The sequence below is a fragment of the Balaenoptera musculus genome, chromosome 4, assembly GCF_009873245.2.
Source record: "Balaenoptera musculus isolate JJ_BM4_2016_0621 chromosome 4, mBalMus1.pri.v3, whole genome shotgun sequence".
Classification (NCBI taxonomy): Eukaryota; Metazoa; Chordata; class Mammalia; order Artiodactyla; family Balaenopteridae; genus Balaenoptera; species Balaenoptera musculus.
In genome coordinates this window covers 98,899,816-98,960,763 of record NC_045788.1, presented here as the reverse complement: position 1 = coordinate 98,960,763, position 60,948 = coordinate 98,899,816, and the positions used below count along the sequence as shown (strand labels likewise).

Sequence of the window (60,948 nt, the reverse complement as noted above, 5' to 3'; positions counted from 1 at the left end):
CAGGGATAAAGACAAACAGACTGAAAAGGAAGGGTTGGAAAAAGATATTTCATGTGAACAGAAATGACCAGTAAGTGGGGGTTAGCAATATTCACATCAGACAAAATAGACTTTAAAACAAAGGCTATAATGAAAGACAAAGAAGGGCATTATATTATGATCAAAGTATTAATACAAGAAGATATTATATTCATTAACATATATGCACCCAATACAAGAGCATCTAAATATATCAAACAAATACTAGCAGACATAAAGGGAGAAATTGAAAATAATACAATAATAGTAGGGTACTTTAACAGCCCACTTACATCAATGGACAGATCATCCAGACAGAAAAGCAATAAGGCAACAGTGGTCTTAAATGACATGTAAGTCCAGTAGAACTTAATAGATATATACAGGACACTACAGCTAAAAATAGCAGAATATACATTCTTTTCAAGTGCATATGGAATGTTCCCCAGGACAGATTACAGGCTAGGCCACAAAAGAAGTCTCAACAAAATTAAGAGAATAGAAATTATATAAAGCATTTTTTCCAACCACAACATTATGAAACTAGAAGTGAATTACAAGAAGAAAAATGAGAAAAGAACAAACAAGTGGAGATGACACAACATGCTACTAAAAAACCAATGGGTCAATGATGAAATCAAAGCAGAAATCAGAAAATACCTTGAGACAAATGAAAATGGAAGCACAACACTCCAAAATCTATATGATTCAGTGAAAGCATTTCTAAGAGGAGGCTTTATAGCCATTCAGGCCATTTTCAATAACAAACAAACAAACAAAAAGCAAATAAACAACCTAACCTACCAACTAAAAGATTTAGAAAAAGAAGAACAAAGCCCAAAGTTAGCAGAAGGAAGGAAATAATAAAGGTCAGAGAGGAAATAAACAAAATAGAGATCAAAATGACAATAGAAAAGATCAAAGAAACCTAGAACTGGTTCTTTGATATGATAAAAAATTGATAAACCATTAACCAAGCTAACCAATAAGAAAAGAAAGGACCCAAATAAATAAAATAAGAAATGAAAGAGGAGAAATAACAGCTGATAACACAGAGATACAAAAAATCGTAAGAGAATACTACAAATGGTCATGTGCCAACACATTGGACAACCTAGAAAAAATGGGCAAATTTCTTGAAATATACACCCTGCCAAAACTGAATCAAGAAAAAACAAGCAATTTGAACAGACTGGTCACCAACAGTGAAATAGAATCTGTAATTTAAAAAAGTCCCTGCAAACAAAATACAGGACCCATGGTCCTGCATCTTCTTGATTCAATTTTGGCAGGGTGTATATTTCAAGAAATTTGCCCCCTGCCAAAACTGAATCAAGAAGAAACAGGCAATTTAAAGATGTAGACATAGAGAATGGACTTGAGGACACAGGGTGGGAGGGGGAAGCTGGGGTGAAGTGAGGGTAGCATCGACATATATACACTACCGAATGTAAAATAGTTAGCTAGTGGGAAGCAGCAGTATAGCAGAGATATCAGCTCAGTACTTTGCAATGACCTAGAGGGGTGGGATAGGGAGGATGGGAGGGAGGCTCAAGAGGGAGGGGATGTGGGGACATATGTATGCATATGGCTGATTCACTTTGGCGTACAACAGAAACTAACAGTATTGTGAAGCAATTATACTCCAATAAAGATCTATTAAAAAAAATAATAAAGTACAGGACCAGACAGCTTCACTGGGGAATTGTACTAAACATATAAAGAAGAGCTAATACCTAAACTTCTCAACCCATTTCAAAAACTGAAGTGGAGGGAACACTCCCAAATTCATCCTATGAGGTCACCACTATCCTGATACCAAAACCAGACAAAGACACTAAAGAAAGAAAATAATAGGCCAATATCTTTGATGAAAATAGATGCAAAAATCCTCAACAAAATATTAGCAAACCATATCCAACAAATATAAAAAGGATCATATACCATGATCAAGTTGGATTTATTCCAGGGATGAAAAGATGGTTCAGTATTCACAAATAATGTGATACACCATATTAATAAAAGGAATGATAAAAATCATATGATCATCTCAATAGATGCAGAAAAAGCATTTGCCAAGATTCAACATTTATTCATGATAAAAACTCTCTTCAAAGTGGGTATAGAGGGAACATATCTCAACATAATAAAGTCCATAAATTTAGCACATACTTAGCATGTCTTTCATTTTTCTAAGTCTGTCCATTGATTCACATTTTTTGAATTTAAATGATTGCATTTATTTCCATCCCCCCCCCAAAAAAAACAGATCCCATCTATTAAGGAGGTATAATAAACAAAATTAAGAGGAAATTCTGAAGTGCATGTTTCATTTCAACTCTCTTCCTCCATAGTTTCACTTTATAATTTCTTACTGACTATTCCTTTCATTTACTCCATGTATTTCAGACACTGCCCAGTGAGGAGATGGAAAAAGAAAATGCAATGTTACTGATAGACTTTATTTTCATAGGACTTACACATCAACAAAAATGGCAAATCCCCTTGTTACTGGTGTTCTTGGTGATATATCTCATCACTGTCATGGGGAACCTTGGTCTGATTGCTTTTTTATGTAATGACCTTCATCTTCACATCCCCATGTACTTATTCCTTGGGAATTTGGCTTTTGTGGATGCCTGGATATCATCCATAGTGACCTCCTCCTGGCCCCAGCCAGATGTTGGTGAATTTCTTTGCCAAGAGCAAAATGATATCTCTCACTGAATGGAAGATACAATTTTTTCCCTTTGTAATCAGTGTAACCACAAAATGGTTTTTGTTGGCAACGATGGCATATGATCGCTATGTGACCGTATGCAAACCGTTACCTTATCCAGTAATTATGACGAATAGACTAAGCATCCAGCTGTTGGTTTTGTCATTTTTAGGTGGCCTTGTTCATGCCATACTTCATAATGTTTTAAAATTCAGATTAACCTTCTATAATTCTATCATAATAGAGAACACATACTGTGACATTGTACCATTGTTTAAAATTCCCTGTACTGACCCTTCCATTAATTTTCTGACTGTATTTATTTTCTCTGGATCAATACAGTTGTGCATAATTCTGACTGTTCTTGTCCCTTATAAAGTTGCCCTCTTTACAATATTAAAAAAGAAGTCTGTACAAGGCATAAGGAAAGCCTTCTACACATGTGGAGCCCATCTCTTAACTATCTCTTTATATTATGACCCTCTATTCTCCATGTATGTGCTCCCTGGATCTGCAGAAGCAGATGCTCAAGATACAGTGGACTCTCTATTTTGAACTGTCATAATTCCTTTGTTAAATCCAGTCAACTATAGTCTGGGAAATAAGAAAATCATAGGTTCTCCGGAAAAAATGCTAAAGAAAATGCTTAGATCTCACACTAATATCTGTTCTCCATTCATTAAAAGTCACATAAATGTGCAGATTAGATATGTGTTGATTAGCGTTCAAAGTTTTTGCACTTACAATTGCCCTAGAGATTTTACGACTTAAGGTAGGAGTACTAATAAATATATTAAAATATGTGCATATATTAGTCAAAAGCATAAAAATCATAGAAAAATTTAATCACGTGTTCAAGTCAAATTAATTAAAGAGGAAAATAAATTAATATATTTTACACATATGTTCTCAATGTGGCTCCATAAATGCACGATGCACTATAATAGCACAATTGCTCTGAAAAAAAACTGAATATGATTTTTTGATAGTAAAACAGCTGTGCAGCCTGGAATCTCATATCATGTTTACCTCCACAGTGGAGGCAGGTTTGTGTTTAAGGAAACAGGCCAATTACAGGAATTTTGCTAGCCACTAAAAGGACTTTCATTACGTTCTACTTGGGACATTGTGAAGTTTATTTCTTGTGGGGACTTAATTCTCATATTACACAGAGAAATCAGCAGAAATGAGAAGGCAATAAGAAAAAATGAGAAAGGAGTTAAAAAAGTGAAAGTCAGAACAAATTGTAAGAGGATGCTTTTAGCTCAGTGTGTGTCTATAAATAATAAGAGGGAAGCTGCCTCTCACTGTCTATGATGCCTTGAAAGGCACTGTCCAGTTTTCTTGTATGTTGTATGGTAATCTGAAAAGCTTTACTAATTCAGAAAGCTAAGAGATGAGATTTCAGATTTAATTGGGATGGGCATAGAGAAGAAAAGAGAAATGACAGAATAGGAAGGAAATGGATTAATCCTTCCTACAATTTAAAAATAAAGAAACTGATAAGAAAAAAAGAAGTAATACGTAAAGGTTATTAGAATATATTGTTGAGTAAAAGAGGCTTCAAATGCATATTACCAAAGTTCAAATAGTTTTAAGATGATATGATATTGGAGAGTCCAGTGAGTAGCTAGAAGAGACATAAAAATGCACAAGAGTTTACATGATTTGTGCCCCCAAAGTCCTTAAATGTTAGCTTTTGTCCCACTCCATACTCTATGAATAATAAGTGATTCATCTTCAGGTCCATCTCTGACCTTCCAATCTCACCACTGATTCCATATACATTCCTACTGACACCACTGAGGCCCTCACCCTAAAATTACTCATATTTGTCATTTGCAATAGTCTTGTTACTTCCTTTATATTGTGTTGATATTCTCTTACTTCCCAAACATTAGTGTAAGGTTATTCTTCATAAACAAAACTCTGATTAAATAATATTCCTCTTCAATAAATTTTAGTGGATTGCCATTGCTACCAGATTATGTGTATATATGGTACATGTATGCAGAACTTCATATATGAATAAACATATGTTTAATTTTCAGATCTATGTATAGATAACATGATATATAAACACATCTACATCTAAATATATAACCTTGCATTTGCTTATGCTGGCATTATTTGAGGACTTTCCCCCCAGATTTGATTTAATTCTGAAATCTGTGCCTCCACAATTTTCCTAATGGACCATATGTTATACCCAAAATGAATTACTGACAGCCTCTGGACAAACCTTACTCTCAGGTACATGGTTTTGTTCATACAGGTCTGTCCACTGAGAATGCTCTCTACAGGTGCATCTGTCTTCGTTTACAATTGAAATGGTCCTTTCTTCAAAGTCTATCTTAAATGTTACAGTTTCCATGATGCATTTCCAGATTACCTCACAGAGAATAGGAATGCTTCCTCATTTGAAACACTGAGTAGTTTATTTGTTCTTTTAGACCACAAATGACCTTGTGTAATACTTATTTTTGGCCTACAAGCAGTTTTTTTCAGATTATGACTTACAAGTCTGATTATTCTTCAATCTTTTGTGGTGCTTAGCACAGCTATTTACACACATGAGGTCCTAAATAAGTATTTATGAAATATACAAACAATTGAAATAAATATGACTTCAAAAATGCTTCAGATGGGGCTTCCCTGGTGGCGCAGTGGTTGAGGGTCTGCCTGCCAATGCAGGGGACACGGGTTCGAGCCCTGGTCCGGGAAGATCCCACATGCCGCGGAGCAACTAGGCCCGTGAGCCACAACTACTGAGCCTGCGCGTCTGGAGCCTGTGCTCCGCAACAAGAGAGGCCGCGATAGCGAGAGGCCCGCGCACTGCGATGAAGAGTGGCCCCCACTTGCCGCAACTAGAGAAAGCCTTCGCACAGAAATGAAGACCCAACACAGCCATAAATAAATTTTTTTAAAAAATGCTTCAGATGAAGTAAGAGTGCATCACTTGTTTTCAATCTTGTAATGAGCTCAGGGAGATCACTTTGCCTGGGATGGCTACTGCATGTCAGTTCACCACCCTGTTTCTTTTAAGATAATCACAAGTATCATACACATAAAGTGAATTAATCTTCTTCTTTTTATCATGAAGATTAGCTCCTGGGATATATCAAGAGAAGCCCTTTAGTTAGATCTTTGGGTTAAAGTATTTCCAACAATGTCATTATTACATATTTCAGGAGGTGGGCACAAGATTAGACCAGGTCAACTTCCAGGAGAGATACATTGATTTCACTAGAAAAAATTAGTTGTCAGGCTGGATCAAATTTTGGACCATCCTTCTCAAAGAAGTTTCATATACAAGTTATTCCTTGTGCTATAAAAATATGATGATACCTTGTTTGAGAAGGTACCTTCTAAGTCAGCTTCATTTGGGGGTTACAGTTAACAACTGCATATTTCCATCTATTTTTCAATATAAAGAATGTGGTTCACTAAATATTCAGTGTTTGTATTAGTCAGGATTGTCCAGGATAGTACCAATAGGAGATATATATCTATATCTATATCTATCTCCACAATATATATACACACATACATACACATACATGTAGACAGATATAGAGATCAACCTATATCACTCTCTATATAAATCTACATCTACATGTACCTCCATAACCATATCTACACCTATATCTAAAGACTTGTATTATTAGATGTGACTCACCTTATTATGGAGGCTTAGAAGACCCATGATCTGCTATCTGCAAGGTGGAGATCCAGGAAAGCTGATGGTAGTTTTAGACTTGAAATTGGAGAGCCAATGGTATATATTCCACTACATGTATGAAACCCTGAGAAACAAGAGCATGGAGGGCAAAATAAGATTCATGTTCCTGATCAATCAGCCTTCCTCTGCCTTTCTGTTCCATTCAAGCCCAGAATGGATGAGATGACACCCACCCACAAAGGGTGTTGCAATCAACTTTACTTAGTCCACTAGTTCAATACTAATCTGTTCTAGAAACACCCTCACAGACACACACAAAAATAATGTTAACTGGATATCTGGGCATCCCTAGGCCATGTCAACTTGACACAAAAAATTAACCATCACAAGTACACCTGTTGTCAACTTAGCTACCATACATAATTTCTTAAAGTATATTTAAACTTCAAACAGAGACAATAGGTTACCTGCGCCAACATGGCAGAGTACAAAAACCCTGAGCTCACCTCTTCTCACAGACACATCAAAATTACATCTATTTACAGAACATGATGAGAAAGACCAGAATCTACCAGAAAATATCTACTACAACTAAAGATATAAAGAAGGAACCACACAGAGATAGGTAACAGGGGCAGAGTTGTGGTATAATCAAGACCTATACCCCTATATAGATTGCTACATATAAACCTCATGGTAACCACAAACCAAGAATCATAATAGATACAACACACAAAAATAGAAAGGAATCCAAACATAACACTAAAAACAGTCATCAAATCATAAGGGAAGTAAACAAAAGAAGAGAGGAACAAAAATGAAGTCCAAAACAACCCTGAAACAATTAACAAAATAGCAGTAAGTACATACTATCAAGAATTACTTTAAATGTAAAAGGACCAAATGCTCTAATCCAAAGATTGTAAAATGGCTGAAGGGATACAAAAACAACACCCATATTTATACTGCCTACAAGACACTCCCTTCGGATCTAAAGACACACAGTGACTGAAAATGAAAGGATGAAAAAGCTATTCCATGCAAATGGAAATCAAAATTAAGTTAGGGTAGCAATACTTATATCAGACAAAATAGATTTTAAAACAAGGACTGTAATAGGAGACAAAGAAGTACATAACATAATGATCAAGGGATCAATCCAAGAAGATACAACAATTGTAAATATTTATGCACCCAACATAGGAGCACCTCAATACATAAAGCAAATATTGGTGAACATAAAGGGAGACATTGATAATAACACAATGATAGTAGGGGACATTAACACTCCACTTACATCAATGGACGGATCATCCAGACAGAAAATCAGTAAGGAAACACTGGCCTTAAAGGACACATTAGACTGAATGAACTTAATAGATATGTATATAGAACATTCCATCCCATAACAGAAGAAAACACATTGTTTCAAGTACACTTAGAACATTCTCTAGGATACATCACACATGGTAGGGCACAAAACAAGCCTCAGGAAATTTAAGAAAGTTGAAATCATATCAAGCATTCTGACCACAATGCTATGAGACTAGAAATCAACAATGAGAAAAAAATCCCTCCAGAAAACACAAACATGTGGAAGCTAAACAACGTGCTACTAAACAATCAATGGATCAATGATGAAATCAAAGAAGAAAATTTAAAAAACAGGAAAAATAGAAAATGAAAACACAGTGATCCAAAATCTATGGGATGCAGCAAAAGCAGTTATTAGAGGAAAGTATATGGCGAAACAAGCTTACCTCAGGAAGTAAGAAAAATCTCAGATAAACAACCCATCCTTACACCTAAAGGAACTAGAAAAAAAGAACAAACAAAAACCAAAGTTACTAGAAGGAATGAAATCATACAGATCAGAGCAGAAATAAATGAAATAGAGACTAAAAGAAAAAAAATAGAAAAGATCAATGAAACTAAAAACTGGTTCTTTGGAAAGATAAACAAAACTGTTAAACCTTTAGCTAGACTCATCAGGAGAGAAAGAGAGAGGGCCTGAATCAATGAACCAGAAATGAAAAAGAAGAAGTGACAATCAACACCACAGAATTACAAAAGATCGTAAGAGATTATTATGAACAACTATATGCCAATAAAATGGAAAACCTAGAAGAAAAGGATAAATGCCTAGAAATGTACAATCTCCCAAGACAGAACCAGGAAGAAACAGAAAATATAAACAGACCAATTACCAGTACAGAAATTGAATCAGTTAAAAAAAAAAAAAAAGAAACTCCCAACAAAGTCCAGGACCAGATAGCTTCACAGATGAATTGGACCAAACATTTAGAGAAGAGTTAACACCCATTCTTCTCAAATTATTCTAAAAAATTACAGAGGAAGGAAAGCTTCCAAACTCATTTTACATTGCCAGGATTACCCTGATATCAAAACCAGAAAAATATATCACAAAAAAGAAAATTACAGGTCAATATCAATGATGAACATACAGGCAGAAAAATCTTCAAATAAATATTAGCAAACCAAATTCAACAATACATTAAAAGAATCATACACCATGATCAAGTGGGATTTATCCCAAGTATGCAAGGATGGCTCAATATCTGCAAGTCAATCAATGTGATACACCACAGCAAAAAAATTGAAGAATAAAAATCATATGATCATCTCAATACATTCAGAAAAACCTTCTGAAAAAATTCAACATCAGTTTATGAAAAAAACTCTCCAGAAAGTGGGTATAGAGGTTACATACCTCAACATAATAAAAGCCATAAATGCTAAGCCCACAGCTTACACCATATTCAATGGTGAAAAGCTAAAAGCATTTCCACTAAGATCAGGAACAAGAGATACTATGCTCTATCGCCTGGACGGAGGAGAATCAAAAAATCTATGAAAATACGTTAACGCCACCTCAGGAATTAATAAATATTTGGTAGAGATATTTTCAGACTATAAGATATCTTGTTTCTCCTTTAAGTTTTGCATCAGTGGATCTTGCCTATAGCAATTATTACTTTGTACTTTCATAGCAATTTTCTATTTCCCTGATTTTTTCTACACATATTAATTGCAAAATATAGCTTAAATAGATATAAAATCCTCTTTTCCTTGATTTATTGAAAATAGTGATCCACTGTTGTCTATTTTTTTTAACATCTTTATTAGAGTATAATTGTTTTACAATGGTGTGTCAGTTTCTGCTATATAACAAAGTGAATCAGTTATACATATACATATGTCTCCATATCTCTTCCCTCTTGCATCTCCCACCCTCCTACATCTCCCTCCCTCCCACCCTCCCTATCCCATCCCTCTAGGTGGTCACAAAGCACCAAGCTGATCTCCCTGTGCTATGCGGCTGTTTCCCACTAGCTATCTATTTTATGTTTGGTAGTGTATATATGTCCATGCCACTCTCTCACTTTCTCCCAGCTTACCCTTCCCCCTCCCCATATCCTCACGTCCATTCTCTAGTAGGTCTGCATCTTTATTCCCGTCTTGCCCCTAGGTTCTTCTGACCATTATCTTTCTTTTTTTTAGATTCCACATATATGTGTTAGCATATGGTATTTGTTTTTCTCTTTCTGACTTACTTCACTCTGTATGACAGTCTCTAGGTCCATCCACCTCACTACGAATAACTCAGTTTCGTTCCTTTTTATGGTTGAGTAATAATCCATTGTATATATGTGCCACATCTTCTTTATCCATTCATCTGTCGATGGACACTTAGGTTGCTTCCATGTCCTGGCTATTGTAAATAGAGCTGCAATGAACAGTTTGGTACATGACTCTTTTTGAATTATGGTTTTCTCAGGGTATATGCCCAGTAGTGGGATGGCTGGATCATATGGTAGTTCTATTTTTAGTTTTTTAAGGAACCTCCATACTGTTCACCATAGTGGCTGTATCAATTTACATTCCCATCAACAGTGCAAGAGGGTTCCCTTTTCTCCACACTCTCTCCAGCACTTATTGCTTGTAGATTTTTTGATGATGGCCATTCTGACCAGTGTGAGATGATATCTCATTGTAGTTTTGATTTGCATTTCTCTAATGATTAATGATGTTGAGCATTCTTTCATGTGTTTGTTGGCAATCTGTATATCTTCTTTGGAGAAATGTCTATTTAGGTCTTCTGCCCATTTTTGGATTGGGTTGTTTGTTTTTTTGATATTGAGCTGCATGAGCTGCTTGTAAATTTTGGAGATTAATCCTTTGTCAGTTGCTTCGTTTGCAAATATTTTCTCCCATTCTGAGGGTTGTCTTTTTGTCTTCTTTATGGTTTCCTTTGCTGTGCAAAAGCTTTTAAGTTTCATTAGGTCCCATTTGTTTATTTTCATTTTTATTTCCATTTCTCTAGGAGGTGGGTCAAAAAGGATCTTGCTGTGATTTATGTCATAGAGTGTTCTGCCTATGGTTTCCTCTAAGACTTTGATGGTGTCTGGCCTTACATTTAGATCTTTAATCCATTTTGAGTTTATTTTTGTATATGGTGTTAGGGAGTGTTCTAATTTCATTCTTTTACATGTAGCTGTCCAGTTTTCCCAGCACCACTTACTGAAGAGGCTGCCTTTTCTCCTCTGTATATGTTTGCCTCCTTTATCAAAGATAAGGTGACCATATGTGCGTGGGTTTATCTCTGGGCTTTCTATCCTGTTCCATTGATCTATATTTCTGTTTTTGTGCCAGTACCATACTGTCTTGATTACTGTAGCTTTGTAGTATAGTCTGAAGTCAGGGACCCTGATTCCTCCAGCTCCGTTTTTCTTTCTCAAGATTGCTTTGGCTATTCGGGGTTTTTTGTGTTTCCATACAAATTGTGAAATTTTTTGTTCTAGTTCTGTGAAAAATGCCAGTGGTAGGTTGATAGGGATTGCATTGAATCTGTAGATTGCTTTGGGTAGTACAGTCATTTTCACAATGTTGATTCTTCCAATCCAAGAATGTGGTATATCTCTCCATCTATTTGTATCATCCTTAATTTCTTTCATCAGTGTCATAATTTTCTGCATACAGGTCTTTTGTCTCCTTAGGTAGGTTTTTTCCTAGATATTTTATTCTTTTTGTTGCAATGGTAAATGGGAGTGTTTTCTTAATTTCACTTTCAGATTCTTCATCATTAGTGTATAGGAATGCAAGAGATTTCTGTGCATTAATTTTGTATCCTGCTACTTTACCAAATTCATTGATTAGCTCTAGTAGTTTTCTGGTGGAATCTTTAGGATTCTCTATGTATAGTATCATGTCATCTGCAAACAATGACAGTTTTACTTCTTCTTTTCAATTTGTATTCTTTTCATTAATTTTTCTTCCCTGATTGCCATGGCTAGGACTTCCAAAACTATGTTGAATAATAATGGTGAGAGTAGACATCCTTGTATTGTTCTTGATCTTAGTGGAAATGATTTCAATTTTTCACCATTGAGGATGATGTTTTCTGTGGGTTGGTCATATATGGCCTTTATTATGTTGAGGAAAGTTCCCTCTATCCCTCCTTTCTGCAGGGTTTTTATCATAAATGGGTGTTGAATTTTGTCGAAAGCTTTCTCTGAATCTATTGAGATGATCATATGGTTTCTCTCTTTCAATTTGTTAATATGGTGTATCACGTTGGTTGATTTGCATATATCAAAGAATCCTTGCATTCCTGGGATAAACCCCACTTGCTCATAATGTATGATCCTTTAAATGTGCTGTTGGATTCTGTTTGCTAGTATTTTGTTGAGGATTTTTGCATCTATGTTCATCAGTGATATTGGCCTGTAGTTTTCTTTCTTTGTGGCACCTTTGTCTGTTTTTGGTATCAGAGCAATGGTGGCCTCGCAGAATGAGTTTGGGAGTGTTCCACCCTCTGCTATATTTTGGAAGAGTTTGAGAAGGATAGGTGTTAGCTCTTCTCTTAATGTTTGATAGAATTCGCCTGTGAAGCCATCTGGTCCTGGGCTTTTGTTTGTTGGAAGATTTTTAATCACAGTTTCAATTTCAGTGCTTGTGATTGGTCTGTTTATATTTTCTATTTCTTCTTGGTTCAGTCTCAGAATGTTGTGCATTTCTAAGAATGTGTCTGTTTCTTCCAGGTTGTCCATTTTATTGGCATATAGTTGCTTGTAGTAATCTCTCATGATCCTTTGTATTTCTGCAGTGTCACTTGTTACTTCTCCTTTTTTATTTCTAATTCTATTGATTTGAGTCTTCTCCCTTTTTTTCTTAATAAGTCTGGCTAATGGTTTATCAATTTTGTTTATCTTCTCAAAGAACCACCTTTTAGTTTTATTGATCTTTGCTATCCTTTCCTTCATTTCTTTTTCATTTATTTCTGATCTGATCTTTATTTATTCCCTTCTGCTTATTTTCGGGGTTTTTTGTTCTTCTTTCTATAATTGTTTTAGGTGTAAGGTTAGGTTGTTTATTAGAGATGTTTCTTGTTTCTTAAGGTAGGCTTGTATAGCTATAAACTTCCCTCTTAGAACTGCTTTTGCTGCATCCCATAGGTTTTCGGTCATTGTGTTTTCATTGTCACTTGTTTCTAGGTATTTTTTGATTTCCTCTTTGATTTCTTCAGTCATCTCTTAGTTATTAAGTGGTGTGTTGTTTAGCCTCCATGTGTTTGTATTTCTTACACATTTTTTCCTGTAATTGATATCTAGTCTCATAGCGTTGTGGTCGGAAAAGATACTTGATATGATTTCAATTTTCTTAAATTTACCAAGGTTTGATTTGTGACCCAAGGTATGATCTACCCTGGAGAATGTCCCATGAGCACTTGAGAAGAATGTGTATTTTGTTGTTTTTGGATGAAATGTCCTATAAGTATCAATTAAGTCCATCTTGTTTAATGTATCATTTAAAGCTTGTGTTTCCTTATTTATTTTCATTTTGGATGAAATGTCCATTGGTGAAAGTGGGGTGTTAAAGTCCCCTACTATGATTATGTTACTGTTGATTTCCCCTTTTATGGCTGTTAGTATTTGCCTTATGTATTGGTGTGTCCCTATTTTGGGTGCATAAATATTTACAATTGTTATATCTTCTTCTTGGATTGATCCCTTTATCATTATGTAGTGTCCTTCTTTGTCTCTTGTAATAGTCTTTGTTTTAAAGTCTGTGTTGTCTGATATGAGAATTGCTACTCCAGCTTTCTTTTGATTTCCATTTGCATGGAATATCTTTTTCCATCCCCTCACTTTCAGTCTGTATGTGTCCCTAGGTCTGAAATGGGTCTCTTGTAGACAGCATGTATACGGGTCTTGTTTTTGTATCCATTCAGCCAGTCTATGTCTTTTGGTTGGAGCATTTAATCCATTTACATTTAAGGTAATTATTGATATGTATGTTCCTATTACCATTTTCTTAATTGTTTTGGGTTTATTATTGTAGGTCTTTTCCTTCTCTTGTGTTTTCTGCCTAGAGAAGTTCCTTTAGCATTTGTTGTAAAGCTGGTTTGGTGGTGCTGAATTCTCTTAGCTTTTGCCTGTCTGTAAAGCTTTTAATTTCTCCGTCAAATCTGAATGAGATCTTTGCTGGGTAGAGTAATCTTGGTTGTAGGTTTTTCTCCTTCATCACTTTAAATATGTCCTGCCACTCCCTTCTGGCTTGCAGAGTTTCTGCTGAAAGATCAGCTGTTAACCTTATGGGGATTCCCTTATGTGTTACTTGTTGTTTCTCCCTTGCTGACTTTAATATTTATTCTTTGTATTTAATTTTTGATAGTTTGATTAATATGTGTCTTGGCATGTTTCTCCTTGGATTTATCCTGTATGGGACTCTCTGCATTTCCTGGACTTGACTAACTATTTCCTTTCCCATGTTAGGGAAGTTTTCATCTCTAATCTCTTCAAATATTTTCTCAGTCCCTTTCTTTTTCTCTTCTTCTGGGACCCCTATAATTCGAATGTTGGTGTGTTTAATGTTGTCCCAGTGGTCTCTGAGACTGTCCTCAATTCTTTTCATTCTTTTTTCTTTATTCTGCTCTGCAGTAGTTATTTCCACTATTTTATCTTCCAGGTCACTTATCCGTTCTTCTGCCTCAGTTATTCTGCTATTGATCCCTTCTAGAGAATTTTTAATTTCATTTATTGTGTTGTTCATCTCTGTTTGTTTGCTCTTTAGTTCTTCTAGGTCGTTGTTAAACGTTTCTTTATTTTCTCCATTCTATTTCTAAGATTTTGGATCATCTTTTCTATCATTATTCTGAATTCTTTTTCAGGTAGACTGCCTATTTCCTCTTCATTTGTTAGGACTGGTGGGTTTTTACCTCCTCCTTCATCTGCTGTGTGTTTCTCTGTCTTCTCATTTTGCTTAACTTACTGTATTTGGGGTCTCCTTTTTGCAGGCTGCAGGTTTGTAGTTTCCGTTGTTTTTGGTGTCGCTCCCCAGTGGCTAAGGTTGGTTCAGCGGGTTGTGTAGGCTTCCTGGTGGAGGGGACTAGTGCCTGTGTTCTGGTGGATGAGGCTGGATCTTGTCTTTCTGGTGGGCAGGTCCACGTCTGGTGGTGTGTTTTGGGGTGTCTGTGGCCTTATTATGATTTTAGGCAGCCTCTGTGCTAATGGATGGGGTTGTGTTCCTGTCTTGCTAGTTGTTTGGCATAGGGTGTCCTGCACTGTAGCTTGTTGGTCGTTGAGTGGAGCTGGGTCTTGGCGTTGAGATGTAGATCTCTGGGAGATTTTTGCCGTTTGATATTACGTGGAGCTGGGAGGTCTCTTGTGGACCAGTGTCCTGAACTTGGCTCTCCCACCTCAGTGGCACAGCCCTGATGCCTGGCTGGAGCACCAAGAGCCTGTCCTCCACACAGCTCAAAATAAAAGGGAGAAAAAAAAGAAAGAAAATAGAAGATAAGATAAAATAAAATAAAATAAAATAAAGTAAAATAAAATAAAGTTATTATGTGCTGAATTGGGCGATTGGGTTTGACATGTATACACTGATGTGTATAAAATTGATGACTAATAAGAACCTGCAGTATAAAAAACCAACAAATAACAAATAAACAACTAATACTAAACTCTCTTTGGGTTATTTGTATGGAAATATATTAATATAAATGTTTCAGACATTACATGAAATTTCTAAAAATCTTATATGTTCTGGTATAATGTTATGTCATAATTCTAGTTATTACTTTAAAATGTATATCTCAGAAATAACTAAATTTCCTTGTCAATTGCATTATTATGAACTTTCATCAAATCTTTAACCGTGGTCATTTTTAAGTCTCTTGTCATTTACAGACAGTTCTGGGTGTACTCTGATGCTTTTGCAAAAATGTTCCTATAAAAGGGTTTCATCTTCAAGGAATTCATGGAAAAGACTCTGACAAGTACAGGTTTCTGGTAACTGACTATACTGCTGAACTGAATGAATAAGCATTTTCAGAACTCTAATGGAAAACTGATGAATTCATAAAAGTGCTAACAAAATATCAAGATAAAAAAAATTAATTAAATGGGACTGAGTGAACTGATGAGGATGATTATAATTTTTGTGGCTTTCTGTTTGAATAAAAAAAAAAAAATCCCACAAGGACTCAGAGGCAAAAAATATACAAATCAAGTTTCACTGCAAAGTAAAGGAGCTGTTACAGTGGAGAATTACTGGACTGAATGTCAATATTATGACATAGTATGAGTGTGTTTTGTGTTTGGTAATTGCAACCATTGTTGCTTTTGTTGTGGTCATCCAAAAAAAAGAAAAGGAATGTTAGATTTAAAAAAAAAAGAAATTAAGAAAAAAATATTTTTTTAAGTAATAAAAAAAAAAAAAGGACAGACAGAACCCTAGGACAAATAGTAAAAGCAAAGCTATACAGACAAAATCACACACAGAAGCATACACATACACACTCACAAAAAGAGAAAAAGGGGAAAAAAATATATATATCATTGCTCCCAAAGTCCACCTCCTCAATTTGGGATGATTCGTTGTCTATTCAGGTATTCCACAGATGCAGGGTACATCAAGTTGATTGTGGAGACTTAATCTGCTGCTCCTGAACCTTCTGGGAGAGATTTCCCCTCCTCTTCTCTGTTCGCACAGCTCCTGGGGTTCAGCTTTGGATTTGGACCCACCTCTGCGTGTAGGTCACCTTAGGGCGTCTGTTCTTCGCTCAGACAGGACGGGGTTAAAGGAGCAGCTGATTCGGGGGCTCTGCCTCACTCAGGCCGGGGGGAGGGAGGGGTACGGAGGAGGCGGGGCGAGCCTGCGGCGGCAGAGGCCGGCATGACGTTGCACCAGCCTGAGGCGCCGTGTGTTCTCCCGGGGATGTTGTCCCTGGATCACGGGACCCTGGCAGTGGCGGGCTGCACTGGCTCCCGGGAGTGGCGGTGTGGAGAGTGAGCTGTGCTCGCACACAGGCTTCTTGGTGGCGGCAACAGCAGCCTTAGCGTCTCATGCCCGTCTCTGGGGTCCGCGCTGATAACCGCGGCTCGCATCCGTCTCTGGAGCTCCTTTAAGCGGCGCTCTGAATCCCCTCTCCTCACACACCAGGAAACAAAGAGGCAAGAAAAAGTCTCTTGCCTCTTCGGCAGGTCCAGACTTTTCCCCGGACTTCCTCGCGGCTAGCTGTGGCGCACTAGCCCCTTCAGGCTGTGTTTACGCCGCCAACCCTAGTCCTCTCCCTGCGATCCGACCGAAGCCCGAGCCTCAGCTCCCAGCCCCGCCCGCCCCGGCGGCTGAGCAGACAAGCCTCTCGGGCTGGTGAGCGCTGCTCGGCACCGATTCTCTGTGCGGGAGTCTCTCCGCTTTGCCCTCCGCACCCCTGTGGCTGCGCTCTCCTCCGTGGCTCCGAAGCTTCCCCTCCGCCACCCCCGTCTCCACCAGCAAAGGGGCTTCCTAGTGTGTGGAAACCTTTCCTCCTTCACAGCTCCCTCCCACTGGTGCAGGTCCCGTCCCTATTCTTTGTCTCTGTTTTTTCTTTTTTCTTTTGCCCTACCCAGGTACGTGGGGAGTTTCTTGCCTTTTGGGAGGTCTGAGGTCTTCTGCCAGCGTTCAGTAGGTGTTCTGTAGGAGCTGTTCCACATGTAGATGTATTTCTGATGTATTTGTGGGGTGGAAGGTGATCTCCGCGTCTTACTCTTCCGCCATCTTGAAGCTCCTCCTGTATAATCCCATCCCCCACTCAGAAGATATTGATCCACTGTTATCTTGCTTTATACGTGCTGTTGAGATGCCTATATGATTTCCTTTCTTTGTAAGTGAGGCTGTCTTTCTACATGGAGGTATCAATAGTTTTCTTCAACTTGAAATCTAATACTTTTACTAAGATATATCTTGAAGTTCACTTTTCTGGGACAATTATCACAAGAATGTTTCAAACTGTATATTAAAGTCTTCTGTTTTTCTGAAAATTTTTCTTGAATTATTTTAAATACTATTTCTGTTCCATTTTTTTTTTTTCTTTTTCAAGGATTCCAGTTTTGTGTTTGTGTATAACCCTTGCTTATTTTCCATACCGTCATCCTCTGATTCTTTTTACACATTCATTCTCTTAGTCATTTCCTTTCCTCTCTTCAATTACCCTTTTAAAGATAATAGTATCTCTTACCTTTGAGGATCTTGTAATTTAATCTTAATTTCCAAAATGATTATGTCATTTTCTCCAAATCATTTCCACCTTTAGTCCGTTTTCATCTTATGTATTTTGTTTTCTCCATCTCTGATTTGGCTTTGGAATTTTTGATAAAAGGCGTTTTTCCATTATCTTCAAATGCTTATTTAAAGGTAAAGAAACAGACTCTGAGATGGAGATGTGCGTGAAAGAAGTCTGTTGGGGAATGCCCTCAGGCACAATGCTTATTAACTGAATGAAGGAAGTAAGATCAGACAGAAAGATAATTTGAATGTAGTTACAAAAAAAAAAGACCTTAGCCAATCCTGTGGAGAAGTGGGGTTTGTGATGTTCCTTCAAAGTTCCCAAGCCCTAAGTCGGGGGCCTGGAATTTATACCTTACATGAATAGTCATTGGATACAGGCTGCCGCCAAGGAAGTAATATGACCTTCATAAGACACTTTTCTTCAGATAAGGGTATTTCCTAGAGAGGGACTTAGTTGAGAGCTGTCAGCTACTAGCACTCTTACTGCTAGGGAAATAGGTGGGATCTGGGCTGTGAACAGTAGATCCGTTACTGGCTACCTCTTATACTGCTCAGAACTACTTATTTTTATAATAAGTTCCGGGGAAAGCCCCGCCAGAATTTGGATTTTTTCTCTTTTCCTGGAGAATTTTTAAAAATGAAGGTTAATGGGACACCTGCAGTTCCAACAGCTACAGCTAGTCTCAAAGCCACACTAATATCCATCTTCCTCCTCTTGGTTCCCTTCACATTTGCCTCATACCTCTGCTGCTCTAGGTGATAATACGGGAGGATAATCCAGAAGTCATATCCCTGGGGAATATGAACCTTACATCACCATGCCCTTTTCAGTCCTCATTGCTGCATTTGTCTATTTACTATCAAACTTGAGCAAGGGAATACCAGCCGATACCTATGGATCACCTGAATGACAAACATAATTTTTCCTGCTCCCATTGCACAATAGCAACCCTGTCTCTTCCTGAAAACAGGGTTAATTACCCCCTTCAATTCTCATGGACTCCTTTTCTTTCCTGGTGGTCTCTTGGACAAGGAATCCAAAGTGACTGGGTAGCTGCTGAGGTTTTATGTATAACAGAATTCTTGCTGCATTCCCTGGTAAGAGCATTTCCCCTCTGAGAACCAGGACTTCTAAACCCATAGAGTGCAGGTATGTGGGGACATAGAGTACAGATTCCCCAAGTCGGTCACTTAGGGAAGTCCTGGATTCAGGTATTGAACCTATTGAAGACACAGCCCCATATAATGGTCACTGATTTCTGGTGGAAGATACACTCTGGAGGTCATAGTACTGACACCTCAATTATACTTTCAACAGGCCGTTTCATCTGTTTATTAAGCTAGTAGTTTCCCATTGATGTGAAATAGGAGAGAACCAGTGTACCAGTCACTGCCCAATATGACACTTCTTTTACTGAAAAGTGGAGTTCTGGCCCAATGCCATGTTATACACCACTCTATCAGCCTCAGATACTGGTGCTACCTGAGGCCTTGCAGATAGGAAAGATAACACATACCTGAATTATGCTGATATTAGGCAAGATGCATTTCTGCCACTTTCAGAGTATAAGAGGTTCATAGCAGCAAACATGACACCAGCGGCTGGCTGATCTTCTTGAGGGATGTTGCTATATTGGGGGCCACAATGGTTTCTGGTAAGTTAGGCATTTGGAAGGAACAGTACCTAGATCAGCACGGAAATGTTGGAGCCTATGCATATGCATTCCTCCATCCCAGCCAACACAGCACTTTTTTCATGTGCCCATTGTGCCAGCACTGGCATGGCAGATGAACAAAGCAGGATGACCTCAACTGGCTGAGTAATTCTGTCTATTTGGTTGTTTAACAGCTCTTCCATGGTAGATGCTCTCTGGTGGACATTTATATGGAATATGAGGATCACCAAACACTGTATCCACTCTAGTAACTCCATGCATATGCCTCTTCCTCAGATTTCCTGGTCCCTGGCCTTCTCATGTTTCTCCCCACAGGACACTGACCAATATCCAAACTTTACACCTCTACCCTGAGTCTATATATTCTTAGCTTGGACCACTTCTCTTTCTATACAATGGAAATAGATGATCATTCCACTGCTCTAAGGGAGAATTTCCCCTGAGTGATGCCTTTCACGGTCACCTTGGGTGGAGCTGTAGTTCAACCGCTGTACGTTATGACATCAACACACCAAGATGACCATCCAAGAACCTACTTGGCTTTCTGAGGCCAGATGTGTGAGCTGAGGGAAAGACGTCAGCGCAATGGTGGTAGATGACAAGAAGGTCTGGGTCACCTGCCGGTGAGGCTTATGGGATTCTCTGCCCTGCTTAGGCCAGATCCTTGACTTTGCCACCTTCAGCTTCTAATGAATTGCTCCTGGTTCTGCTCAACCTTATACTTGTTAGTGTGACAAATTCCAGCTCATGAAGGCAATTCTGGTTTTGGTCACTTAATGTCCCAGAGGCAGGAGCACTTTCTCTAGCATGTTTCATAGTCCACCAGGGAGTTTTTGGTTTTCGGGGTTTTTTTGTTCGTTTTGTTTGTTTCTGAATGGTTTATAATTCTCTGCTAAGAGAGCAAATCCTTGATCCAAAACCTTAAGGGTACACGAGTCTCCTGTTAGAGTTTTTCATAAACTTTCCATTAACTCCACACCTCTTCCTACCTCTGAAATCTCTAGCGCGGGTGGGTCCGCTTCGCAGAAGGCGGGGCCGGGGACCCCCGCGCGTCCGCGCTTGGGCCGGGCGCGGGGCGGCGCTGCGGGCCCACCTGACTCCGCAGCCACAGGCGCTGGCGCTCGCGAAGCTGCTGCTCCAACTCCTGGTACAGACACGGCACCTCCCTCTCGTGCTCGCTCTCCCGCCTTCGGGAAACCGGGCGTGAGGCAGCTGCTTAGAACCTGCCAGCACTACAGCCCCCGGCCCCGCCTCTACCACCTCGCGGAGCCCCTCCACCTGGCCCTCAGGCCGCCCCCAGCGCCCCAGCCCTCACCGCCGCAGCGCCTGCTCCAGGCCCTCCCGCTCTCGGGCCGCTTCCTCCAGGCAGGCCGACGCTCGCATCAGAACGTCCTCGAAGGAGCCCAGCAGTTCGGGTCGCTCACGCTGCAGCCGGGTCCAGAGCGTCTGAGTTGCCCGCTGCCTGCAGGGGCGGGGCGGGGGGGGCAGAGGCTGAAGCTGAAGCGGGGACTCCCCACCCCACCCTGCAGGGTAAGAAGCCCCCAGAGGCCCCTGTAGTCTTGCACAAGCAGGGCATGCCTCTCCTGGGGGCTTTCACCCCTGCGGGGGTCTGTGCCTGTGCGGGGCTTGTGTGGCCAGCAGGTGTGTGTACATGGGGTTGTGTCCTTGTGTACACACGGCTGTGCCTGTGATGGGGGCAGCCCTGACTGCTGCCTCCTGAAATGCAAATTCTGTGGGAAATCCTGCCCGGCTCGCAGTAGTTGCAGCTGGGAAGGAAGGACTGGGCCAGACCCGGCCTAGGGACCCTGCCTGGGAACAAACATGCAGGCGACATGGACAGGCAGCATGCAGGCGGACAGAGAGCAGATGAGGACGCTGGGAGCCGGGCCAGCACCGACTCACTCACCCAGGACCCGGGCCGCCCCCAGCTGCTCCAGCGCAGAGCAGAATCTCTCCTCCTCCTCCAGGGAGCCCCCGGGGCCTTGCACATCCGACCAGCCCGCCTCGAAGATTTCCTCTGGGGCCGGGGAGGGCAGGGCACCCGAGACGGACTCCACACCCACCAACTTCCCTGCGGGCATGGGAGGGAGAGATCACCGGGCTGTGGGTTACCACCGCAGCACCCCCCCCGCCGCCCCCCCCCCTTCCACACACATATCCTGCCCTTTCTCTGAGCCCAGTTTCCTGTTTTTCTTCCTTATTCTGGTCCGATTCTTGTCCTGGGAATGGGAGGTGACAGCTGGGGTCAGGCCAAAATGAGGCATGCCTGGCTTCCAGCCCCACCTGGGTTTGGCTCAGGGAGCAGGTCATCTCCACATATGCCACAGCATCTGGGGGGCTTCCCGTGGTGCCTGGGTGTACAGACACTGGCCTGTGCTCCGGAGGGAGGCCAGGGAGAAGCACGGGCTGCCACCCACGTGGGCTGTGGGCCCCAGAGAGTCCCACATGTGCCAGCGGAGGGTGTCTGAGCAGCGGGGTAGGGGGTGGGGCTCAGGGGCTGGGCTCACGCAGGCCAAGGCAGAACTCCCGAGCCGTGAGGAAGCCGGTGTGCGCCTGGTCCAGACTTTTGAACACAGCCTCCAGCTGTTCGGGCGTGAGGGGCAGGTCGCTCTGCAGGCCTTGGCCGGGCAAGGATGGCAAGGCTGTGTAGCCAAGGTCAGTCCTGGGGCGGGCGGTCTCTTGGGGCTGGGGGCTCAGCTGCAGGTCGTGCCGGGTGATGAAGCCCTTGGCCTCCTTGTCGCACAGCAGAAACAGCTCCTGGGCCTGCTCCAGCGTCGCTGCCGGTGGCCCTGGGGCGTGCCCCTCGTCCCATCCCTCCTCCTCTTGGGCCTCCCCAGCCCCAGGCTTCCCGGGGCTGGCCATGGCGGGGGTCTCAGCCTTGGGTGCTGTGAAGCCAAAGGGAAGTCAGGGCCTGAGCAGAGCTGAGAAATGAGGGGAGAGGAGAAGGGAAGGCAGAAAGGGTGAGGGGCAAGGGTGGCTGAGGGCTAAGCTGGAGCGGTGGGGAGCAGAAGAGTCTCCCTGCCCCCATGAGAAGGTGGGAGAGGGCCTGGCGGAGGCCCAGAGAGGAGGGACAGCTGGGGGAGGTGTGGCCCAATTGCAGGTGGTGGAGCTGGCGTGAGGTGGCATGGGTGGAGCCATGCAGGCTCAGGGCCACCCAGGGAGCCAGCTGGTGCAAGAGAGGATGTGCTGAGGGGAGGGGGCAGAGGCTTGAGTGAGAGAATGGTCAGCCACAGAGAAGCTGAACAGGTCCTGGAGTCAGGGCCTGGAGACGGGGCTGACCAGGCTGGGCCAGTGGGAGTATCAGCCAATCCTGGCTAAGTCCTTAGCCTCTGAGTCTGGGCCCCTGGGCCCTGCCTCCAGCCAGCTGGCAGGCGGGTGAGCTCCTCCCTCCCTGACTGCAGCCCCTCCCACCAGCACCAAGCCCCAAGTGGTGCAGGTGCAGGATTCACCCTGGGCCATGATGCCTTCTGTGGCCCTTGTCAGGAACAACCCCAGAGTCTAGCTTAACAGCCCCTCCTGCTGGCACTGTGCCCTCCACCAGACTGGCCTCCCTCTCCCCAGGGGTGCCCCACCCCCTAATCAGACCACCTGTCGTTTCCACAACACCCAGACCCCAGAATTCCCAAAGCTAACCCCCAGCATGGCAACACCCCCACACACACCTAAGACCCTGGGGTCCTCGCCCCTCAGTCCAGGACTGTGATTCTCTCTCCCTACCCATATTCCTGGGGGATGTGGGAGGCAATCTCCAAAGAGGGAAGGTCTGAGGAAGGGCTAGAGGAAGGGACACAGGGGCGGAGACACCTCCCCCTCACACCGTCGCCTTCCCCGGGCGGGCGCTCCGCCCCACCAGCAACTTGCAGCCTCCACCGGACCAGGGGGCCATCCCAGCCGGAAGCTGCGCTGTGGCCGGGCCGGGGAGCAGGGGGAAGTGCTGCCTGAGCCCCCAGGCACTCGGACTTGGCCCCATACACCAGTGTGCAAGAATTAGACCAGGGACCCCCAGAGCCCTGCAGCCAGAGACCCCAGGACCCAGCTCTACCCACATGTGGGTAGGCACCAGCCCCAGAATTCCTGGCCCCAACTTCCAGTGTGCATGCTCTAGACTCGCGACCAGCCTCACACACCAGTGGGCAGACAATAGCCACAGGACAATCACATCCCTGCAACTTGCAGACCTAGCCCTCCCAACAGTGGGCCAGCAGTAGCTCAGGACCAGCTGGGCCCTGGCCCTGCCAACTAGCAGGCCAACACAAGCTTTGAGACAGCCCTGACCCCACAGCCAGCTATGTCAGGAATCGTCCCCACCCAACAGTTGTCTGACACCAACTCTGGGATACCTGGGCCCCTACAGCCAGACCCCAGGACTTGGCTCTTCCTGCCAGTGGGCCAGGACTAGTCTCAGGAACTGGATTTACCCACCAGTGGGGTGTCACCAGCCCTGGGGTCTCCTGGACCCCACCCCTGCCCACCAGTGAACCAGAACTAGCTATGGGGCTCACTGGAGTTCTGCAGCAAGCAGCCCTGTGACCCAGTCCCACCAGCCAGCCACAGCAGCCTCCACACAAGGCAGGGCCTGGCAACCAACATGCACCAGGAGACAAGCAAGCCTACAAGACTGCCCACAGTAGTCAGCCTACCACAACAGAAAGAATGATGCAGCCCACATAGGGGCACCCCTACAACATCCAGCCCTGGTGATGAGAGGGGAGTACACTGCTGGGATGCATAGGATATCTCCTATAAAAGGCCAATTCCCCAAGGTTGGGAAACGTGACCAACCTACAAGACACATAGAAATAAAAAACAAATTAGGCAAAATGAGATGACAGAGGAACATGTTCTAAATGAAGGAACAAGATAAAGCCCCAAAAGAAAAACTAAGTGAAGTGGAGAGAGACAATGAACCTGAGAAAGAGTTCAGGGTAGTGATCATAATAATGATGAAAGAACTCAGGAGAAGAATGGACGCACAAAGCAAGAAGTTAAAAAAGTTTCTAACAAGAGTTAGAAAATATAAAGAACAGCCAGAAAGAGATGAAGAATATGATAACTGAAATGAAAAATACACTAGAAAGAATCAACAGTATATTAAATGATACAAATAAATGGATCAGTGACACAGAGTAGTAGAAATTACTAACACTGAACAGAAAAAAGAAAAAAGAATGAAAAGAAATTTAAGAGACCTTTAGGACAACATCAAGCACACTAATATTCACATTACAGGGGTCCAGAAGGAGAAGAGGGAGAAAAAGGGGCTGAGAATATATTCGAATCATAACAACTTAAAACATCCCTAACCTGGGAAAGGAAACAGACATCCAAGTCCAGGAAGCAAGAGACTCCCATACAGGATTAACCCAAGAGAAATATACCAAGACACATTGTACCTAAGATGGCAAAGACTAAAAATAAAGAGAGAATATTAAAAGTAACAAGGGAAAAGCAACAAGGAACAAATGAGAGAATTCCCATAGGGCTATTAGCTGACTTTTCAGCAGAAACTTGCAGGCCAGAAGAGTGTGGCACAATATATATAAAGTGATGACGGGGAAAAACCTACAACCAATAATAGTCTACCTAGCAAGGCTCTCATTCAGATTTGATGGCAAGATCAGCCAAGTAGCTTTACAAGAAATATTAAAGGAAATTCTCTAAGTGAATAAGAAAAGACCACAAGTACAAACATGGAAATTATGGAAGGAAAAAACTCATCCATAAAGGCAAATATGCAATAAAGGTAGTAAATCATCCATGCACAAAGCTAGTACAAAGGTTGAAAAACAAAAGTAATAAAATCATCTATATCCAAAATAAGCAGTTAGAAGATACACAAAACAGTTAGATATAAAACAAGATGTTAAAAACAGTAACTGTGAGGGGAGGAGATTACAAATACAGGGGTTTTAAAATGCACTTGAAATTAAGTGCATTTTATATATATATATATATGCATATATACATATATATGTATACAAATACACACACACATACATATAAAGGAACTGCAAAAAGAAGGACTAAAAAACCCAAAGCTAGTAGATAAAAAGGAATCATAAAACTGAGAGCAGACATACATATAATAGAGACTAAAAAAATAGAAAGGATAAAAAACCCCAAAATATGGCTTTTTGAAAAGATAAATAAAATTGATAAACATATAGTCAGACACATCAAGAAAAAAAAGAGAGTGTAAATCAATAAAATTAGAAATGTAATATGAGAAGTTACAAACAACACCATAGAAATACAAAGGATCATAACAGATTACTAAGAACAACTATAAGCCAATAAAATATATAACCTAGAAGGAAATGGAAAAATTCTTAGAAATGTACACTCTCCCAAGACTGAACCTGGAAAAAAATACAAAATATGACCACACCAATTACCAGAAAAGAAATTGAATCAATAGTAAAAACAAAATTCCCTGCAAACAAATGTCCAGGACAAGATGGCTTCACAGGTAAATTCTACCAAATACTTAGAGAAAAGTAAACACCTATCATTTTCAAACTTATCCAAAAATTTGCAGAGGCAGGAATGCTGCTGAACACATTACATGAGGCCAGTATAAGCCTGAAAGCAAAACCAGACAAAGATACCACTAAAAAAGAAAATTATAGGCCAATAGCATAGATGAACATAGATGCAAAAATCCTTAACAAAATATTAAGAAACTGAATCCAACAACACATTAAAAGATCACACACAATGATCAAGTAGGATTTAACCAAGTGATGCAAGGATGGTTCAATATCTGCAAATCAATCAATGTGATACACCACATTAACAAATTAAGAATAAAAACCATATGTTCATCTCAATAGATGAAGAAAAAACTTTTCACAAAATTCAACATCCATTTTCCATTTATGATAAAAACTCTCCACAAAATGGGTATAGAGGGAACTTATCTCAAGATAATAAAAGCCATATATGAGAAGCCCAAGGCTAACATTATATTCAATGGTGAAAAGCTGAATGCATTTCCTCTGAGATCAGGAACAGTATAAGGATGCCCACTCGCCACTTTTTTCAGCATAATATTGGAAGTTCTAGCAACAGCAAGCAGACAAGAAAAAGAAATAAAAGGAATCAAAATTGGAAACAAAGAAGTAAAACTGTCACTGTTTGCAAATGACATGATCCTATACATTGAAAATCCTAAAGATGACACCAAAAAATTACTAGAGCAAGTCAATGAATTCAGTAAATTTGCAGGATACAAAGTTAATATAGAGAAATCTGTTGCATTTCTATACATTAACAACAAACCATCAGAAAGAGAAATAAAGAAAACAATTCCATTTATAATCTCATCAAAAAGACTTAAATGCCTAGGAATAAAACCACCTAAGGAGGCAAAAGATCTGTATTCAGAAAAATACAAGACACTGATAAAAGAGATTGAAGATGACACAGATGGAAAGATATACTATGATTTGAGATTGGAAGAATTAATATTGTTAATATTACCATACTATCCAAGACAATGTACAGAGTCAATGCAATCCATATCAAAAAACCAATGGCATTTTCCACAGAACTAGAACAAATAATTTTAAGATCTGCATGGAAACACAAAAGACTCTAAATAGCCTAAACTATCTTGACAAAAAAGAACAGAGAGGAGGTGCAACGCTCCCTGAATTCAGACTATACTACAAAGCTACAGTCATCAAAACAGTATGTTACCAACTCAAAAAACAGACACATAGATCAATGGAACAGAATAGAAAACTCAGAAATAAACCCATGCACTTATGACCAATTAATTGATGACAAAGGAGGCAAGAATATACAATGGAGAAAAAACATTTCTCCACTGATATTTCTCAGCACCGCTTATTGGAGAAAAGACTCCAATAAATGGTGCTGAGAAAACTGGACAGCTACATGTAAAAGAATGAAATTAGGACATTTTCTCATACCATATACAAAAATAAATTCAAAATGGATTAGAGACATAAATGTAAGACCAGAAACCATAAAATTCCTAGAAGAAAACAAAGGAACAGAATGCTCTTTGACACAAATCATAGCAATATTTTTTGGCACTTTCTCATAGGGTAAAGGAAGTAAAAGTAAAAAATAAAGAAATGGGATGTAATTAAACTTAAGAGTTTTACACAAAAGGAAACCATCCACAAAATGAAAAGACAAACTACTGACAAGGAGAAAATATTTGTAAATAATATGACTGATAAAGAGTTAATATCCAAAATATATAAATAGCTCATACAATTCCACATCATAAAAACAGACAACCCAATTAAAAAATGGGCAGAAGAACTGAATATACATTTTTCCAAAGAAGATATACAGATGATGAACAAGCACATGAAGAGATGCTCAACATGGATAATTATCAGAGAAATGCAAATCAAAGCCACAATGAGATATCACCTCACACCCGTCAAAATGGCTATAATCCAAGAGACCCCAAATAACAAACGTGAGGTGAGGATGTGGAGAAAAGGGAATCCTCATACACTGTTGTTTGGAATGTAAATTGGTACAACCATTGTGGAAAGCAGTATGGAGATTCCTCAAAAAGCTAAAAACAGAACTACCATATGATCCAGCAATTCCACTGGGGTATTTATCCAAAGAAAATTAAAACTCTAATTTGAAAAGATATATGCATCCATGTTTAAATATCCAAGATAAGGAACCAAATTAAGTATCCATCAACAGATGAATGGGTAAAGAAGACATGATATGTATATACAAAGGAATACTACTCAGCCATAAAAAAGAATGAAATTTTGCCATTTGCACCAACATGGATGTACCTAGAGGATGTTATGCTTAGTAAAATAAGTTCAACAGAGAAAGACAAATGCTGTATGATAGCACTTATATGTGTAATCTAAAAAAATAAACCAAACTAGCAAATGTAACAAAACAGAAACAGAATCACACATATAGAGAATAAACTAGAGGTTACCAGTGGAGAGAGGGAAGGGGAAGGGGCAAGATAGGGTCAGGTGATTAAGAGGTACAAACTACTATGCACAAAATAAATAACCTACAAGGATATATTGTACAACACTGCGAAAATAGGCAATATTTTATAAAAATAAAGGAGTATTACCTATAAAAATTGTGAAACATTATATTGTACAACTGAAATATATAATATTATTCTTCAACTCCACCTCAATAAGGAAAAAAATTAAGTACACAGCAATAAAAAAAATTCTAATGGCACTTTCCACAAACAATTTTAAAATTTGAATGGAACTGCAAAATACCCCAAGTATCCAAAGCAATCCTGATAAAGAATGAAGGTGGATGCATCATGCTTTCTGACTACAAATTATATTACAAATCTACAATAATCAAAAAGTACAATAATGGCATATAAGCAGACACAAAGATCAACAGTATAGAATACAGAGTCCAGAAACAAACCCATGCAAATATAATCAATTAATTTACAAGATGGGGAAAGGAGAGTATCTTCAATAAATGGTGCTGGAGAAACTGGACAGCCACATGCAAAAGAATACAAGTAGATCACTATCTTTCACCTTACAGAACATTTAACTCAAAATGGATTAAAGAATCGAACATAAGACCTGAAATCATAAACTCCTGGAGAAAATATAGGCAGTAAGCTCCTGACAGTAGACTTGATGATAATTTTTTGGATTTAACAAGAAAGCAAAGGCAACAAAAGCAAAAATAAACAAGTGGGACTACATTAAACAACAAAACTTCTGAACAACAAAGGAAACCGTCAACAAAATGAAAAGGCAACCAATCAAATGAGAGAAAATATTTGCAAGTCATATATCTGATAAGGGTTTAATATGCAAAATATATAAAGAATTCATACAACTCAATAGGGAAAAACAAAATAATCTGATTAAAAATGGGAAGAGGACGTAATAGATGTTTTACCAAAGGCATAACATATGGCTAAAGAAGACATACGTTAAATGGTACTCAACATCGCTAATCACCAGGGAAATGCATATCAAAACCACAATAAGATATCATTTCACACCTATTAGAATGGATATTATCAAAAACCCAAGAGAAGTATTAGTGAAACTGAGAGAACAGGGAACAATTGTAACATGCTGGTGGGACCATAAATTGGTACAGCCACTATGGAAAAATTATGGAGATTCCTCAAAGACTTAAAAAGAAAATTACCATATGATCCAGCAATCCCACTTCTAGGTCAATTTGTTAATTTTTTCTCTCTTCCATTTGTATTAAAATTCACAAGACAGCCCCCCTCATTCAGAGATATTATATAAACATAATTTGTATTTTTTCTTTTCCCATAGCTTAAATTGTTTTACATAGCACTTTTACTCAACTGGGATTCTTTTTAGAATGTTGTGAAGTGAGAATTATAACATTATTATATATTATAGCAAAAGCATGTATTAACTAACTCTTCTCTTATTCACTGATTTCTTATGCCTCCTTTTTATTCATGCACAATCAAACACTCACATGCACACACATATACAGAGAGGCCTATTCCAAGCCTTTCTAACTTGCACAACAAAAACACAACAGTCCCAATCTGTACACTTATATTCTAGTAGGGAAGAAAAAAAATTTTAAATGTTGTTAAACTAAATAGTAATAAGTACTATAATTGGGGAAAACTCTTCTGCCTCTACCCAGTCTAAATATTAGGATTCTATGAGCTTCAACTTTAAGAGTCTCTATTCTTTTCTCCCAATTCTTTCTTTTTAGATGACTCCGTCTATTTTTATGACTTTTAATGGCACCAATATGAAGATGACCCTGAACGTATGTTTCCAGTACTGGCAACTTCCCTAATTTCCAGATTCATGGATCCAGCTGCCAAGAAGGACATGGTTATTTGAATGCCTCAAAGACATCTCAAATTTAACATGATCAAAAAGCAATTCTCAAATTTTCCAAACAAAAATGGTTTTCCCGGGTCTTCTCAATCTTGTTGGTAGGTTCCTCCAACCAGTTTGGCAAGGAAGAAGTTAGAGGTCATCCCTCATCTCCTTCTGCTATTCTTTCCAAACTTTCACAGGAATTGTCAACTGTCTCTGTGCCCAAATTTCTCCATTTACACTAATTCACAGTCCCCATGCTGCCATCATCTTTCACCTGAACAATATCAACAGCTAAGACTGGTCCCCCTTTCTGTTGTCCTTTTATTTATTTTTAATTTTTATTTAGAAAATAATTTTTTAAATAGTGCTAAAATACACATTCTAAAATGGGTAGTATTCCGCCCATAATAACATATGCATTTCAGGTAAATAAGTTTCTAATTTTTTATCTCTTTCCATGAATATTTACCTTGCTATTTCTTTGTATCAGTTACAGACATATGCATCAACTTCCTGTTATGGTTAATAAATATTTATCTATTTATTTAAATACCTCCCCATTTCTCTCATTTTGGATGATTATCACTATTTTTGACAATTTGATACTCAGTTTTCATTAGGGACCTGCAAATACTTTCCACTCCCATGCTTATGACTGTGTAATTTTTTTAAGTTAATAAAAATTTTATTTCCAATTTGCTCAATTAAATCCTTCATTAATCCTCAATTAAATCCTTTGATGTCATCAAATATATTCCTTAAAACTCAACTCTTAAATAATCTTCTGTTCTTTTCTTATCCTAGAGACTTTTTACTTGTGCCCTCCATCCTCCTGCTCCAGACTGGAGAGTTTGCTCAGTAGGCCCTGACACTTTCCTTTGTTGATTTCCTATGTTCAATACTCTATTTCCAAACTCTCCATATTGCTCTTCAAGGTTCATTCTCTCATTCTGTTGGGAAATCTTGATTTTCTCTTTGGCAGTCAAGATTTGCAGTCTAGATGTGTTGTAAATTATCTTTGTTCTTTCCTCACACATGATTAATAGTTTGGTTTCCATAGAGTTCTAGATTAAATAAATTTCTTTGGAATGTTGAAGGCATTCTCCATACTACAGCAAGGTATGTTGCTTTTGGAAAATTATACATAATTTTGGTTCCCAATGCCTTGTTTTCTTTCTGAAACTTTTAGAATTTTTATTTGTCAGTGGCTTTATAAAATTTCAGAGTGAGTATCTTTGGCATGTTTTCTTCGTTCATTCATTTTTCTACATAAGGATGGATTCTTTATTTCTTTCCCCCTTGCCTGCTTGCCTCGCTCTTCTTTCTTTTTAAAAGTTTTTTATTTCTTTTTCTTTTCCTCATCTATCTCTTCCCTTTTCTATCCTTTTCCTTGTCCACTCCTTTCCATCTCTTCCCCCCCCCCTTTTTTATCCTTCCCTCCCTTCTAGTCTACTCCTCTCCCAATTCTCCCTCCCCTTTCTCCCCAGTTTCCTACCTCATTCCCCCTCTCTTTTCTCTTTCTTTCTTTCACTCTAAAGAGTCAAAGTTTTACTTCCTAAAAAAAGTCAAACCTGAGAGTAAAAAACAGATACAATTCGCATAGAAAAAGCAGAATAAATAAACCTAATTATCCATTTTCAGAATAAGTTGTTTTCCTAATATCCTATGGAGATCATTATCATACTGAAAATTATCATTATGAATTCATAGATTTTAACATGTTTTATCAGCTTAAATCCATTATATTTACTATTCATTTTGATGCCAAATTTGTCTCATCTTTGGCTTGTAGCAACTCAACTCAAAAACTTCAAGATGGTGCCTGAGTCCTTCTGATATGACCACAGTTGTCTCTGATAGATTTCTTGCTCTCTTTTACAAGATGCCTAAGCTAATTTTGTGCATTTCCTGCATTATAATGAGAATCAGATGTTTTTCCATAGGGGCCCTATAAGCCTAGTTCGCTACATTCTCGTCTATATTCCTTCTGATTCTTTGCAAATATAAGAAAATATTTCTTACTCGAATGGCAGCATAGAGACAAAACATTATGCACACACACATACACAGACATACATACACTTTGTGCCTTGATTTTCTCTCTCTGGAAGTGAAATTGCCTTTCTACGTGGAGGTGCAGGTTTTTCTTTAAATTGAAGACAAATAGTTTCACTTTTATTAGGACATACCTTAGAGTGCCTTTTTCTGGATCAAGTGCCAAAATGTATATTAAAGTTCTTCTGTTTTTCTCAAGTGTGTTTCAAAATGTATATTAAATTTCTTCTGTTTTTCTCCAAATATCCTTGGATTATAATTTAAATATAATTTCCATTGCATTGTTATTTTCCTTTAGGGAATCCAATGTTTCATGTGATGTATCACCCTTGCAAATTTTCCATACCATCATACTCTCTCTAATTCATTTTTTTAATGGAAGTATAGTTGATGTACAGTGTTATATTAGTTTAGGTGTACAACATAGTGATTCATTACTTTTACAGATTATACTCCTTTTAAAGTTAGTATAAAATATTGGCTATATTCCCTGTGTTGTACAACATATCATTGTAGCTTTTTTATTTTATACATAGTACTTTGTACCTCTCAATCCTCTAACCCTATCTTAAGCATGCCCATTTCCTCTCCCACTGTTAACTGCTAGTTTGTTCTCTGTATCAGTGGGTCTGTTTCTGTTCGTTATATTCATTCATTTGTTTTATTATTTAGATTCCATGTGTAATTTGCTTTAACCTCACTGTCTCACAGGGCATCTTTATATGTGTTGACTATGAATCTCCCTACAGTAGTACAGTGATGCAGGGAAATCCCTCAGGATTTGATAGAGAATTTTAAAGTAGCATTGTAAGGAACATAATTATTGGCTCTAACCTATTTGTAGTCATCCGTATTTTCATTCTTTTAATCCCAAATGTTTTATAGACCAAGGTTTATATTCTGAAATTCTATGAGATCTAACACCATAAACCAAACAAGGCTTTTTTCAGTAAAATCTAGGTGAGGGATGTATTCTAATTTATTTTTAATTTTAGTATTAGTATCCATTGATATTTATTTATCTGAGGTATTAAGCATTTTTGTTGTTGTTGTTAGATTTCAATGACTCAGTTATTTTCCCAGCTCTTCTGAAAACTGAAGGGTATGGAAAAACTAGGATGAAACTGACACTGCAATTCACTCTGACTTTTCTGATTAAGGTAGAACCTCAAAATATACAATAAGGAAACAAAGTAACTCTGTTCAACAATTCAGGCACTTATGTGGAATGTTTTTTTTTTAGCTAGGATGAATAATTAAGTAGCTTATATTTAATATTTTAAAACAAATAAATAAAATGTTCAGCTAAAGCCTTTATTTTGATGTTTTGATTAAGGAAAAATACACCCATTTTGATCACAGAATTAATATTAGACACATCAGTCAATATTCCTAATGGATCACTAAATATTGCTAGAAGATAGCCATTTAAAGGAAAACAAAATGTGTTCCCAAAAATTGTATTACAATTTAAAGGGTTTTCTCTTTTTCTAATTGTTAGAAAACTAAAGTATAAAGTCAAGATTACTTTTATTTATTAGCTTTTAATCTACTGTAATATACTTCAGAAAGTCTTATATAATTTTCTTAGAAACAGAAAAATAATAGATGAGTCAACTCAGATAAAAGAAAGATATCTAAATTTTTGTTAAAAATATAGATCTTTATTAAACTATATTTGACATATAATGTGTAAGTTTAAGGTATAACACCCGTTGACCTGATACAATGGTAAATAGTAATACGAATGCCATTGTAACATGAGTTAGCACTCTTATCACATCATATAATTATCATTTCTTTTTTGTGGTGGGAATAAAGATCTGGTCTCTTAGCAATTTTAATGATTATAATAAAATATTGTTGTCTATATCCAGTATAGTGTGAATTAGATCTACAGAATTATTTATCTATTAGTTTCAAGTTTATACACTCAAACATCTCTCCAATTCTCCCACCACCCCTGCCCCTAGTAACCACCATTTTACCCTATTTTTATGAGTTTGGCTTTTTTAGATGCACATGTAAGTTATATCTTACAGTATTTGTCTTTCTCAGACTTTGCACACTTAGCATAATGTCCTCAAGTTCTATCCATGTTGTCACAAATGGAAGCATATCCTTCTTTCTCATGGCTGAATACATCACACTTTTATCCTTTTATCCTCTGATGATCACTTAGGTGTTTATGCATCTTGGCTATTGCGAATAATGCTCCAATAAACACAGGAGTGCAAATATCCTTTTGATAGTCTGTTTTCATTTCCTTTTAGTATTTACCCAGAAGCGGAATTGTGAGATCATATGGTAGTTCTATTTTTAATTATTTAAGGAACCTCCATATTGTTATCCTTACTGGCTGAACCAACTTCCATTCCCACCAACAGAGTTTTCTCCACATTCTCAGCAACATGTGTAATATCTTGTCTTCTTAATGACAGGCATTCTGACAGGTGTGAGGTGATATCTCCTGGTTTTAATTTGCATTTCCCTAATTATTACTAATGTGAATATCTTTTCATCTGTCTCTTGGCCATTTGGATGTTTTTTGGTCTTTTTAGTTCCTCAGCCCATTTTGTGATCACATTGTTTGTACATTTACTATTGCATTGTATGAGTTCCTTATATATTTTGGATATTAACACTTAATTTTTAGAAATGATATATTATGAATAATTTTCTTTGTAGACTCTTATTCAAAGTTAACAGACTCAATTTTCAGAAGAGGTCACTAAGAGTCACTGTTAGGACAATCAAACAAGTCACTAATGATCATTGGTAGGATACTGAAAACAAGTTCATATATCACAAGTCACTGTGGTGAAGGTAGGACTGGAATCAATACTGCTTTTTCCCCATAGCTGTTGTAAGAAATATAAGTCACATTAAACCTCAAAATGCCTATAGTATAATAAAGAAATCGTGTGTGTACATATAAAAAAAAAAAGCGCGGTAGACTGCACAAGAGCCATTGTAAACTGCAGTGGGTATATAAGACATGGTTGGGAGTATAGATATAGGAAGTCAGAAGGGTCTAGGTCATTTAGTTAATGCTTTATTAAGTAAACTAAACTTTACATATAGGAAGAAAGGGTTTATACATAAGGGCAAAAATCGACAGGAATAATGGCATGGACAGAGTCAGTGTTTATAGAAATGGGTATGACACTTGGAAAAGGGATGAAAGATGTGATAATACATATTTTATTCCTTAGCTATTTGAATTTACTTTCTTTAAAACTGAATAGTTCTCTCATTAATCCTTAGTGACCTTCATGTAATTCTAAGGTGTAAATTTAGCATATCTGATGTATACTATTTTCAAACATTCACAACACTTGGAGAGTATATAAAAACTTTTTGATCAATGAAAAATATATACATATACAGGAAAACTGATTTTAAATTCATTTGAAGGATCTTTAATGTAAAAACTAACACTGACCTTATTTGGGAACACTAGAACAAATATGAGTACCCTAGATTTATACACTATACTTTCATAAATTTTTAAAGACAAACCTCTTCCAATGAAAGCATCCTCCCTGTAACTATCAACATAGTCTTATGAATTCTGAGTTACAGATTTGAGGTCATAGAATCTGACATGTTATGGGAACAAATGTCCCCTAGAGTTTCTGTGCTGGTGTATCGCAGGAGAAAAGAGAAGACTAAAGAAGAAATTCTTCTCCTTGTTATAAAAAGAAAAATTTAGGGGCTTCCCTGGTGGCGCCGTGGTTAAGAATTCGCCTACCAATGCAGGGGACAGGGGTTCGAGCCCTGGTCCAGGAAGATCCCACATGCCGTGGAGGAACTAAGCCCGTGCGCCACAACTACTGAGCCTGTGCTCTAGAGCCCATGAGGCACAACTACTGAGCCCACGTGCCACAACTACTGAAGGAGGTATGCCTAGAGCCCGTGCTCTGCAGCAAGAGAAGCCACTGCAATGAGAAGCCCACACACCGCAATGAAGAGTAGTCCCTGCTTGCCACAACTAGAGAAAGCCCGCATGCAGCAATGAAGACCCAACACAGTCAAAAATAAATAAATTTTTTTAAAAAGACAAATTTTAAGGGAAAATTATACACATTTTAAATTAGATATTATATCTCCATAATTCCTATCTCAACAGACAACGTAGAGATGAATTAGAGAGGATAACTGAATTTATCCTCATAGGATTTACAGATCACCCAGAGCTGAAGACCCTTTTGTTTCTGGTGTTCCTTACCATCTACCTGACCACCATGGTTGGAAGCCTTGGTGTGGTGGCACTGATATTTACAGAGCATCATCTTCACACACCAATGTACATCATTCTGGGTAACCTCGCTCTGACAGATTCCTGTTGTTCCTGAGCCATTACCCCTAAGATGCTGGAGAATTTCTTTTCTAAAAACAGAATGATTTCCCTCTACAAATGCATGACACAATTTTATTTTCTCTGTCTTGCTGACTGCAGATTGCTTTCTCCTGGCAGCAATGGCTTATGATCGCTGTGTGGCCATATGTAACCCACTGCAGTACCACAACAATGTAGGGGACACAGGTTCGAGCCCTGGTCTGGGAAGATCCCACATGCCACAGAGCAACTAAGCCTATGCGCCACAACTACTGAAGCCTGCATGCCTAGAGCCTGTGCTCCACAACAAAGACAAGCCACCGCAATGAGAAGTCCGTGCACCACAACGAAGAGTAGCCCCGGCTCGCTGCAAATAGAGAAAGCCTGTGCGCAGCAAAGAAGACCCAACGCAGCCAAAAATAAATTAATTAATTAATTTTTAAAAAATACACAATGGAGGGCATAGCTGTGTGAATCACAGAGAAACAAACCCAGAGAAATTAGAATAAACAATTCTCCTGGCTGTATAATCCAACAGATCTTCTTAACATTTAAGATTGTTTGGAAAAGATGCTTTATTTGCAAATGAATATTAACTGAAATATTTATGTCTCTTGCTTTATCTCTCATTTTTATACTCTATTTTAAATTAATCCTCATTCTTTTGTTTATAAATAACTTTTCACCTTGTATCTATTCAACTATTCAGCACATTTATTTGGTTACACATTTACTACACTATTTTAATTTCGTACAACTCCACTTAAAAAACTTAAGAGGGGCAGAGATGTTCTATAATTTATCCACAGAAATACTAAGGTGGAGCTCAGGAATCAAATTTAGGCTATCAGGCTTCATAATGCATGTTTTTAACCACTAAATCATACTACACATAGCACAAAGAAGTAAAAGTAGCATGAGAGGATAATTTTCAAGATTCTCTAACACCAAACACAAAAATAAATGCAAAATTTATTAAAGACCTAAATGTAAGACCGGATACTAAAAAACTCCTTGTGGAAAACATAGGCAGAACACTCTTTGACATAAATTGCAGCAATACTTTTTGGGTCCGTCTCCTAGAGTAACAGAAATAAAAACAAAAATAAACAAGTGGGTCCTAATTAAAAGCTTTTGCACAGCAAAAGAAACTATGAACAAAACAGAAAGAAAACCTACAGAATGGGAGAAAATATTTGCAAATGATGTGACTGACAAGCGATTAATCTCCAAAATATACAAATGGCTCCTACAGCTCAATAAAAAAAAAAAAAACCCAATCAAAAACTGGACAGAAGATCTACATAGACATTTCTCCAAAGAAGACATACAGATGGCCAAAAGGCACATGAAAAGATGCTCAACATCACTAATTATTAGAGAAATGCAAATCAAAATTACAATGAGGTATCACCTCACTCTGGTCAGAATGGGCATCATCAAAAAGTCTACAAACAATAAATGTTGGAGAGGGTGTGGAGAAAAAGGAACCCTCTTGCACTATTGATGGGAAGGTAAATTGGTACAGCCACTATGGAGAACAGTATGGCGGTTCCTTAAAAAACTAAAAGTAGAACTACCATATGAACCTGCAATCCCACTCCTGGGTGTATATACAGAGAATATCATAATTCAAAAAGACACATGTACCCCAGTGTTCACCGCAGCACTATATACAATAGCCAAGACATGGAAGCAACCTAAATGTCCATCGACAGATGAATGGATAAAGAAGATATGGTATATTTATATAATGGAATATTAGTCAGCCATAAAAAGTAATTAAATAATGCCACCTGCAGCAACATGGATGGACCTAAAGATTATCATACTAAGTGAAGTAAGCCAGACAGACAAAGGCAAATATCATATGATATCTCTTATATGTGAAATCTAAAAAAATGGTATAAATGAACTTATATATAAAACAGAAATAGATCCACAAACACAGAAAACAAATTTATGGTTACCAAAGTGGGAAGGGGGGGAAGGGTAAATTAGGAGTTTGGATTAACATATACACGCTACTATATATAAAATAGATAACCAACGAGGACCTACTGTATAGCACAGGGAAGTATACTTAATATTTTGTAATAACCTATAAGGGAAAAGAATATGAAAAAAACAGATATGTATGTATGCTTTGGGTTGGCCAAAAGTTCGTTCAGGTAACCCAGTATAACTGAATCACTTTGCCATATATCTGAAACTAGCACAACATTGTAAAGCAATTTAAAAAAAGAAAGAAACTAATTCAAATATTCTAAGAATTCAAGATCACATAATTTAGGTAAATCTAGCAAATCAGAGTAGTTTAGTATTCTTGATTTAATAAAAACAGCTATGCTTTTTCTGATTAAAAAAACAAAGCTAAGATGTTAAGTGGGCAGAGAATAGAGCAGAGGTTCAAGAAAGATGTGGATCAAAGACATTTTCCTTCAAATTTATTTATTATTATTTTTGAATTTTATTTTACTTATTTTTTTATACAGCAGGTTCTTATTAGTCATCAATTTTATACACATCAGTGTATACATGTCAATACCAATTGCCCAATTCATCATACCACCACCCCCACCCCCCCAATGCTTTCCCCGCTTGGTGTCCATATGTTTGTTCTCTACATCTGTGTCTCAATTTCTGTCCTGCAAACCAGTACATCTGTACCATTTTTCTACGTTCCACATATATGCACTAACATACAATATTTGTTTTTCTCTTTCTGACTTGCTTCACTCTAAATGACAGTCTGTAGATCCATCCACGTCTCTACAAATGACACAATTTCGCTCCTTTTTATGGCTGAGTAATATTCCATTATATATATATGTACCACATCTTCTTTATCCATTCGTCTGTCAATGGGCATCTAAGTTGCTTCCATGACCTGGCTATCGTAAATAGTGCTGCAATGAACATTGGGGGGCATGTGTCTTTTTGAATTATGGTTTTCTCTGGGTATATGCCCAGTAGTGGGATTGCTAGATCACATGGTAATTCAATTTTTAGTTTTTTAAGACACCTACATACTGTTCTCCATAGTGGCTGTATCAATTTACATTCTCACCAACAGTGCAAGAGGGTTCCCTTATCTCCACACCCTCTCCAGCATTTGTTGTTTGTAGATTTTACGATGATGCCCATTCTAACTGGTGTGAGGTGATACCTCATTGTAGTTTTGATTTGCATTTCTCTAATAATTAGTGATGTTGAGCAGCTTTTCATGTGCTTCTTGGCCATTTGTATGTCTTCTTTGGAAAAATGTCTATTTAGGTCTTCTGCCCATTTTTGGATTGGGTTGTATGTATTTTTAATATTGAGCTGCATGAGCTGTTTATATATTTTGGAGATTAATCCTTTGTCCGTTGATTGGTTTGCAAATATTTTCTCCCATTCTGAGGGTTTTCTTTTCATCTTCTTTATGGTTTCCTTTGCTGTGCAAAACTTTTGAAGTTTCATTAGGTCCCATTTGTTTATTTTTGTTTTTATTTCCATTACTGTAGGAGGTGTATCAAAAAGGATCTTGCTGTGATTTATGTCAAAGTGTGTTCTTCCTATGTTTTCCTCTAAGAGTTTTATCATATCCAGTCTTACATTTAGGTCTCTAATCCATTTTGAGTTTATTTTTGTGTATGGTGTTAGGGAGTGTTCTAATTTCATTCTTTTACATGTAGCTGTCCAGTTCTCCCAGCACCACTTATTGAAGAGACTGTCTTTTCTCCATTGTATATCCTTGCCTCCTTTGTCATAGATTAGTGGACCACAGGTGCATGTGTTTATCTCTGGGCTTTCTATCTTGTTCCATTGATCTATGTTTCTTTTTTTGTGCCAGTACCATATTGTCTTGATTACTGTAGCTTTGCAGTATAGTCTGAACTCAGGGAGTCTGATTCCTCCAGGCCGGATTTTTTCCCTCAAGACTGCTTTGGGCATTCGGGGTCTTTTGAGTCTCCAAACAAATTTTAAGATTTTTTGTTCTAGTTCTGTAAAAAATGCCATTGGTCATTTGATAGGGATTGCATTGAATCTGTAGATTGCTTTGGGTAGTATAGTCATTTTCACAATATTGATTCTTCCAATCCAATAACATGGTACTTCTCTCCATCTGTTGGTATCATCTTTAATTTCTTTCATCAGTGTCTTATAGTTTTCTGCATATGGGTCTTTTTTCTCCCTACATAAGTTTATTCCTAGGTATTTTATTATTTGTGTTGCAATGGTAAATGGGAGTGTTTCCTTAATCTCTCTTTCAGATTTTTCATCATTAGTGTATAGGACTGCAAGAGATTTCTGTGCATTAATTTGGTATCCTGCAACTTTACCAAATTCATTGATTAACTCTAGTAGTTTTCTGGCGGCATCTTTAGGATTCTCTATGTATAGTATCATGTCACCTGCAAACAGTGACAGTTTTACTTCTTCTTTTCCAATTTGTATTCCTTTTATTTCTTTTTCTTCTCTGATTGCCGTGGCTAGGACTTCCAGAACTATGTTGAATAATAGTGGTGAGAGTGGACATCCTTGTCTCGTTCCTGATCTTAGACGAAATGCTTTCAGTTTTTCACCATTGAGAATGATGTTTGCTGTGGGTTTGTCATATATGGCCTTTATTATGTTGAGGTAGGTTCCCTCTATGCCCACTTTCTGGAGAGTTTTTATCATAAATGGGTGTTGAATTTTGTCAAAAGCTTTTTCTGCATCTATTGAGATGATCATATGGTTTTTATTCTTCAATTTGTTAATATGGTGTATCACATTGATTGATTTGTGTATATTGAAGAATCCTTGCATCCCTGGGATAAATCCCACTTGATCATGGTGTATGATCCTTTTAATGTGTTGTTGGATTCTGTTTGCTAGTATTTAGTTGAGGATTTTTGCATCTATATTCATCAGTGATATTGGTCTGTAATTTTCTTTTTTTGTAGTATCTTATTTTGGTTTTGGTCTCAGGGTGATGGTGGCCTCATAGAATGAGTTTGGGAGTGTTCCTTCCTCTGCAATTTTTTGGAAGAGTTTGAGAAGGATAGGTGTTAGCTCTTTTCTAAATGTTTGATAGAATTCACCTGTGAAGCCATCTGGTCTTGGACTTTTGTTTGTTGGAAGATTTTTAATCACAGTTTCAATTTCATTACTTGTGATTGGTCTGTTCATATTTTCTATTTCTTCCTGGTTCAGTCTTGGAAGGTTATACCTTTCAAAGAATTTGTCCATTTCTTCCAGGTTGTCCATTTTATTGGCATAGCATTGCTTGTAGTAGTCTCTTAGGATGCTTTGTATTTCTGCGGTGTCTGTTGTAACTTCTCCTTTTTCATTTCTAATTTTATTGATTTGAGTCCTCTCCCTCTTTTTCTTGATGAGTCTGGCTAATGGTTTATGAATTTTGTTTATCTTCTCAAAGAACCAAATTTTAGTTTTATTGATCCTTGCTATTGCTTTCTTTGTTTCTATTTCATTTATTTCTGCTCTGATCTTTATGATTTCTTTCCTTCTCCTAACTTTGGGTTTTGTTTGTTCTTCTTTCTCTAGTTCCTTTAGGTGTAAGGTTAGATTGTTTATTTGAGATTTTTCTTGTTTCTTGAGGTAGGGTTGTATAGCTATAAACTTCCCTCTTAGAACTGCTTTTGCTGCATCCCTTAGCTTTTGGATCATCGTGTTTTCATTGTCATTTGTCCCTAGTTATTTTTTGATTTCCTCTTTGATTTATTCAGTGATCTCTTGGTTATATAGTAATGTATTGCTTAGCCTCCATGTGTTTGTGTTTTTTACGTTTTTTTCCCTGTAATTCATTTCTAAACTCATAGCGTTGTGGTCAGAAAAGATGCTTGATATGATTTCAATTTTCTTAAATTTACTGTGGCTTGATTTGTGACCCAAGATGTGATCTATCCTGGAGAATGTTCCATGCGCACTTGAGAAAAAAGTGTAATCTGCTGTTTCCAGATGGAATGTCCTATAAATATCAATTAAATCTATCTGGTCTATTGTGTCATTTAAAGCTTCTGTTTCCTTATTAATTTTCTGTTTGGATGATCTGTCCATTGGTGTAAGTGAGGTGTTAAAGTCCCCCACTATTATTGTGTTACTGTCGATTTCCTCTTTTATAGCTGTTAGCAGTTGCCTTACGTATTGAGGTGCTCCTATGTTGGGTGCATATATATTTATAATTGTTATATCTTCTTCTTGGATTGATCCCTTGATCATTATGTAGTGTCCTTCCTTGTCTCTTGTAACATTCTTTATTTTAATGTCTATTTTATCTGAGTATTGTTACTCCAGCTTTCTTTTGATTTCCATTTGCATGGAATATCTTTTTCCATCCCCTCACGTTCAGTCTGTATGTGTCCCTAGGTCTGAAGTGGGTCTCTTGTAGACAGCATATAGATGGGTCTTATTTTTGTATCCATTCAGCAAGCCTGTGTCTTTTGGTTGGAGCATTTAATCCATTCACGATTAAGGTAATTATCGATATGTATGTTCCTATGACAATTTTCTTAATTGTTTTGGGTTTGTTTTTGTAGGTCCTTTTCTTCTCTTGTGTTTCCCACTTAGAGAAGTTCCTTTAGCATTTGTTGTAGAGCTGGTTTGGTGGTGCTGAATTCTCTTAGCTTTTGCTTGTCTGTAAAGCTTTTGATTTCTCCATCAAATCTAAATGAGATCCTTGCCGGGTAGAGTAATCTTGGTTGTAGGTTCTTCCCTTTCAACACTTTAAGTATATCATGCCACTCCCTTCTGCCTTGTAGAGTTTCTGCTGAGAAATCAGCTGTTAACCTTATGGGAGTTCCCTTGTATGTTATTTGTTGTTTTTCCCTTGCTGCTTTTAATAATTTTTCTTTGTCTTTAATTTTTGCCTGTTTGATTGCTATGTGTCTCAGCACGTTTCTCCTTGAGTTTATCCTGTATGGGACTCTCTGTGTTTCCTGGGCTTGGGTGGCTATTTCCTTTCCCATGTTAGGGAAGTTTTTGGCTATAATCTCTTCAAATATTTTCTCTCATCCTTTCTCTTTCTCTCTTCTCTTTCTGGGACCTCAATAATGCAAATGTTGTTGCATTTAATGTTGTCCCAGAGGTCTCTTAGGCTGTCTTCATTTCTTTTCATTTGTTTTTCTTTAATCTGTTCCGCAGCAGTGCATTCCACCATCTGTCTTCCAGGTCACTTATCCATTCTTCTTCCTCAGTTATTCTGCTATTGATTCCTTCTAGTGTAGCTTTCATTTCAGTTATTGTAATGTTCATTTCTGTTTGTTTGTTCTTTAATTCTTCTAGGTCTTTGTTAAACATTTCTTGCATCTTCTCGATCTTTGCCTCCATTCTTTTTCTGAGGTCCTAGATCATCTTCACTATCATTATTCTGAATTCTTTTTCTGGAAAGTTGCCTATCTCCACATCATTTAGTTGTTTTTCTTGGGTTTTATCTTGTTCCTTCATCTGGTACATAGCCCTCTGCCTTTTCATCTTGTCTATCTTTCTGTGAATGTCCAACTTTATTTTTAAAAATACTCAAACCTACAGAAAAGTTGAGGGAATGTCCACAGATATTTTTAAACTAAGATTAAACAACTGTTATACATTTAATACATTTAGAACATTTAATTCATACGTGTGTGTGTTTATACGATGACATGACAGTTTGCCCATAAATACTTCAACATACATCTCAAAAGCACAAAGACATTCCCAACATTATCATAATATCATTATCCCCAAGAAATTTAACATCATCTAATATAAAATTTATATTCCAATTTTTTTCTATTTTGCCAAAATTAGCCTCTATAGTGATTTAATTTTCCCATCAAGAATTCAATTTAAGGTCATTATTCATATTCAGTTATTATCATTCTTTAGTCTCCTTTCATCTAGAAGAATCTTCCTGCATTTACTTCCTTTCATGACATTTAAACTTTCAAATGTTCAGGTCAGATGTCATGAAAAATATCCCACAATCTGTTTTTATGACATTCTCTCATGGTTAGATTACAATTAAACGTTTCAACAGTAATAGGTGTAATATGATTTCCTTCTTGCATCACAAGACCCATAACGTCAGTTTGTCTTGTTACTGGTGATGCTGACTTTGGTAACTTGGTTAAGGCAGTGTCTATCAGATATTTACATGGTAAAGAAAACTTGTTGCCTTGCTAATTAAAATTTCTTCTGTAGCATGATACATTGATACCATGTGAATTTCCTGTTCCCTAATTATTTTTCGTCAATCGTTTGAGCATCTAATCACAATTCTTGCTTGAATCAATTATTATGTTTGGAGGTAGAAAAATTGTGATTGTTCCCTCCTCCCCCGCCACCCCCCCTCCCCGCCTCCTCCCTGTGTTATCTGGCTTCATTCTGAATAAAAGAGCTTTACTTCAAAGGCTTTTTCTCTAAAATTTTTTTTTAATTTTAAAATGTTTTAGATTTATAGAAAAGAACAAACATGGTATATAGAGTTCCCTTATATCACACACCCATTTTCCCATATCATTAATATCTTACATTAGTATGGTACCATTGTTATCATTAAGAAGTCAATACAAATGTACTGAAGTCCATACTTTATGCAGATTTCCATAGTTTTTACCTAATGTCCTTCTGCTGCAGAATCCCACCCAGATATCACATTGTATTTAGTCATCTTGTCTCCTTAGTTCTCTCTTACCTGACAGTTTCTCAGACATTCTTTGTTTTTGATATCCTTGCAAGTTTTGCAGCTTACTAATCTCCTGTTTTGTAGAATGTCCCTCAATTGAGATTTCTCTGATGTTTTACTCATGATTAGACTGAGGTGATAGGTTTTTGGAAGGAAGAGCACAGGGATAAATCGTAATTTTCATCATATCATTTCAGTGGTAAATACTACCACCATGACATATTTTTTTTTTAAACACCTGTGCATTTTTTTAAAAATTTATTTATTTATTTATTTATGGCTCTGTTGGGTTTTCGTTTCTGTGCGAGGGCTTTCTCTAGTTGCGGTAAGTGGGGACCACTCTTCATCACGGTGTGCGGACCTCTCACTATCGCAGCCTCTCTTGTTGTGGAGCACAGGCTCCAGACGCACAGGCTCAGCAATTGTGGCTCACGGGCCCAGTCGCTCCGTGGCATGTGAGATCTTCCCAGACCAGGGCTCGAACCCGTGTCCCCTGCATTGGCAGGCAGATTCTCAACCACTGCACCACCAGGGAAGCCCCATGACATAACTTTTGATGTTGACTTTGAACATGTAGCTGAGGGAGTGTTTGCCAGGTTTCTCCACTGTAAAGTTACTCTTTTTTTTCTTCACTTACTGTGTTATTTTCAGGAAGTCACTATACACGGCCTACACTTAGAAAGGAGTTGGCACCACCTTCTTTGGGTGAAGTATCTACTTAAAGCATGTGGAATTCTTCTGCACAGATTTGTCTATTCACCTGATATATTTATATATTCAACCATTTATTTACAAGTAACCATTTATTTATTTAGTAAGGACTCACAGATATTTATTTTTTACTTTGAGATATAATCAAGCACTACTTTATTAATTTTGTTGCTCATATCATTCTAGCTTTGGCCATTGTGAGCTGTTTCCTTTGGTTCCTGTATCCCTTTGACGTACACCTATAATTCTATACATGGGATAGTTTTTGTTTGTCTTTTTTTTTTACTTTCTGGCATTAAAAGATGCTCCAGGCTCATCTTACATATTTCCTGCCCTTGTCTCATAATCGGCCATTCCTGTAAAAAGGTCTAGTTCCTTTTATTAGATAATGGCATTAGAAACTATGATAAGGCAATAGATATGCTGATTGCTTATGCAATGTCATTGCTTCTAAGCTCTCACAACTGGCAGAGTGATATGTGTGTGTTTCTGTTGTTCCACATTCTTGCCACATATTATTTTTTTTTTTAGCCATCTTTTTAGGTATCCTATTATTGTTTCTATTTAAAATTCTCTAATGACAAATAATATTGAGTAGCTTTTCACATACTTGTTTTTCATTTGTTTTTTTTTTTTTTGTAAGATACCTGTTCAGATCTTTGGCCCATTTTTAAATTGAATTGTTGCTTATTGTTGGTTTTTAAGTATTCTTTGTATATTTTTATAAAAGTCCATTATCAGAAATGTTTTGCAAATATTTTCTCACAGTCCTTGGTTTGTCTATTGATACTTTAAAAGTGTCTTTCTCAGAGCTGAAGTCTTTAATTTTAGTATAACTTAAACAATAACTTTTTCTTTGATAGACTGTGCTTTGGTATTGTATCTAAAACTCATCATCATAGAGAAGACCACATAAATTTTCTATGTTTTGTTCTAGAAGTTTTATAGCTTTGCATTTTACATTTAGACCTATGATCCATTTGGGGTTAATTTTTGTGAAATGTATAGGGTCAGTGTCTAGGTTATTGCACATAGACATCTGATTGTTCCAGCACCATTTGTGAAAAGACCATATTTTATTCATTGAATTGTCTTTGCTCCTTTGTCAAAAATCAGATATATTTGTGTATGTATATTTTGAGCTCTCTATTTTGTTCCCTTGACCTATATGTCTGTTTTTTCTAAAATACCATGCTATATTTTACTGTAGTTCTACGGTAAGTCTTATAATCAAGTAGTGTGTGAGTCTTCCAACTTTATTCTTTTTCTTCACTCTTGTGTTGGCTATTTCTGTCCTTTGCCTTTCAATACAAACTTTAGAATCAGTTTTTCAATTATAAATAATGCTTCTCTGAAGATTCATGTGTTTGTGTATGGCCATATGTTTTTATTTCTCTTGCGTATATACCTTGGAGTGGAAATGCTGGGTCATAGGGTAAATCTGTGTTTAGCCTTTTGAGGAACTGCTATACTGTTTTCCAAAGTAGCTATACCATTTTATATTCCAACAGTAGTGCATGAGGGTTCAATTTTGCCACATTAGCAGCTGTACTTGTTATTGTCTGGTTTTTTTTTAATTATAGCTTTATATTTCGTGTAAAGTGACATCTCATTGTGGTTTTGATTGATTTCCTTGATGGCTAATAATGTTGAGCACCCTCTCATGTAATATTGGCCTGTAACTTCTTTGGAGAAATGACTATTCAGAATCTTTGTCATTTTATAATGGGGTAATCTATGATTTTATTATTGAGTGGTAAATGTTCTTTATATTTTCTAGATACAATTTTGCTTTTGAATTTATAATTTTCATATATTTTCTCCAGTTATATTGGTTGTCTTCTACTTTCTTGATGGTGTCCTCTGAAGCAAAAAGGGTTCAATTTTGATGAAGTCAAATTTTTTAATATGTTGCCTGTGCTTTTGGTGTTATATTTAAGCAACTATTGTGTAATACAATGTCACAAGGATTTACACCTATGTTTTTCCTAAGAGTTTTATAGTTTTAGCTTTTACTCTTCTGGTATTTATCCAACTTATGTTAATTTTTGTTTAGGTGTGGAAACAGACTCCATTCATTTGCATGTGGATATTCCATTGTCTCAGCACCAATTATTGAAGAGACTATTCTTTCCCTATTTAAATTTTTGGCTTCCTTGTAAAAAATCAACTGACCATAATTGGAGGGTTAATTTCAGGACTCTGATCTATTTTCCATTGATCTATAATGTTGATCCTTGTGCCAGCACCAAACTCTTCTAATTGTTGTAGTTTTTTAGTAGGTTTTAAAATCAGGAAGTGTGAGTTTCCCTGCTTTATTCTTCTAACTCAAGATTGTTTTGGTGGCTCTGGGCCTGTATGAATTTTAGGATCAGCTTATCAGTTTCTACCAAGAAGCAAGCTAGGATTTTGATAGGTATTACCTTGAATTTGTAGATCAATGTAGGGTATACTGCCATTTTAACAACATGAAATCTTCTGATCCATGGACACAAAATATATTTCCATTTATTTATATCTTCTTTATAAATTGCTAAACTTCTTTCAACAATGTATTATATTTTCAGTATAATTTTTATACTTCTCTTGTTAAATTTGTTCCTCAACATTTTCTTTTTTGATGTTATTGAAAATGGGATTGTTTTCAAAATTTCCTTTCTGTGTTGCTCATTGCAAAAGTATAAGATACAATTAATATGAATGTACTGATCTTGTTTCCTGTAAGCTTGCCGACTTATTAGTTCTAACAGTTTTTTAGTTGCCTCCTTAGGATTTTCTATAAAAAAGATTATGTCATCTGCAAAAAGAGGTGTATTTTCACTTCTTCCTTTCAAATCTGGATGCCTTTCACTCCATGTTTTGCCTAGTTGCCCTGGCTTCAGTACAATGCTGAGTAGAAGTGGCAAAAGCAAACATCCTTGTCTTATTCCTCATCTTGAGAGGAAAGTTTGTCTTTTACTATTGAGATACCCACTCTTGCCACTTCTATTTAACATGGTATTGGAAGTCCTCGTCATAGCCATCAGACAAGAAAAAGAAATAAAAGGTAACCAGTTGTAAATGAAGAGGTAAAACTGTCACTACTTGCAGATGACATGATACTCTATATACAGAACCCTAAAGTCTCCACACAAAAACTATTAGAACCAAAATATGAATTTAATATACAGAAGTCTGTTGCATTTCTATACACTAATAATGTAATATCAGAAAGAGAAAGTAAAAACAATCCTGTTTAAAATTGCATCCAATAAAATAAAATACCTAGGAATAAACTTAACCAGGGAGGTGAAAGATTACACTCTGAAAAGTATAAAACAGTATAAAGACCTATATACTGAAAACTATAAAACACTGATAAAGGAAATTTAAGATGATTCAAAGATATGGAAAGATATCTGGTGCTATTGGGTTGAAAGAACTAATATTATTAAATGGCCATACTACCCAAAGCAATCTACAGATTTAATAAAATCCCTATCAAAATACCCATGTAATTTTCTACAGAACTAGAACAGAAAATCCTAAAATTTATAAGGAACAGCAAAAGACCCTAAATTACCAAAGCAATCCTGAGGGAAAAGAACAAAAGTGGAGGTATAACCCTTTCAGACTTCAGACTACACAACAAAGCTACAGTAATCAAAACAGTGGGATACTGGTACCAGAGGAGACATGCAGATCAATGGAATAGAACAGAGAGCCCAAAAGTAAACCCATGCTTCTATGGGCAATTAATCTATGACAAAGGATGCAAAAATATACAATGGAGAAAACATAGTCTCTTCAACATGTGGTGCTGGAAAAACTGGATCACCACATGTAAAACAATGAAATTAGAACATTCCCTCACACCATATACAAAAATAAATTCAGAGTGGTTTAAAGACCTAAATGTAAGACCTGACCATAAAACTCCTAGAAGAGAACATTCTCTGACAATAACAATTGTAGCAATATTTTCTTGGATTATATTCCTTGGATTATCTCTGAAAGCAAGAGAAATAAAAGCAAAAAATTTTTAAATGGAACCTAATACAACTTAAAAGTGTTTGCACAGCCAGGGAAACCATCAACAAAACGAAAAGACAACCTAAAGAATGGGAGAAAATATTTGCAAATGATGAAACCAAAAAGGGATTAATATCTAAAACATACAAACAACTCATACAACTCAACATTGAAAAAACAAACAACCCAATCAAAAATAGGCAGAAGATCTAAATAGACATTTTTCCAAAGAAGACACACTGATGGCTAACAGGCACACAAAAAGATGCTCAACATAGCTAATTATTAGACAAATACAAATCAAAACCACAATGAGGTATCACCTCACAACAGTCAGAATGGCTATTATCAAAAAGTCTATAAATAACAAATGTTGGAGAGGACTTGGAGAAATAGGAACTCTCATACACTGTTGGTGGGAATGTAAATTGGAGCAGCCACTATGGAAAACATTATGGAGGTTCCTTAAAAAACTGAAAATAGAACTACCATATGATCCAGAAATTCTACTCCTCAGTATATATGTGGAAAAAAAGAAATCACTAATTTGAAAATATACAAGCACCCCAACATCAATAGCAACACTATTTACAATAACCAAGATATGGAAGCAACCCAAGAGCCCACCCACAGACAACTGGATTAAGAAGATGTGGCATACATACATATATATATATATATATATTACTCAGCCATAAAAAAGAATGGAATACTGTTGTTTGCAACAACATGGATCAACCAAGAGAATATTATGCTTACTGAAATACATGAAAGACAAATACTGTATGATATCACTTATATGTGGAATCTAAAAAATAATACATATAAATGTACATAAAAAACAGAAACAGACTCACAGATATAGAAAACAAACTTGTGGTTACCAACGAGGAGAAGGAAGGGGAAGGGACAAATTAAGAGTATCGGGTTAACAAGGTACAAACCACTAGATATAAAATAGATAAGTAACAAGGATATATTGTATAGTATAGGGAATTATACCCATTACCTTGTAATAATCTGTAATGGAACATAACCTGCAAAAATACTGAATCACTATGCTATACACCTGAGACTAACACAATATTGTAAATCAACTATACTTCAATTAAAAAAAAAGAAAGAAAGAAAGAAAGGGCAGGACCAAGCCCTCTGCAAGCATTCTCCATTCTCTGCCAAAAAAAAAAAAGAACAGCTATTATCAAAAAACCAATAAATAACTAGTATCAGTGAGATGAGGAGAAGAGGCAACACTTGTACACTGTTGGTGGGAACTTAAATTGGGGCAGCCAGTATGGAAAAAGTATGGAGATTCCTCAAAATCTTAAAAATAGAACCACCATATGGTCCAGAAATTCCACTTCTACTTCAATTTATTAACAATTTAATGCTTTCATTTGCTTTAAAATTTATCACACCCTCCATGTTCAGAGATATTTTATAGACGTAATTTGTATTTTTTCTTTTTTCATAGCTTAATTTTTTTAAATAGCACCATTACTCAACTGGGATTCTTTTCAGAATGTTGTAAAGTGAGAATTAAAATTGGATTTTTTATAGTTAACCAGTCATTCTAATATAATTAACTCTTTCCTTATTCACTGATTTCCTATGCTTCCTTTTTGTTCACACACAATCATACACTCATATGCACAAACATATACAGAGAGACCTATCTAACCTGCACAACAAAAACGTGACTGTCCCGATTTATACACTTATATTCTAGTAAGAAAGAGAAATTTTTTAAAGTCGTAATAAATAGTAATAATAAATATAAAATAGTAAGTATTAAATAGTTATTAGTAATAAGTATTTTGACTGGGGAAGAGCCTTCTGCCTCTACCCAATCTAAATGTTAGGATTCTATAAGATTCAACTATAAGAGTCTCTATTCTATTCTTTCTTTTTAGGTGACTCCATCTATTTTTATGACTTGTAATGGCATCAATGTGAAGATGACCCAAAATGTGTATTTCCAACTCTGACATCTCCCCTAATCTCCAGACTCATGTATCCAACTGCCAGGAGGGACATAGTTATTTGAATACCTCAAAGACATCTCAAATTTAACATGATCAAAAAACAACTCTCAAATTTTCCAACAAAAATTGTTTTCCCAAGTCTTCACAATCTTGATGCTAGCCTCTTCGAACCAGATTGGCAAGGAACAAATTAGAGGTCATCCCTCATCTCCTTCTGCTATTCCATCCAAACTTTCACAAGAACTGTCAAGTTGTCTCTGAAATATCTGAAATGTGCCCAAATTATTCCATTTACACTAATTCACAAACTCCATGCTGCCATCATCTCTCACCAGAATTTTTTCAATAATTCCAATTGGGCTCCCTTAGTGTTATCCTTTTACTTCTTTTTAATTTCTATTCAGAAAACAATTTTTAAAATAGCACTAAAACATACATTCTAAAATGGATATGACTATGCATTTCAGGTAAACAACTTTCTACTTCAGCTATTTCTGTGAAAATATACACTTATATTTCTCAGTATCAGTTGCAGACATGTGAATCAACTTCCTGTTATGTTTAATGAGTATTTATCTATTTATTTAAACACCTTCCCATTTCTGTCATCATGGATGGTAAGTCACTATTTTTGATAATATGATGCTCAGTTTTTATTAGGGACATGCAAATACTTTCCACTGCCATGCTTATATTTCCTTTCCTTGTATGACTGTGGGATTTTTTAAAGTTAATAAAAACTTTATTTCTCATTTGCTCAATTAAATTCTTCATGTGTCTATCAAACATATTCATTAAAAACTCAACTCTATTAAATAATCTTTTTTTATCCTAGACTTTCTCCTGGTGCCCTCCATCCTCCTGCTCCAGACTGGAGGGGTTGCTCTCTAGGCCCAGGGCTCAGCTGTCCCACTGAAACTTCCCTTTACTGATTTCTTGGTTTCCATACTCTGTTTCCAAGCTCTCTATATTGCTCTTCAAGGTTCATTCTCTCCTTTTGCTGAGAAATATTCATTGTCTCTTTGGCAGTTAAGATTTTCAGTTAGATGTGCTGCAAATGATCTTTCCTCACACATGATTAATAGTTTAGTTTCTACAGAATCGTAGATTCTACGTTTCCTTTTGAATGTTGAAGGTATTCTTTCTTTATATTTTAGTAAACTATTTTGCTTTTGAGAAACCACATGTAATTTTGATTCCCAATGCCTTGTTTTCTTTCTGAAACTTATAGTATTTTTATTTATCAGTGGCTTTATAAAATCTCGGAATGAATATCTCTGGCATGTTTTTTTCTTTCATTCATTTTTCTACATGAAGGATGGATTCTTTATTTCTTTCCTCCTTGCCTGCCTGTCTCTATTTTTTCTTTTCTTTTCCTTCCCTTTCCTATCTCTTCTCTTGTCCATTCCTTTCCTTTTCTTTACTATCTCTTCCCTTCCCTTTTCCATCCTTTCCTCTCTTTTCTTCTACTCCTCTCCTAACTCTCCCTTCCCTTCCCCCCGACTGCCTCCCTCCTTCCCTCTCTCTCTCTCCTCTTACCTTCTTTCATTCTAAAGATTGAAAGCTTTACTTCCTCAACAGAGTCAAATCTGAGAGTAGAAATCAGATATTATTCACACAGAAAAAGCAGAATAAACTCAGTTACCAATTTTCAGAATAATAAGTTGTTTTTCCTAATATACTATGAAGATCATTACCACATTGAAAATTATCATTATGAATTCATAGATTTTTAATGTGTTTTATCAGCTTAAATCCATTATATTTACTATTCGTTTTGATGCCAAATTTGTCTCATCTTTGGCTAGTAGGAACTCAACTCAAAAACTTCAAGATGCTTCCTGAATCCTTCTGATATGATAATGGCAGTCTCTGATAGATTTCTTGTTCTCTGGCTCAAGATGTTTAGGCTAATCTTGTGCATATCCTGCCTCAGAATGGGAATAAGACATTTTTCCAAAGGTGTCCTATAAGCCTAGTTCACTAGATTTTGGTCTGTATTTCCTCTGATTCTTTTCAAATCTAAGAACACATGTCTTACTCAAATGGTAGCATATACACAAAACATTACACATACACAGACACACAACTTTGGGCCTTGATTTCATTCTTTGGTAGTGAGATGGTCTTTTTACATGGAGATCCAGATCATTTTTACTTAACCAGAATTCTTTTACTTTTATTAGGACATATCTTGAAGTTCCTTTTTCTGGATAAAGTATCACACATATGTTTCAAAATGTATATTAAATTCTTCTGTTACTCCCCAAATTTTTCTTGGATTATCATTTTAAATACTATTTCTTTCCCATTATTATTTCTTTTGTATTATTATTTTTCTTTAGAGACTCCAAGTTTTTGTGCAATGTGTCACTCTTGCTAATTTTCCATACCATCATTATCTAATTCTTTTACCCCTTTGCTTCACTTTCATTCTCTTAGTCATTTCCTTTCTTCTCTTCAGTGACCCTTATACAGATAATAGAATCTTTACCCCTTAAGACTCTTGTAATTTAGTCTTGATGAAATAAAATTCATATTTCATGGTAAGACGAGAAAACTTTAAACATAAAATTTTTCTTTGCCCATTTGGGACTCCTCCCTCCCCTTTAGTGTGTGTTTTGCATTTGCATTAACCAGGCTTCCTTAGGAGATAACATTCCTTCTTAATCTCATCAAGGGTCAAAACTCCTTAGATGATAATCCTTTTTAATCCTGTAAGGGGTCACAATGACCCATGACCTACTACTCCCTTTGTACACCTAGATCTAGATTACGTAAACTGTCAGTAATGTGTCCTTTAGTGTTTCAGTAATATGTTCTTTAGTGTACAGACCTCTGTCTCAAAAACATATGTAACTAGAACAGTTCTTGGAGCTTTCTGAGAGGCTGTTCCTGGGTTATAATCCTCAATTTGGCTCAAATAAAGTTTTTTCTATTTCTTTCTTGGATCGAATGACTAATTTTTTTCATTGTCATTCTTAATTTCTAAAGTGATTATGTCTTTTTCTCCAATATATTTTCTACCTTTAGTTTTCATCTTATATATTTCTTTTTGTCCATCTCTGGTTTTGATTTCTGAATTTTTGATAAAAGGTGTTTTTCCATGTCTGCAAATACTGTTTAAAGTTAATGAGTTCAGGTTAAGGTATTTTGTTAGATTTTTATTTCTCTTTCCATGGTTGTTTTTCTGGTAAGAATTTTCAAATAATGAAATATTTCTGTGCATATTTTCTATTTTCTTCTTATATTGGTTTTGTCTGGATGAAGCCTGTAATTTTCTATTTAGTTTGAAATGCCTACATTATTCAGGATCAGGAATGATAAATAATTCCATTCAAGCAAGGGTGAGAGGATGCTATAGATTACTAAGTTATTAATTGGGAGCATTTTCCCCTGGTGGTACAGTGATACAACATTTCTTTAATAGATGGTTTATCTCTGATGAATAGATTTGTTTTGTCTTCTGACTTGTTATTCTCTTTCATTTATGTAGAAAGATGTTTTAAGTTGAGATACCCAAGAAACTAGCTCTGAGTTGGAGATATGCATGTAAAAATTTTGGGGGAACACCCTCAGGGTTGATACATACTGGGGGAATGAAGGAAGTAAGATTGGACAGATGGATAAGTTCAATGTAGTCACAACAAAGAATTTAGCAAGTCCCACTGAGAAGTGAGGATTTGGTATGTCCCTTCAGAGTTCCCATGAGTTAAGGCAGGGGGCTGGAATTTATACCTTCTTGGAACAGTCACTGGATGCAGGCTATACTCAAGGAAGGTTATATACCTTCAAAGGTCAATTCTCTTCAGCTAAGGACATTTCCTGGACAGGGGCTTAGTTGAGAGCTGTCAGCTACTAGCACTCTTACACTTGGAAAATAAGGTGGGATCTGGGCTGTGAACTACAGATCCATTATATGCCATCTCTTTTACTGTTCAGAGTTACTAATTTCTTATTAGCAAGAAATTAATATTAGTTCTGGGGAAATTAGTATTAGTTCTGGGGAAAACTCCACCAGGATGTGGATCTTTCTTTTTTCCTAGAGAATTTTACAAGATGAATGTTAATGGGACACATGCAGTTCCCACAGTTAAAGCGAGTCTCAGGACCACGTTAATATTCACCTTCTCCCTCTTACTGATTCATTTCACCTCTGTTGGTCCAGGTGACTGACATGATGGGGTGATCCAGAAGTAGAATCCTGTAGGGTCTGAGCCTGTGGGGTATGAAGCTTTTCAGGACATGGTTGTAGTATTTTTCTATTTACTGTCAAATTTGAGCAATGAGTATCAGCAGATGCCTACAAATCACCTGAATGCCCAACATAGTTTTGCTCCTCCAACTCCATCACAACAGCTCTACCTCTTCTTGATAATCAGGATCAAATACCCCCAATAAGCCTTGTGACTCATTTCCTTTCTTGGTGAACTCTTGGAACAAGGAAACCAAAACAGTTGGGTGGCAGCTGTAGCTTTACATATAATGGGATTCTTGCTACATTCCCTGAGAAGAGCATCTCTACTCTAAGATCCAGGATATATAAACCCATATAGCTCAGGGATGTGGGGACATAGAGTCCAAATTCCCCAAGAGGGTCACTAGGAGATTTCCTAGAGCCAGGTATTCAGTTTACTGAGGACATGGCAACATAAAATGATCATAGAGTTTTGGTGGATACTGAACCACAGAGGATGCAGTCCTAACACCCCAATTATATTTTCATAAGGTCATTTCACTCATCAATTATTAAGCCAGTAACTTCTAGGTGAATGAAATAGGAAAGAAACAATGACCAGTCAGAGCCCAATACCACACCATCCTTACTGCAAACTAGATTTCTTGGTTCAATGCAATGTTATGTACCAAGCCTCTGATAGTGGTGTATCCTGAGGCCTTGCAGATAAGAAAGATAACCCATACTTGGATTATATTGATTCCAGCAAAGATTAATTCTTCCCACTTTAGAGTGGAAAAGGTTCACAGTGGCAAACTTGCTACCAACTGGCTGGCTGATCTCCTTGAGGGATATTGCCACATTGGGGGCTCCACAGTGGTCTCTGTTTTGGGCAAGTTGAACACTTGGCAGAAACAGTTGCTAGATCAGCCTGGAAAAGTTGGAGCCTATGTTATTAGGCACATGCATGCCTCCATCCCAGCTATATAGCCACTTTTCATGTGTCCATAATCCAGCATTAGGTGGCAGATGAACAGAGCAGGATGACGTCAACTGGCTGAGTCATTCTGTCTATTTGCTTGTTTAGTAGCTCTTCCATGGTACAGGCTCTCTGGTGAACCTTTACATGAAATATAAGGATCTCCACACTTTGTATCCATTCCAGTAGATCCATTCATATGCTCTTCCTCAGACTTCCTGGTCCCTCACCTTCTCATCTTTCTCCCCCAAGGCCATTGAGCAATACCCAAACCATTCACATCTACCCCGAGTCTATATATTCTTAGCTTGGACCACTTCTTTTTCTATACAACAGAAACGAATGATGATTCCACTGCTCTAAGGAAGGATTTCCCCTTATTGATGTCTTTCAATGTCACCCTTTGTGAAACTATACATAATGGCATTAACATACCCAGCTAACCATCCAAGAAACAATTTGGCCTCTTGAGACCAGACCATGTGAGATGAGGGTAAGATGTCATAGAGATCTGGATCAACTGCCTGTGCAGCCTACTATATTCTCTGGCCCTTCTCAGATTATCCTTGAATACGTCAGCTTCACCTTCTAATGAATGCTCCTGGCCCCACTCATTCATTTAATTTTTAGTCTGATAAATTCCAGCTCCTGGAGTCAGTTCTGGTGTCTTTGTCAGTTGATGTCCCAAAGTCAGGACCTCTTTCTCTATCATGGTTCATAGCACACCAGGGAGTTATTTTTTACTTTTTGAATAGTTTATAATTCTCCGCTGCAGAAAACAAGGCTTGCTCAAAATCAGTAAGGTATTTCCTATTAGAGTTTTCCATTAACTTTCCACTCAATCTACATCCTCTTCCCACCTCAGATATCTCTAACACCATTGGTCTGTTGAGTCACTTGTCCTGAATATCACGGCTGTTTACCTCACAGCTTGGACTGGCTGGAGAGCCCTTTCTTGTTTTGGGACCCAATCAAAACTTGCATTCTTCTCCATTTGGGGAGATGTATCTGTGTGTAGGATCTTTTCAACTGTGTCAGACATTAAGAAGGTTTGGAAATAAATTTAAACAAGTTTTTGAAGTGCTATAACATAGCATTAGCTAAGATTTGAAGAACATACCATATATCATCACATTTCTTTTTCTGAATATAAGATTATTATTATTTAATTAATTAATAATAGTGTTAGTGGGAGTAACATCCTTTTATAATATTAATACATAAATTAACACTTTTAATACCATTTTGTAATTAAGTCATTATTAATATCTATTTTCATATTTTATAATATACATAATATTTTAGCATAGTGGTACATTTACCAATTCATAAATAAAATGTATATATTCAGAACATACTCCTGATGATTGTACTGATATGAATATACACTAAAAATGTCTTGGAACTGGGCAGAAACAAGATGGTGGAGTAGAAGGACATTAACTTTTCTTACAAAAACACCAAAATCCCAACTAACTGCTAAACAACCATCGACAAAAAAATGCTGGAACCCACCAAAAAAGATATCCTACAACCAAAGAAAAAGAAGCCACAATGAGATGGTAGGAGGGGCACAATTCTGATAAAATCAAATCCCATACCCACTGGGTGGGCAACTCACAAACTGGAAAATAAATATATCACAGGAGTTCTCCCACAGGAGTGAAAGGTTTGAGCCCCATTTCAGGCTCTGGAAATGGGAGGAGGAGCTCCCAGAGAATCTGGCTTTGGAGGGCAGCAGAGTTTGATTCTAGGAATTCCACAGGACTGAGGGAAAGAGAAACTCATTTCTTGGAGGGCACACACTGGTCTTGTGCCCACCAGGACCCAGGGAAAATAGTAGTGATTTCATCACAGCCTGGGCCAGAACTACTTGCTGGTATCAGAAGGTCTCCTGAGGAGGCAGGATGCGGTTGTGGCTCACTGAGAGGACAAACATACTGGTGGTGGTAGTTCTGGGAGTATTCATTGGCATGAGTCCTCCTGGAGGTCACTATTTTCTCACCAAGACCTGGCCGCACCCAAAAGCCTCTAGGTTCCAGTGCTGGGACGTCTCAGGCCAAACAACCAACAGCGTGGAAACACAGCCCCACCCATCAGCAGACAAGCTGCTTAAAGTTTTCCTGAGAACACAGCTTCCCACTAAACACACCCCTTGACATGACCCTGCCTACCAGAGGGACAAGATCCAGCTCCACTCACCAGTGGGCAGGAAATAGTCCCTCCAACCAGGACATGCACAAGACTTTTAGACAGTCTCATCCACCAGGGAGCAGACAGTAGAAGTAAGAAGAACTACAACCATGCAGGCTGCAGAACAAAAACCACAATCCCAGAAAGTTAAACAAAATGAGACAGCAGAAGAATATGTCCAGGACAAAGGAACAAGATAAAACCCCAGAAGAACAACTAAGTGAAGTGGAGATAGGCAATCTACTCTAAGAACAATTCAGAGTAATGATAGTGAAGATGATCCAAGATCTCAGAAAAACAATGGAGGCACAGATCAAGAAGATATAAAAAATGTTTAACAAAGAGCTAGAATATTTAAAGAATAAATAAACAGAGCTGAACAATACAATAAATGAAATGAAAACTACACTAGAAGGAATCAATAGCAGAATAACAGAGGCAGAAGAACAGACAAGTGAGCTGAAGACAGAATGGTGGAAATCACTGCCTCACAACAGAATAAAGAAAAAAGAATGAATGAGGACAGTCTAAGAGACCTCTGGGATGACATTAAACACACCAACATTCACATTATAGGGATCCCAGAAGGAGAAAAGAGAGAAAAAGGACCTGAAAAAATGTTTGAAGAGATAATAGCTGAAAACTACCCTAACAGGGGAAAGGAAGCAGTCACCCGAGTCCAGGAACCACAGAGAGTCTCAGGCAGGATAAACCCAAGGAGGAACACCCAAAACACATAGTAATCAAATTGACAAAAATTAAAGACAAAGAGAAAATATTAAAAGCAACAAGGGCAAAGCAAAATGTAACATACAGGGGAATACCCATAAGGTTATCAGCTGATTTTCAGCAGAAACTCTGCAAGCCAAAAGGGAGTGGCATAACATATTTAAAGTGATGAAAGGGGAAAATCTACAACCAAGAATACACTACCAAGCAAGGCTCTCATTTAGATTTGACAGAGAAATAAAAAGCTTTACAGACAAACAAAAGCTAAGAGAATTCAGCACCACCAGACCAGCTTTGCAACAAATGCTAAAGGAAGTTCTCCAGGTGGAAAACAAAAGGTCACATCTAGAAAAAAAAAATTGCCAATGGAGGGACTTCCCTGGTGGTCCAGTGGTAAAGAATCTGCCTTCCAATGCAGGAGACGTGGGTTCCATCCTTGGTCAGGGAACTAAGTTCCCACATGCCAATGGGCAACAAAGCCCACACGCCACAGCTACTGAGCTCACGTGCTTCAATGAGAGAGCCTGAATGCCACAAACTACAGAGCCCATGCACTCTGGACCCCGCGTGCTACAACTACAGAGCCCACGTGCCCTGGAG

The 60,948-nt window shown here is 37.6% G+C and overlaps 1 protein-coding gene and 1 pseudogene across 1 annotated transcript; one reads left to right on the top strand and one right to left on the bottom strand.

Moving 5' to 3' along the window:
- Positions 1-2,436: 2,436 nt before the first annotated feature.
- Positions 2,437-3,508, top strand: LOC118894037 (annotated as a pseudogene).
- Positions 3,509-20,669: 17,161 nt separating this feature from the next.
- Positions 20,670-22,531, bottom strand: LOC118894036 (EF-hand calcium-binding domain-containing protein 4A-like). Its single transcript, XM_036849700.1, has 5 exons — positions 22,371-22,531; positions 22,177-22,292; positions 21,572-21,740; positions 20,985-21,131; positions 20,670-20,856 (listed from the first exon to the last, which is right to left on the bottom strand). The coding sequence occupies exons 1-5, from the start codon at positions 22,529-22,531 to the stop codon at positions 20,670-20,672; spliced, it is 780 nt and encodes a 259-aa protein (XP_036705595.1).
- Between the last annotated feature and the right edge of the window lie 38,417 nt (positions 22,532-60,948).

Coding starts and splice junctions, on each gene's coding strand:
- LOC118894036 (XM_036849700.1), bottom strand. CDS start 22,531: ATGGCCAGCCCCGGGAAGCCTGGGGCTGGGGAGGCCCAAGAGGAGGAG. Junction 21,741..22,176: donor GGAGTTCTGCCTTGGCCTGC/GTGAGCCCAGCC, acceptor CCATGCCCGCAG/GGAAGTTGGTGGGTGTGGAG. Junction 21,132..21,571: donor GCGGCCCGGGTCCTGGGTGA/GTGAGTCGGTGC, acceptor CCGCCCCTGCAG/GCAGCGGGCAACTCAGACGC.